The following is a 57,166-nucleotide window of genomic DNA, read 5'->3' as shown; positions in this document are numbered from 1 at the left end:
TAAGCCGCGTTTCCCCTGGCCGCCGCCTGTTTCCTATGAACACAATGAGCCGAAAACCATGGGGCTGCTGAGCAAAGACACGTGCCGAGGTTTATCGCGGGCTGCGGGGGGAAAAGCTTTGTGTGGGGAGAGGAAAGCCGAGAATTCGCCGCCCTCACCCCGACTGCGGCCACATTGTTCGAGCGAGTTATTTTGGGAGCCTTGTGTCGATGGGCGCGGGCACGCACAGGAAGGCCGGGTACTGCGCCGGCGCGGCGGCCTCTCCGGGCTTCCTCCGGCGCAGGCGGAGGGGGCGACGGCCACACACCTGAAACAAAAGCCTTTAGAGCATTTCATATTTTCCCCAGCACTGGTTTTGGGGACTATTTCTGCCTCTGACCTCACCGGCAGCCTTGGAGGCTGCTGTGGGAGGAGGGTTTTGCGGCAGGACAATAGACCCAGGAAATCCTGTATCCGCCCGAATCGGATGCGAGAGCTGGTGAGAAATCCCACGGGAGCTGCCTGCTTGTTCCATGCAAGCACTCAGGGTACGATCCGATCCGAGAGGCTGTCTCCAGCCTTAGCATCCCCCGGGCAGCCTTTCCTGGTGGGATGGGGGTACAGAGCAACCCCAGAAGAAGCCGGCTGGAGCCTGGAATTGGGATGCCCCGACGGCCACCCCCGGTTTCACCAGAGGTGGGATCCCAGGGATGGAGAGGTGCTGCCACACCAGGGCAACATCTTCCATCCTCCCGGTCAACGAGCCTGAGCCCTCTCCAGACATTTTTCTTATCTTGCATCTTATCTTGGGATCTGCCCTTTTCCTGGCGACATCCCAGTGGTGCGCTTGGAGCTGGAGCCGGTGGCACTCCCACCCGCCGTCAGCCCCGGGCCAACTCTCCCATAGGTGTCCTGCCCGTCCTGCCCATCCCGCCTGACCCAGCCGGTGTCACCGTCCACTTCCCTTGGGACAGGCTGGCAAAAGGGAGCCATAAACCGAGCTCACGTGTCTGGATCGGGTGCCCGAAACCGTGCCACCCACCCGTCCCGTTCCCGGCTGCCTTCACCCCTCGCTCCTCTTTGTCCGACCTGTTTTTCCCGTCCCTGATGTGGCAGCCCTGTTTGCAGGGGGTGTTGGCCGCCCTGCAGCTATTATTTCCCCCTTTTCCCCCGAGGATCTTGGGATTTAACCAGCCTCGGGCAGGTGTCTGTCTGTCCACGCGTGGCTCTGGGCTCCTTTTGCCCGTGGTCCATGCTGGAGGACTGGGGATGTGACGTGGGTGATGCTACGCCACCGAGGCGGATCGGGGCCGGCTGTGGCGAGCGATGCGAGTGGGAAATCCAGCCATTTACTAGAAATGAGATGACCCAAGAGATGCTGGAGGAAGTTAAACCTGGGACAAAGCAACGTGCCTTCCTCCCACGTGGCCACGCTCCTCCTCCCCGCAGCTACACACGCAAAAGCTTTTCCCCTCCAGCCATGAATTTCCACCCCGTGATCACCCCGAGGGGTGGTCGCGTCCTTTGGCCGCGTCCCATCAGGGTGAGGTACCCCACCCCAGCTCAATGGAGACCCCGAAAGCCAGGCATCAGCCTGGCAACTTCCCAACAGTCTGGGACCGCACACAATAAATTAGTGAGAGGAGATTCAGTTTAATGGAGCAGGACAATAAAACCAAGCTAGAATTGTCCCTGTGTCAGATTAAAGCTTGTCCTGGCGGGGTCCGTCCTCCCAATGAGATGCTCTGGGTGCCGCCGGCAGCTCCTCGAGCATCGCATGCTCAGCCCCGAGCGCCTCAGGGATGCTGCCCAACACGCGCCGGGTCGTCCCCGTCTCTCCGCTCCGGGAGGGAACCCTCCGGCAAGAACTGCTTAATCATGTCTATGGGCTGTTTGCAGCTGAAAATTTTCTCTTTTTCAACATAATACTATGAAAATGAGTTTTTCCCCTTCCCTTCCAGCCCAAAACTGAATCACAGGGGGTTTCTGGGCAGGAGTTTGACTATTGAAATTTTCCCAACCACCTGCTCGTGGGCAGGAGCTGAAAACTTGCAATGAATGGATTCGCTCATGCGGAGAGCGGGGAAGACCCCGGGATGAAAACACTGCAGAAAAGAGTTTGTTGGAAAATACATGAAAACCACCGTCCTTCCCAAGGGACGAGCGCGATCGGCGGGGAGCCGAGCAGCATCGCTCCGCGTATGGATGTGGGCTGTATTTTTAAGGTAAGAAAGCACTGCAGTCAGCTCCGTGCCCTTTTTCCAGCCACCGATTTCACGCTCTGCTCCGCTCTCCATCCCAGCGATGCGATGCAGTCTCTTTATTCTCACCCCCGCCCAAACTGGATCCGCTTCCAGCATCACCCTGGCTGAAGTCAGCCCCATCCCGGCTGGTTCCCATCGGCTCTGGGGGGTGGCAGAGATGTCTGCAGCGACGCAGAAAGGATGAGCTGCTCCCCCAAAACACCTTCCCTCTGCTAAATCACTGCAGTCTTGGCATTCCCGGCCCCAGGTGCCTGAGGGATACGGTGGAAGACGGGGATTTTCCAGGGAGGTTGGGGTTTCGCTGGGGTTGGGGCAGTGGCGCTGGCTCCGCGGGGTTTTCTGCCGCGGAGGAGAAAGGCGGAGGGTTTCTCAGCAGCCTCTCAAAGGTGTGATTTACCGGGGGGAAGGTGCAAAGGGGACGGGCGGTTAGTCACCCCGCTCGCTCGGGAGGCGATAGACGCCAGGAAAGCCCCGTGGATGGAAAGCGAGAGCGTGACACCCACGGATGTCACCTCACCCCGCCGGAGGGACTCTCCTTGTCCCCAGCGCGGGTGGCACGGGGAGAAGGCCACCGGGGAGGGGAGAGAATCTCTGTTTCGGCTCATCCAGAAATAGTAGGGGATCCACCCGAGTCACACGGGTTTCGTGGGCGAGCTGCTGCCTGCGGAGAGGGGTGAAACGCCTCCTCCCATCCACGTGCCGCCCGCTTCGCTCGTCACGGACGAGGCCGTCAGCGAAAGCGGTCAGAGCCCCGTTCCCCGCTGCGTTTCTGCTGGCTGGGGAAAGAGTGAGGCTGTGGGTTTCTGAGCACCTCCCCGCCGCGTTCCTTGCCCCGCTCCGCCCCGTTTCCATCAGAGACCCCCAACCGCGCGGGTTCTTGCGCCCACCGCAGCAGCCGGCAGTTTCCTCTGCGAGCGGTGTGCTCGGGGGGCTGTTGGGAGGGGGACAAACCCGTCGCGTTTCCTTCGTGCCTCCGGAAAATGTGGAGACCCCCCCGGGGTGGGAGGGAGGAGGGCAGGGCCCCCATGGAGGATGTGCGTGGGACCCCTTGGAGATGTGGGGGACGGGGTGATGGAGCCCATGAGCTGGCTCCCCCCTGCTTTGGGGAGATGGTGGAAAGAGGGGGTGCAGAGGTGACACTGAGTGTGACGGGTGGCTGTCCCCTCTCGGGGCTGGAAGCCGACAGGGCCACCCAGCCCTGCGGGAGGGCAGAGCTCAGCTGCGTGGCCGTCTGTCCCTCCGTGTCCCTTGGGCCCACGCCTGTGTTTTGACGAGCACCGAGGTGGCCAAAGTGCTCCGCACGGACCCCGTTCCCGCGGCCGGAGGGGAGGCAGCAGGTCCCACCCGGTACAGTGACAGTGCAGGGGTGAAGGACAGGGGGGTGGCACTGTGCCACCATGTCCCCGGGGTGTGGGGCTGCTCTGGGGTGCACACCGAGTTGGCGGGGGCTCACCCAGAGTGGGTGTCTTCATGCAGATGGTGACAGCTGGGACAAGCGATGGCTGGCTGGGACAGGAGGGGATGGGAGGGGACAGACCCCCTGCCCTGGGAGGGGACAGGGACTATGGGTCAGGAGGAGACAGAGCCCCTGCCCTGGGAGGGGGACAGACCCCCTGCCCTGGCAGGGGACAGGGACCATAGGGAAGAGGGGACAGACCCTCTGCCCTGGGAGGGGACAGGGACCATAGGGAAGAGGGGACAGACCCTCTGCCCTGGGAGGGGAAAGGGACCATAGGGAAGAGGGGACAGAGCCCTTGCCCTGGGAGGGGACAGGGACTGTAGGGAAGAGGGGACAGAGCCCTGCCCTGGGAGAGGACAGGGACCATAGGGAAGAGGGGACAGACCCTCTGCCCTGGGAGGGGACAGGGACCATAGGGAAGAGGGGACAGACCCTCTGCCCTGGGAGGGGACAGGGACCATAGGGAAGAGGGGACAGACCTTCTGCCCTGGGAGGCGACAGGGACCGTAGGGAAGAGGGGACAGACCTTCTGCCCTGGGAGGGGACAGGGACCATAGGGAAGAGGGGACAGAGCCCTTGCCCTGGGAGGCGACAGGGACCATAGGGAAGAGGGGACAGACCCTCTGCCCTGGGAGGGGACAGGGACCGTAGGGAAGAGGGGACAGACCCCCTGCCCTGGGAGGGGACAGGGACCATAGGGAAGAGGGGACAGACCCTCTGCCCTGGGAGGGGACAGGGACCATAGGGAAGAGGGGACAGACCTTCTGCCCTGGGAGGGGACAGGGACCATAGGGAAGAGGGGACAGACCCTCTTTCCTGGGAGGGGACAGGGACCGTAGGGAAGAGGGGACAGACCCTCTGCCCTGGGAGGCGACAGGGACCGTAGGGAAGAGGGGACAGACCCTCTGCCCTGGGAGGGGACAGGGACCATAGGGAAGAGGGGACAGACCCTCTGCCCTGGGAGGGGACAGGGACCGTAGGGAAGAGGGGACAGACCCCCTGCCCTGGGAGGGGACAGGGACCATAGGGAAGAGGGGACAGACCCTCTGCCCTGGGAGGGGACAGGGACCATAGGGAAGAGGGGACAGAGCCCTTGCCCTGGGAGGCGACAGGGACCATAGGGAAGAGGGGACAGACCTTCTGCCCTGGGAGGGGACAGGGACCGTAGGGAAGAGGGGACAGACCCTCTGCCCTGGGAGGGGACAGGGACCGTAGGGAAGAGGGGACAGACCCTCTGCCCTGGGAGGCGACAGGGACCGTAGGGAAGAGGGGACAGACCCCCTGCCCTGGGAGGGGACAGGGACCATAGGGAAGAGGGGACAGACCCTCTGCCCTGGGAGGGGACAGGGACCATAGGGAAGAGGGGACAGACCTTCTGCCCTGGGAGGGGACAGGGACCATAGGGAAGAGGGGACAGACCCTCTTTCCTGGGAGGGGACAGGGACCGTAGGGAAGAGGGGACAGACCCTCTGCCCTGGGAGGCGACAGGGACCGTAGGGAAGAGGGGACAGACCCTCTGCCCTGGGAGGGGACAGGGACCATAGGGAAGAGGGGACAGACCCTCTGCCCTGGGAGGGGACAGGGACCGTAGGGAAGAGGGGACAGACCCCCTGCCCTGGGAGGGGACAGGGACCATAGGGAAGAGGGGACAGACCCTCTGCCCTGGGAGGGGACAGGGACCATAGGGAAGAGGGGACAGAGCCCTTGCCCTGGGAGGCGACAGGGACCATAGGGAAGAGGGGACAGACCTTCTGCCCTGGGAGGGGACAGGGACCGTAGGGAAGAGGGGACAGACCCTCTGCCCTGGGAGGGGACAGGGACCGTAGGGAAGAGGGGACAGACCCTCTGCCCTGGGAGGCGACAGGGACCGTAGGGAAGAGGGGACAGACCTTCTGCCCTGGGAGGGGACAGGGACCGTAGGGAAGAGGGGACAGACCTTCTGCCCTGGGAGGGGACAGGGACCGTAGGGAAGAGGGGACAGACCCTCTGCCCTGGGAGGGGACAGGGACCGTAGGGAAGAGGGGACAGACCCTCTGCCCTGGGAGGCGACAGGGACCGTAGGGAAGAGGGGACAGACCTTCTGCCCTGGGAGGGGACAGGGACCGTAGGGAAGAGGGGACAGACCTTCTGCCCTGGGAGGGGACAGGGGCTATGGGTCAGGAGGGGACAGACCCTCTGCCCTGGGAGGGGACAGTGACCGCAGGGAAGAGGGGACCGCCCCGGCGGGGGGGTCCTGCCGGTGCTGTCCCCGGCGGCAGCAGACGGGCCCCGCGCGCCCCCCGGTGCCCACCGCCGTTCTCGCAGCCGCCGCGCAGCCCGACTCGGTACCCTCGGCCTGACCCCCCCCCGCCTCCTTCCTCCTCCCAGTTCCCGGGGACAATGCAAACCCAAGAGAGGCTTAAAACCAGGATTAGCCCAGCAGAGCCCTCCAGAGCTCCTCCCCCAGGTCCCCCCCGCGTCCCCCCACGGAAAGTCCAGGGACCCCCAGGGACATGCCCGGAATCCCCCCCCCCCCCCCTTCCAGGACCACCCCAGAGACCCCAGGGACACCCCAGAGACCCCAGGGCCACCCCAGAGATCCTCAAGGCCAACCCCAGGGCCACCCCAAAGGGATGCTCCAGAAAGTCCTAGGGACCCCCCCAGTGACCCCCCCCTCCCCATTAACTCTCCCACACCCCCTCGATAACTGGTCACGAGTGGGTGTTACTGGGCCTGGGGACGAGGGAGGGTGTCTGCCACCACACTCGGGGGTGGGTGCCTTTGTCCCCAGCCCCGTGGAGGACATGACACCCCAAAAAGCCTCTCTCCCCTGGCGGGGGGGGGGGGGTTGGGGTTCCTGCGGTAGATGACAGCGATGCTCTGGGGCAGGAGAGCCGGGAAGGGGGGACCTGTGACCCCCAGCACCCTCTGCCCTGGGGAGGGCAGAGGGGAGACACCCCCAGCGATGCCCGGGCAGTCCCCAAGCCTGTCCCCTCCCGCGGTGACCCATCAGGCCTGAGCTTTATTAAGTCTATTTTGTCCCCTAGAACATTTTTATCATTATTTTTTATCATATTTTATCATATTATTTTTTGCAGACAAAACATTTCCCCCCCTCAGCAGCCAGGTTTTCATTTTCGGCGCTTGCAACAGCACCTGCTTTTATCGGGGTGGCACGGGCCACCCGCCAGCGTCACCCCTCGTCACCCCACGCCGCTCAAGATCTGCGCGTCGCCCGGCAAGCCCCGCGACGGCAAGGCTGGGAGGGGACGATGCTCTGCAAACCTTTCCGTTCGCCTGCCCCATGCCCCAATGGCCACCTTCTCGCTGGGGCGAAGCGCCCTGCGCCCCGTCCCTGTCCCCGTCCCTGGGGCGGCCGTGACTCATCGGGAGGCGGGCGAGAGCATCTCGCCTTGAGCGAGGCCGGCCGGTGGGGGATAAGAGCGAGGCCACCCTCGCCTCCCTCTCCCGTCGCCCGCTCCCATGCTCGCCCGGGCTGCGCCCAAGCCAGGCGCCTGGTGGGGATGGTCCCCTGCCCGAGCCGGGGGATGCCGCTGGGCTGGGGGGGCTGTCACCCCCATCCCATCGACTCCTCGACCCTTCAACCAGCTGCCTGGTGACTGGCGAGCCGGCTGGCTCAACCTCTACCGCTTCTGGCAGGAGGGCGGCTTGCACAACGTCCATCACATCATGGCTCGCAAGTTCCAGCAGTTCGGGCCCATTTACAGGTGAGGTACCGGCATCCCATCCCCTGCTCCCCGGCTCCGGCTGCCTTTCCAGTCCGGGCTGCTGCTGCTATTCCCAGCCCTGCTCCGGGTGAGAAGAGGGGGAAATAGGTGGCCGTGCGCCAGCCAGGCTCGATGCCACGGTGAGGGGCGAGAGGGGAGACCCGCTCGTACCTTGTGGGTGTGGGGTGTCGGGAGGAGGGGGCGGTGGGGCTGGAGAGGGGCTCTGCCCCCCCCGCCCCGATCTCCGAAGGTCCAGAGCTGATATCCCCAGGCAGAAGTGGATGGGGATCCAGCACCCCTGCTCTGTGCCTGCCTGAGCCCTGGGGGCCTGATCCTGGTGCTGAGCTGCTGCATCCCGTGGGATGGGACCTGCAGGCAGGATTTTGGCGGGTGCAAGGGGGAGGGTGGTTGATTTGAGGGTGCTGGGGGAAGGTGCTTGATCTGGGGAGATGTGGGGCTGTGGGGGGGGGATGTGGGTGAGGGCCGGGGTGCGGGACTGACCCCCCCTCCGTGCCCTGGCAGGGAGAAGCTGGGTGTCTATGAGACCGTCAACATCATCAGCCCCCGGGATGCCGCCACCCTCTTCCAGGCGGAGGGGACGCTGCCGGAGCGCTTCAGCGTGCCCCCCTGGGTGGCTTACCGCGACTACCGCAGCAAGCCCTACGGCGTGCTCCTCAAGTGAGTCGAGGGGCTGGGGAGGGGGTGTCCCCTAAAAATGGGGCTCCCAGGTCCTGTCGCAATAGCCCCGGCACACGGGGAGGTGGGAAGCTGGAGCACCAGGAGGGTGATGGGGACCTGTGCTTTGGGGGGGGTGGCATCCTCTGGGAGGGTGGATGTGGGGGGGGGACACGCCTCTGATCCCCCCACTTCGGTGTCCCGCAGGACGGGGGAAGCCTGGCGCTCGGACCGCCTGATGCTGAACAAGGAGGTGCTGTCGCCGCAGGTGGTGGAGGGTTTCGTGCCCCTGCTGAGTGAGGTGGGCGAGGACTTCATCCGGCGGGCACGAGCCCAGGTGGGGAAGAGCGGCCGGGAGTGCTGGACGGCCGACTTCACCCACGAGCTCTTCCGCTTCGCCCTGGAGTGTGAGTGTCAGGGGCTGGTCAGCCGACCCCAAACCTGGGCTGAGTCTCCGTGAGACATGTCCCTCCCCAAAACACCCCTTTGCAGGGTGCTTGACATGGGCAACAGGCTGTGTTTCCCGCAGCTCCATCCTCAGAGATGGCAAACGAGCTTCTCCTCCAAAGCTGTAGGGTCTAGAGGGATGTCCTCTCACCGGGCAAGTAGAGAACAACTCAACACTGTTGATAAAACAGTGTTTTACCATCTGCTGGTCATCAGCTGGTAGACAACTCTACCCAACAAGGGAACCCTCTGTGGTGCCGTGATGCTCGGAGCGAGCAGGAGGCCAAGCTGGATCCCCATAGCCATGGAAAGGCTGGATTTGGCCATGGGAGGGTGGAGGAGATGGGGACAGGGTCCCCTAAGGGGTGCTGTGCTTGCAGCCGTGTGCCATGTGCTGTACGGGGAGCGGCTGGGGCTGCTGCAGGACTTCGTGGACCCCGAGGCGCAACGCTTCATCGACGCCGTGACCCTGATGTTCCACACCACCTCGCCCATGCTCTACCTGCCACCCGCCCTCCTCCGCCACCTCAACGCCAAGACGTGGCGGGACCACGTCTGGGCCTGGGATGCCATCTTCACCCAGGGTGAGCGTTCCTCCTGTCCGCACCTCCCTGTGTCGCCCAAGACCCCTTTGAGGACTTGGCTTCATAGCGCAGCCTCATCTCACCAGCGTGGAGACCTTCTCCTGGGTCCGATCACCCAGCACAGGGCCACCAAGGCCAGGAAGGCTTTCCACATTTGGAGCTTGTGGGATGGAGCAATGGGGAACCCAGCCAGGAGCGATGAAGGGCAGATGATGGGCATCACGTTGAGGGCAGCTGCCCTCCCAGAGGGGCTTGCGGGCTCAGAGAGCTTTTGGCACCGGGGACAACCCTCCTGCATGATGTCCCCCCCTGGGGCACCCTCACCCCCCCACCCTCCGTGCCCACCCAGCCTCTGGTTGGTCCCGCAGCAGGGACCGCAGTCCCAAGCTGCTGCAGGGGCGAGTCCCACGGAAAAGCCACTGGCATGGGGAGGCGATGTCCTAAGGTGCCACATCTGGTGCCTTCCTCCTCCACCGTGGCCCTGGGGGAGGAAGGCCACCCCATGTCTCCGCATCTCCTCAGCGGACAAATGCATACAAAACGTTTACCGGGACCTGCGGCTGCAACGGAAGAGCACCAGGGAGTACATGGGCATCCTCTGCAGCCTCATCATGCAGGACAAGCTGCCCTTGGATGACATCAAGGCCAGCGTCACCGAGATGATGGCGGGTGGCGTGGACACGGTGAGGAGCGGGTGGGGTTGTTGGGCAGGGAGAAGGTCCTGGTGGGTGTTGAGCCTTGCTCCCCTGCCCCGCTCCAGACCTCCATGACGCTGCAGTGGGCCATGTTCGAGCTGGCACGGTCCCCGGGGGTCCAGGAGCAGCTACGGGCCGAGGTCCTGGCCGCCAAGCGAGAGGCAGCGGGGGACAGGGTGAAGATGCTGAAAACCATCCGGTTGCTCAAAGCTGCCATCAAGGAGACGCTCAGGTGAGGAGGAGCCCCCGCCGAAAAACACCCCCCAGCCCCTTCCCTCCCCAAATCGCTGGTGCTGCTGGGGTGTCGCGCATCGAGGCGGGACCTGGGCGGGCCAGGCTGTCCCTGAAATCAGGTGTGTGGGACCTGTCCCCCCCAGGCTGCACCCTGTGGCGGTGACCCTGCAGAGGTACACCACGCAAGAGGTGATCCTCCAGGACTACCGCATCCCCCCCAAGGTGAGCACAGCCACCGGGTCCCTCCTCACCCCCACCCGCTTCACACGGGGCTCTGGGTGGAGGCAGAACCCGGAGACGGGTGGGTGACATGGGGGAGCAGCCGTGGGGCTCATCCGGGGCTGGATCCCAGCCGTGCACCCCCTTCCTGCACCCTGAGCACCGGCGAAGCCCCACGGGGAGCCCAGACCCATGGGGCTGATCCTTCCCCGCAGACGCTGGTGCAGGTGGGTCTCTACGCCATGGGGCGGGATGCGGAGGTCTTCCCCAAGCCGGAGCAGTTCAGCCCCCAGCGCTGGCTGGCAGCCGGCCCCAAGCACTTCAAGGGGCTGAGTTTCGGTTTCGGACCCCGCCAGTGCCTGGGGCGCCGGATCGCCGAGCTGGAGATGCAGCTCTTCCTCATGCACGTGAGCATCCCGCTGCTGGGGACACCGGGGACTTGGTGCTGGAAGGGACCGGGGAGGTGGCACGCGGGTGTCGGTACCTCCGGCATTTCCCACCCGTTCTTTTCTCCTCCATCCCAGATCCTGGAGAACTTCAAGATCGAAACCATGAGAGCGGTGGAAGTGGGGACCAAGTTCGATCTCATCCTGATCCCGGACAAACCCATCTACCTGACCTTACGGCCGCTTGAGTCCCGAGCGTGAGGAGCTCGATCCTGGGGTGACACCCAGCCGGTCCCAGTTTGGGGGACAACCCCAAAAGCCCGGCAGGCGCTTTCGGCTCCTTACAGCCAGATTCCGGCCCCGGGGTCTGTCATTTGGGGGACGCCTGGGACGCTTTCATGGCCACAGCCTTGCCTTGGCGCATCCCTGCCTTCGCTCCAGCCCGCTCAAGGCTGCGCTTACGCCACGGGGGAGATAAACCGGAGCAACCCCGGCCCCGCTGCCGCCCCTGTAACCCCCACGGGAGCGTGGGGTGGGTGGGTGCTCCCGCACCCCTCCGGCTGCTCGGGGGATCCCCAGGGGCCACGCTGGGGACCGTGGCCACGCTCCCCCAACACCGTCTAACGTTTTGCTTCGCCTTGAATTTGCTTTGTAATTTCATCACGCAAAAAAAAAAGCACCAGCTCCTTTCGCCAGCGTTAGGTCGCTCCGTCTCTCTCTCTCTCCAGGCTAGGGCAGGGGGGCCAGGGTCTGGGGTCTTCTCAGGGGGGCCGTGGGGGTCGCAGATGGGTTCTGGTGGGAAATGGGAAAAGGTCTCGGGGAGCTGTAAATCCATTCCCCCTCCCAGCTCCCCTGGGGGGCATCGGTTGTGGCTGCGATAAGGGGGTCTGGGGTTGTTGGGGGGGGTTTCTCCTGGGATGCTGGGGGGGGTCCTGCAACCCTAGGGACCACCCTCCCACCTTGCTCAGGGACCTGCAGGGAAACTGAGGCAAATCCCCCCCTGAAGTGGGGGTGGACATGGAGACCCCCCCCACTATCACCCCACTCCAGCTGCCTGGGTGCAGAGGGGCAGCTCTGACCCCCCCGTCCTTCCCCCTGGCAGCAAACCCCGGTTGCCAGCACCCATGTGGGGTGGCCCTGGTGTCCCCCCCAACCCCGGGTGCTCACCGAGGCGGGGGCATGGGGGAAGCCGTGCTCCCGCTCCAGCAGACGAGTGCCGAGCTCCTGCTTCTCCCGTCCCCACCTCCTCGCCGCCTCCTCCAGCTGGGACAGACCCAAAGCAGGCTGGCTCTCTCCAAGTTGTGGGGGCCAGAGGTGCCCCCCCCCACCCCAAGCCATCAAGTGGGGTGCGGGAGGGCGATGCCCACCTGCCTCTCCAGCACCCGCCCGCGGGCTTGGGCTTCCTCCAGCCTGGCCAGCAGAGTCAGCTTCTCCGTGCCCCCAAAAACACCCTGCGGGCCACGAGATGAGCAGGAGCGGGGAAAGGCAATGCCAGATTACCCCGCTTCCCGTCCCCGCTCATGGGGGGTGGCTATCGTCCCACCGCGCGAGATGCCACCTGGGTGGTGCCCCCAGCGTGCCTCGGTCACCTTCCCCGGTGTTGCTTTCTGGGGGTGGCACGGCTCTGCCCCCCATCCCAGCCCTGTGCCCCCCTCCCCAGTCTCACCGGCAAGGCTGGGGGCCGCGGGGCGATGGGGGGCGAGGGGTGGGGGGGTCTCGCCAGCTCCTCCCGCAGCCTGTGGTTCTCGGCCAGCAGTGCGGCGTACGCCTCCCCGGAGAGGGCTTCGCCTGTGGGATGGGATGGGGGGGCCACGGGGATGTGTCCTCCATGCTCCCCCCGTGGAGAGATGGGTGCTAGGAGCAAGCCCTCGCCTCCCCCACGCCCAGGGACGGGTGCTGGAGGGCTCAGGACCAACTCTGATGCCCCACCGCAGACCATCCCACGGTGCAAACCATCAGAAGGAGATGGCCACCAGTGGAGCTTGGCAGCTATATATGGGTGCCCCCCCCAGGGTCCCCGTCCCCACTTGCACCCACCCGCTGGCTTCTCAGCGCTCCTGCCCACCCCGGCGAGCTTCTTCTGCAGCATCCGCTCCATCGCCTCGATCACCTGCGGGAGAGCAGAGCTGTCCCCACGTCACCAGCTCAGTGATGACCATCACATCTCCCCAGCCACTGTGGTCCTGGCACTGGGTAGCACTCATGGATGGGTGGAACAGGCCACAGGGTCCCGTCTTCTCCAAAGAGCCTCGTGCCCCCCAACCTGCCCTTCTCACCCCAACCTTGTGCCCCCCAACTCACCTTCTCCTGTTGCCGCACCGTCTCCTCCAAGCCCTTTGTCTTGGCCACCTTCTCCTGGCACCTCCTCAGCGTGGTTTGTTGCTGCTGGTGGGCTTGCTGGAGCAACACCAGGTCCTTCTCCCGATCGTTTTTCTGGTGGGAAGGAAGGGAAAAAACCCCCAGGGACCTCCGCGCTGAGCCTCAAGCCTTGGGGCATCGCTTGTAGGGCTGGGAGAGCCTCATGGTGGGGGTCCTGGGGTTCTCAGGTGCTTGCTTGGCAACAGGGGTGTCGGGATGTTCTCCCTGCTGCCCCCCTGCTTCTCCACTCCCACCCCATCCCTCGGGCAGCCCCTGCCCACTCCTGCCGGTGTCCGTACCCGGATCAGCTCATTCTGCAGCCGTTGGACACGGTCCTTCAGCCTCTTCATCTCCGCCGTGCGGGCCACCAGCTTGCGCTTCAGGGTGGCTGCAACAGCCCGTGCCACATCCTCATCACCCAGCCGGGGGGTGGCGCGGTCCCCTCCGCTGCGCCAGGGAGAGGAGGGGTCCCCCAGTTTCCACCTCCCCCTTCCCCATCACGCACTGAGCCTGTCCAGCAGCTCCTCCCGGGTCATGACATCCAGGTCCGTGTCGGCGAGCAGAGCATGGCCCAGCTCCTCCTGCGAGGCCAGGCTGCGACGCAGGTGCCCGTTCTCCACCTCTAGGCTGGTGACGTGCTGGCGCAGGGACAGGAGGTCCCCAGCCATCCGCTTCAGTGCCAGGCGGTAGCTGCTCACCTCCTGCCAGCCCAGAGCAGAGCTGCTGGCACCCCGCTGCCAGCCAGGGCTTTCCCCGGCACCAAGAGCTCAGCTGAGGGTATTTGTCTTGAGGGTCAGACCCATCATGGAGGAGCTAAGAAACATCCAGTTTTTCCCCTCCTCTTGCAACCATGCATCCTTCTCCTCCCCATCCGTCCATGCAGCCATGTAGCCATCCTTATCTTCTCCATCCATCCATCCATCCACCCATCTTTCTCTTCTCCATCCATCCTTCTCCAACCACGCATCCTTCTCTAGCCATCCATCCTTCTATTCTCCATCCATCCATCCATCCATCCATCCATCCTTCTCTTCTCCATCCATCCTTCTCCAACCACGCATCCTTCTCTAGCCATCCATCCTTCTATTCTCCATCCATCCATCCATCCATCCATCCTTCTCTTCTCCATCCATCCTTCTCCAACCACGCATCCTTCTCTAGCCATCCATCCTTCTATTCTCCATCCATCCATCCATCCATCCATCCTTCTCTTCTCCATCCATCCTTCTCCAACCACGCATCCTTCTCTAGCCATCCATCCTTCTATTCTCCATCCATCCACCCATCCATCCATCCATCCTTCTCTTCTCCATCCATCCTTCTCCAACCACGCATCCTTCTCTAGCCATCCATCCTTCTATTCTCCACCCATCCGTCCTCCTCTCCCGTCCCTCCAAACCTCCTCCTCCCCACCCACCCACCTCTCCCTCCACCCAACAGAACCCCCCCCCATTTCCCCATCTCTTCCTACCACCCCCCTGGGGGAAAAACATCTCTCCCAAGGATGTGGGGCAGAGTAGCGTTGAAGCTGGGGGTCAGCCTCAAGCTTTGAGCCTTACGGGGCTTTGCAGGTCTTTAAAAGAAGGGAGGTGGTGAAGAATAACGCAAGGATGAATGTTTTATACGGAGGAGGGTTTTTTAGTACCCGTGTGGCTGGGGAACGTCTTGCCAGGTGATGTTGGGGGGAAACAATTCCCCAAGGGTTTGCATCTTCTCAGACTGACTCTCCTGAATCCCTCCCTGCCACGCTGGGCTGCGGAGAGGATCCCGGCAGCGGGGACCTTGGCCGGAGGGAGCCGCGTGCTTCCAGCTCCCCTGGCCTCCCGCTCCCAGCCTTGGGGATGGCCTTGGCCAGCGGCCCGTGGGGGGGACTGCGGTGTGGGGAGGGGGTGCAGCAGCATCGCGCAGCCTTGGGGAAGGGGGGAAGGGGGGGGCAGGTGCAGCGAGAGCCTTGGCTCCTTCCCCCCCATCTGCCCGAGAGCTGTTTCATATGGGACTCGGTTCATGCCCAAGATAAAGGCAAGGGCTGCCCCCCCGCCCCAGACCTTCCCTCACCGGCAGCGTAGAGCCGCCAGCAGCCTGGCTTCGGTCCCCACGGGAGCCAGGACCCACCTCGGGGACACTACTGTCCCCTCCGGTGCCCCCACTGCCCCCCGCTCCTCCCGTCTCCCCGGCACTCACCGGCTCCTGGTGGTCCCCGACGATGTCCTGGGACCTGCGGAGCAGGGAGCGGGGGGACACCCTTGGCCAGCTGCTCCCACCGGAGTGAAACACCGGCAAAGCCTTGGCCGGGGAACCCTCCGTAGGAGAGAGGAGCCTGTCTGGGGTGCCGGGGGGGCAAGGCACGTGCTGGTGGGGTGCAGGAAGGGTGGGAGGCTGGAGAGGATGAGGAGGAAGATGGGCAGTGATGGGGCAGGAGGAGAAGCTGCTGGGAAAGACATGGGGAGAACGGAGGGAGGAGGAAACCGCCCCAAGGAGGATGAGAAGAAGGAGCCAAGAGGGGGTTGCAAAACCAGTGGGGCCCCCATACCTCTGCTCCTCTGACAGTGCTCCTGTCCCACACAGGAACGGCTGCTTTCCGGGCAGGATGCTGGCCACGGCGTCAGCCGCCGGGAGGGATGCATCGTCTCGGTGGAGCTGGCAGGAGACATCGGAGTGGAGGATGAGGAACAAGCTGGGGAAAGCCCTCCGAGAGGAGCAGCAAGCTCCATCAGCCCCTTCCCCACAGCTAGGAGCAGCTCTCCCGGCTTTCACCTGGAGCAAAACACCTTTGCCGTCGTTGCTTTGGGACCAGGATCCAGCCCTGCCCCAAAAACCTCTGGCATCTCTGGCTGAGATGCTTCCAGCATCTCCCTTTGGGGCTTGGATGCAATGTGGTGTGGCCACGGGGCTGGAAGACCTTCTCCTGAGGATGGGGACGCTTAGAAACGCCTGGCTTTGGGCATCACCTCATGGCTGGACTGTTGAGCCATGTGCCCTTGGGAGGAAATTTGGCTACCACCGAAAGCAAACCCAGCCGGGTGCTGCCCCTGTAACAGGGACCTCTGGGTCCTCGGCCGCCGTTGGTGACACCAGCAACAGAGTGACGTCCCCGTCCCCACCCACCGCCCCCCGGCACTCACAGTGGAGGAGAAGGGTCTGTAGTACAGCATCACCCCCGCGCCCGGGGTGCCCCGGTCCCCCCGGCACCCCGTTCCCGGCAGCCAGCCCTGCCCGCCGGCGGGTTGCCAGGCTCTGCCTGCCCCAAACAAACTCCCCGCAGCTCGGCCAACATCCCGTCCCCTCGCCGCCACCCCAGCTGCCGGCCGGTGGACTCACGGTGATGCCGGGGGGTTGAAGCATGAGGAAAAGCTGATTTTCCCCGGCCCTTTCTGCTGGCAAAGGGAATTAGCTTGGCACGGTCGTTGCTACAACACAACCCTCCTCTTAGCAACCCCTCCTGCAGCAGCTCAGCACCTAAAATCACCCAGCTGCACCCGGATGGGTGCATTCCAGGCGCAGGCAGGTGCAGGCAGCTGGTTCTGCTGCTCCCCGCATCTCTTCCCCTTGAGCATCCCTCCAACCGTCGCAACTCCCGTTGTTGCCACTCCCAAAGCCGCGGGGGCCAGCGAGCAATTCTCTTGGAGACACCAGCCCCTCGCTGCCCCCAGCCCTCCCTCCCCAGCCCCAGCCCGGATTCGGCCGCCGTTGCCTTATCTCCCGCTCCCAGCAGCGCAGACCCAAGGAGGTGACTCGGTGGCGGCCACCGCCGGGTCCCAGCGGGGCCGGGTGGCTCCGGCGGTGATGGCACCTCATTTCCATGCCTTGGATGAGGGCACGGAAACGCTCTCCCCTCGCAGCATGCTCCTCTGATGTTTCAAACGCTCAATTAACTTCTGAGGACCCACGTCTTGGAGACGCTGGGTGGCATCGGGCTTCAGCTCTGCTTTGGGGTTTGGCCTGATCCCAAGCAGAGAATAACTCGCTGCTCGACCCCTGCTTTCATCCTGAGATTGAATTTATAGTTTTAAGGCGTGGGATACTCTGCTCCAACCGTCCCATCCCCCTTTTGGGATACCCACACCCCTATCCCCGGCTGCGGGGACGACCCGAGAGACCCAAGAAGCTCTTGTGCCTCCCACCCGCTGCGGCATCCCGCATCCCCCTCTCCTTCGACGTGTGTTAAGAAACAAAGGGGCCTGTGTCGGTCGATGGAGCCCCTCCATTCCTCGTCCCACGCCATCAATTTTTCATCAAAGAACCGGTGGGAAGCGCGCAATTATCTGCTCCATCAATAATGCACGGGGCTGCGCTTGCCTTGCCCGGGCCGGGCAGCTGCTTTCCCTGTCTGCGCTGGAAGCTGTTGGCTTGAACCACGGCTTTTCTAGGCTCAGACAGCTTTTAATCCCAACCTAACGCTGCTCAGACACCCACCAGCCCGTATTTCTGCCTGCGCTCCCGCTCCCGGCAGGCAGCATCGCCCCGGCGCTGCCTCTGGGGACGGGGGCAGAGTTAAGGGTATTTGGACACATTTTCCCCCACACCTCCTATCTCAAATCCACCCGGAGATAGCTGCATCTCGCCTTCCCGCAGGGGTCCGGGATGAAAGGCTGGGAATCCATGTCTGAAACGATGGCAGCTTTGAAACTCCTGGCACTCGCTATTTATTTTTTAATTATTTTTTCTTTTTTTTTCCCCATCAATTCCAAGCCTCTGAAGCTTCCCCTGCCTTTGGAGCCTTTCATCCGCCCCGACAAGCCGCCCCCCTCCTTCCCCTATTTGCTTAACCCAAGTTGGGGTTTTTTTTAAATTTATTTACTTAACAAATTGCTACGAGACGCTTTGATGTATCTGATTCACTCGTATCGATTCATCTCCAGACGGGCGAAGGAGCAGCACGGAGCAAAGCGAGGAGGGGGAGCTGGCAATAAACCTCTGCGGGAGGCAGGTGGGGAGCCCACGGGTCCGAAAACGGCCAAAAATAAGGTGTGCCAGAGGATGCTGCAGCCACGTGGCATGGCCTGACCCCGGCCCCGGCCAGGGAGGGGACAGCAATGTTCCCTGGAGAGAGGCTGAGGATGGGCCAACTCGTTTCACTTGTGAGCACGGAAGCATACGAGCCCCTGGCAGTGCACCAGCATCTTCCGCAACACGGTCTCCCTCCAGCCCAACAAATAACGCGTCCCTGGATGAGTATTGAGCCCAATTCCTTAATTGTTAGGAAGATGGGATAAGCTCGGATTTACATATTTGAGGAAAAAAAATTGCTGCAGCAGCTTAGGAAGATCAGAGGGGAAAAAAAAAAATCCCATTTTCCCCTCTTTTCTGTAAAAAAAAGCTCCCGAAACCATCAGGAGATGCTTTGCCCGATGCCCCCATCAACCTTACCCATCCCTTTGGGATGCGGGTAGCGGATGGGGCTGGGGGGGGATGTCCCCGCTGCCCCCAGCCCCTCCCTGGGGACCCACCGCTACCCAAACCCAGCGTCCGGACGCCCTGGGGGGCGGCTCAGTGGGGCAACTGGGTTGTTCGTTTCCCCCCCCCCCTTCCAAAATCCAAGTATTTCCCCAGGGAACCCCAACACCCCCCAGGGATTTGCAGGTCCCCCGGGGGAAATCCGGTGATTTTGAGCCCGGCAGCTCCCCGCACACCTCAGTGGGATGCCCCAGCCGGCGAAAGGCAGCAAATAAGCGGGTTTTTATCTGATTAAACCAAAGCTGAACTCCCTTCCCGCGCATCGGGGCGAGGGGGGGAGCCGTTCCGGGGCGGCGTATATTACCCAAAGCATTACAATTCAATTTAAGAGTTAATTGGATTGCATTGAAAAGCGCTTAATCTGAGCCGAGTTCGATTTAATAGAGACACCACATCTCCCGCTCCCTTCCCAGCCAAGGACGATGATTTTAAGGCGGGTGATTACCATCGCTATCCGGCTACGGGCCCGGCTGCCGGCTGCTGATAATCGTGTCGTACAAGGAAATAAAAGCCTCTGGATTACACCGGGTAACTCGGGGAGGGAAGATGCTCGGTGTAGAGATGACTGCTCCTCGGGCTCCCGCCCGCCCGCCTGCTTCTTCAAGATAAGGCTCAAGAAAGCAGCTGTGCCACCGGCAGAGACTCTGATTCCTCTGCGAGTCGCTGCTGCTTTATTTTCCTCAAAGAAAAAGAAGAAAAAAAAAAAAAGAGAGAGAAAAAAGGCTGCTAGAAGAGGTGGGATGACTTGTGAGAGCAAACTCCGGCTGAGTCAGCTCCTGGCTCCTGAAAAAAAACCCATTTTTCCCCCCATCTGCTTTTGGGAGGGATGGGGACAGCCGGAGTGATGTCCCCAAGCGATGTCCGCGGTGACCAGGGGGAAAGGGAGGAAGGAGAGGTCAGCAGAGCCTCCCAGGATGGGTCTCTCCTCCCGGCGCGGGTCAGAGTATCCCCCAGCGCTGCTGCTCAGCCGGGACCACAAATTGGGGTCAGACCTGAAAAAGCCCACTCCTGAGATCAAAAAATAAGGGAAACGGGTTACGACCATTACCCCGGCTTCCCGCTGGGTATTTGTGGGTCTTTTTTTCCTCCTAGGAAAACATCCTCATCTGTGTTTTAAGATAAACACCTTTCCAGCAGTTGGGGATGTGAAGAAGTGGAGAAATATCACCAAAAAACCCCAATAGCGGCAGGAAGCTCGGCAGCTCCCCGAAAGCCCCCATTTCCAAATCTACCCCCCCCAACCCCTTTTAAAACCTGTGCGTGGGACCCGAGTTAAATACCTTCCCCTAACCCCGCACTTTTTAACCGCCCTCGAAGCCCACTGCGCCAAGAGCACCCAACACCCTGCAGCACCCGCCGGACCGAGCACCCGCCGCACCGAGCACCCACCACCCCGAGCACCCACCACCCCGAGCACCTCGTCTCCGGCCATCGGGCCCCATCCTTCGTTAATTAGCCCCGGGAAAGGCTGAGAAGTCACTAAACGAGAATGGATGAGCCCTTTTGGGCAATGTTAACCGAGGGTTTAGTCGCACCGCTGGGGCTGGGCTGGAGCAGGACACACAACGGCGTGCACATGCCGACGCACAGACCCAAAACACATTAAAAAATGGTATTTTGGAGGCAGTTTTCTCTTTTTCCCCTGATCTGGCTCACTGCTGGGGTCCCCGCTCCGTCCCCCCCAAAAGCCACCCCCGTGGCCACCCAGACCCAAGCAGGAGAAGCACGTGCAAAACCCACGAAGCCCAACCTCTTTCCCACCCCTTCCCAAAGTCTGGATCCCCAAAACCCCTCCTCGTGCAACGTACCTGCGGCACTCAGACCTTTTGCAACCCCCCCGACCCACTCCCGGGCTCCCCCACCCCTCTGCCCTTGGGTCCCTGCCCCTCCAGCACCCACCGCTGCCCTGCGAAAGCCACGTCCCTCTGTCCCCCTCCTTGCCATCCCACCTCGCCCCACCTTGCCCCCCAAAAATCAGCATTTCCAGCCCAGCCGGGCTGGAAGAAGGGACCAGGGATATCGCAGCCGGGTTTGGGGTGGCTGGCAGGCATCTGCCATGCCCTAAATCCCATCAGGGGCCTCTCGCCGCTTTGCGACACGGTCACCCCATCCACGCCCCGGTGTCACATAGGGGGGACACCGGGGGACCCACCCCTCAGCACGGCACCTTCATCGTCAGCGGGGCGAAAAGCTGATGGAATAAAAGGGGAAGGAAAGTGCTGAATCCTTCAGCTCCCTGAGAAGACGGGTGTAAATATCACCTGGGGTCACGTTAGCGGATTTACGGGTCTCTCTTATTAATTGGCTTAATCCTGTGTAACGCAACCGCTGGGGACCCCCACCCTCACCCACCCAGCCCCACGCACCCTGGGCCCGCTGCCTGCGGGTGCTCGGGCACCCATGGGTGTCCAGCTCCCCGGTAAACCCAACCGAGCCTCACCGGGGGGGCCAGGGCACAGCGGAGCACCCCCATTCCCAGCTTGCAACCACTCCTGCTGGCATCCCGGGCTCTCCCAGCCCCGGGAAGAGGAGCAACCACCCCGGGGGGGCTCGGCAGAGGGGGGGGGGGGGCTGACACTAGGTGGGACTGCAGCCTCGCAGCACCGTCAGCCCCGCAGCACCCTGTCCCTTGCAGCACCTTCTCCCCCTGCAGCACCTTCACCCCTTGCAGCACCCTCTCCCCCTGCAGCACTCTCTCCCATTGCATCACCTTCACCCTTTGCAGCACCCTCTCCCTTTGTAGCACCCTTGTCCCTTGCAGCACCTTCACCCCTTGCAGCACTCTCGGTCCCTGCAGCACCCTCTCCCCTGGTAGCACCCTGTCCCTTGCAGCACCTTCACCCTTTGCAGCACCCTCTCCCCTTGCAGCACCCTCTCCCCTTGTAGCACCCTCGGTCCCTTGCAGCACCCTCTCCCCCTGCAGCACCCTCTCCCCTTGTAGCACCCTGTCCTTTGCAGCACCTTCACCCTTTGCAGCATCGTCTCCTCTTGCAGCACCCTCTCCCCCTGCAGCACCCTCTCCCCTTGCAGCACCTTCACCCTTTGCAGCACCCTCTCCCCTTGCAGCACCTTCACCCCCTGCAGCACCTTCACCCTTTGCAGCACCCTCTCCCCTTGTAGCACCCTGTCCCTTGCAGCACCTTCACCCCTTGCAGCATCGTCTCCTCTTGCAGCACCCTCTCCCCCTGCAGCATCCTTTTCCTCTGCAGCACCCTCATCCTTTGCATCCCCCTCTCCCCTCGCAGCACCCTCTCCCCTTGCAGCACCCTCATCCTTTCCATCCCCCTCTCCCTTTGCCAGCGGGTCACCTTTGCAGGCACCAGCCCCGAGGAGCTGCTGGGCTCAGCAGTGCCACACCGTCCTGGGGGTCCGCTCCCGGTCACCGAGGCCGAAGACCCCGCTCAGCGGGTGCGGGAGCCCCCGTCTTCCTCGGAGCTCACCCAGCAGCTGGAAATGGGTGCAGTAAAGGGGCCCCGATGCTGCTAGCAAGCAAGAAATCCTGCCCCCCAACCAACACCGCCTGGTTTACCACCCCACGCCGTGTTTTGGGGGGGGGACAAGCTGCACATCTGGTCTCTCATGGGATGGAGCTGACAGCACCCGTGCAGTGCTGGGAATAAAATGCCAGCAAGGGAAAAATAAAATGATGTTTACTTCTCCCAGCCCCACCAGAGGCCTTTTGGCATGTAAAAGCCCCGGCGTCCCCGGGTGAGGGAAATAGGGGTGATGCGAGTGGGGAAAGAAAGGCTTGAAGAAGAAGCAAATGTTTGAAGAGGTTGGCAAAAACGCCCCCCTAATCGTTAAGTGCCACTTGTAAATTATTCATCGACTGGCAAGAAAGGCGCAAATCTATTCAGCGAGAGGGCAGAAGGGTGGAAAAACACCGTGGGGCTGAGCCCAGCCTAAACCTCAGCCTAAGGTCAGAGAGCTCCGGACCTCGGTGAGCCCAAGGTGGGGTTTAACATCCCAGCACCAAACCTGCCCGGAGGCTTTTCCGCCTCCGCGGGACCAGGGCAGGGATGGCTTATCCCACCTCCAATAATATTCCTCATGGTTTTGTTTTCCTCGCCCCCCCCTTTGCTCTTTAATGAAGGCATTAATGAGCGGATCTGGAGCAGGACCTCGAAAGCCGCAGGGTAGGGATGGGGATCCGGGTTTGATCAGCCGGAGCGGAGTGGGAAGAAGTGACAGGGCTGTGATCAGCCGAGTGCTTCCCTCCCTCCAAACCCCCCCTGAGCCTGCTGCTGGGGCAGGGGGGGGCTGTCATGTCCTGCCTCCCTCCCTCCCGCACGCTCCATTAGTAGGGTGTCAGCCCTGATTCCCGGGGCTGTCAGAAAACGTGTTTTCCAGGGTTTTCCAAGCAAATCCCCCACGTTGCAACGCAAACGGAGTGAAAATAATTTGCGCTTTAGGGGGAAGAAAAAAGCGAAAGAAAGAAAACGGTTGTCAAAGGTTGGCGGGGGGGGGAATAATAATCCTACCAGCAATGCTTTTGAGCATTTTTAGCTCAAAAAAGACAGGGCAGGCTGTGCCCAGGGCTTGCACAAGCCCTTTCTGTCCTCCCCAGCTCCCGCTGTCCCGCTCGGGCTTTAAAATCAGATTGTGGAATCATCCCTGAAACCTCTTCCCGCCCTCCCTCGCCTTATGGATGCAGGGATGCTCTTGCGAGGATACTCGGAGCTGGATTTGAGGCTGCTCGGGGCATCGGCGCAAGCAAACGGCAAAGCCGGGGGTGAAAAGACATCGCACGGATCACGTAGCGATGCCGGGGGCCGGATCCTGTGCAGGTCTGAAGGGTGTTGGGGCTTCTCTGGAGCGCCGGGGTAATTCAGTCCATCAATTTTGGACCTCGCATCCTCCTCGCTTTTAAGCCGTGCTGTGGTACCCGCCTCCGCACGCCCCATTACAGGTTTCTATTAGGCTGGGTGTAAAGCAATAAAGCTCAGTGGATTGGAGGAATTAAAACAGCTGGAGGAAAAAAAAAAAATAGCTTTTCTGTATTTTTATGGGGGGATTTTATTGCTAATTTTCTTCCCGCTTTGCAACCTGAATCGCGGGGAGAGGGATGGGGTCGAGGGTGGGGTTTGGGCAGGCGCCGGTGGGGACAGAGCTGGGTGTTTGGGCAGCGCGAGGCCCCTCCACCTCCTCCCTCCCAGCTATTTAATAAGCAGAATTGAGGTTTAACGACCTGTTATTTTGAAAGCCAGATGGCTGAAAGTACAGGAAGATATTAGGACCGTGAGGGCTGGGTTTGAATTCATCCAAGGGCTCCATTTATCAATACAAAGGGCTGGAGGAGGAGAGCAGCTGCCTTCTTTTTTCTTTCCCCCGGAGCCGAAAGGTATGAGCTGGAGGTGCCTGAGGTCGCCAACATAATGTAACAGCAGAGAATTTCCTACGTGGATTTGGGATGGAGCAATCGGATCAAAGCCAGGCTGCTCCGGCGAGCGCTGCCCCCAGCGAGGTGATGGGATGCTGAGCCCGCTCCACCCCTGTGTCACCCCAAAAGAGCCGGGGACTGGGGATGCAGGGAAAGGCTCCTCCACAGCCACGACACAAGAAATTATTGGTACAACCAGGCTACGGATAAAGCCCACCGCTCCCAGCAATGCGCGCATTGGCAGAGAGATTAAAATTTGGGATTTATGCCGGTTTTTCACCGGGGCGAGGCGGGGTGCAGGCCTTGGCGGCGGCTGGCAGGGCGACGCAGCGGGCAGGGTGTTGGTGTGGCATCACCGGCTGCTCTCATGGGTCCTTACCTGGCAATAAAATGGGCGCACAGGGGCTGCCCGCAGCTCTTCGCCCCTCTCGAGCGTGCCGGTGACGGCGGGATCCAGGCTGGGGAGGGCGTCGCTGCCCGACGGGGTCAGGAATGCTGCCGGTCTCTGGGAAGGGAGAGGCAACGGTCTGTAGGATGGATGGATGCGGTGACAGGGGCAATGAGGGGGCACCCGGATTGAGCTGTCCCCGCTGCATGGCCCCTGTCCCGCCATCCACCTCCCCGATACGCCACCAGGACCGGCGTGATGGGAAAGAGCTGTGGCTCAGCCACGCTCCTCTCATCTTTGCGAGGTGCGAGGGGAGCTTTGGGCAGAGAGGGGTTCCCTGGGGAGCCAGCGCTGGACTGGCAAGGCGAGGAAGAAGAGGAGGAGGAGGAGGTGGCAGTCCTTCGCACTGAAGCTGGTGTTGGTGGAAATAGCAGGTCTGTGCCCAGCTCAGCCCATCTCTCCCCTTCCCCGGGCGGGTGGGAGGTGGGTACCCAGGTCCTGCGGGCGCAAAGAGATGCTAAAAGCCACTCTCCTGCCTGACGTTGCCCCCAGGTTTGGTCCCCGCCGGACAAGGCACTGCCGGCACACCGACAGCCCCCGCCAGATCCCCTGCCAGACGCTGCCGGCAGCCGTAATGTGATTTCCCTGCCCCTCATTTCCCGCGCCTGGCTCTGCGCTCCCCGCTCTCCCCCTGCCAGCCTGGCTTTTATAGACTCCCCTCTAATCCGGTTAGAGGGGGAAGTCGGATCTAATGGAATAAACGATGGAGTCGGCACGCTCCTCGCTGCCGCCTGCCATGGCAAGGTCACGGATGGGGACCCTCGCCCCGTCCTGGCCATCCCAGCTCCCGGTATCGGGGCAGGTTTGGGCGATGGGGACCTGCCTCGTCGCTGGGATCCCTGCGTCGAGGCACGGCACCCCGGCACCCACTTATTTCACCGCCCAAGAGCCGGCGAGCGTGACCCGGCAAATCCCCGGCTCCCCCCCGCCACCTCCCCACCTCGCAGATGCTCTCTTCGCTTCGCCGGCCGAGCAATCAGGCTGGGCGCCATCCCCAAATTGGCTGCCGGCATGGGCAGCGGCGAAATGGCCCTCGGTGAGTATTCCTCCGTGCCCGCGCCCGGCCTCGCTTCATTAGTGCGGCTAACGAGGGCAGCGAGCATCCCCCTTCCCTGCAGCAGGAGGGATGAGGACGTGTGTCCGGAGGCGTCCCCGTGCCCTTCCCCACCGCTGCCTCATTAACACCATCAGCATCATCGTCCCCCGCGCCGCCGCGTTTCACGCCGCCGCCGGCCCCGACCTCAACCGAGCTCCTCCAGCATCAAAGGCGGGGTGAAGATGTCCCCCCGCCCCGCCACTCTCCCCCTCCTCGGGGAACAGCATCATGCAAAATGCAACAGTTTAGGCTCTGCCTGCAATTACCGAGGCCGGCGTACAGCTGCTGCCCGCCGCGCCGGAGCGACGGCCAGCCCGGCCCCGCCACCGTTGCCCACCGGAGAGCTGCTCGCCGGAGCGCACGTGCTCTTAATTCAATTAGCGCTGCCCTGAACGCTCCCCCGGGACCGGCGAGTGAAAACCAACAAATTCTCCTTAACAAAGACATTCCCGGCTTTTTTTTTTGGTTTTTCGCTGGCTCGGCGCTCCCCGGCTAATGATGCTCCCCGGCCAGCAGCGAAGCCGTAAAGCCTCTTGTAATCCGCCATGTGATAAGGGGAATGGGCGATACGCTTGATGGACAGGTGTCAATCAAGAGCTGGCAAGCGGGAGCGCCGCTGCCAGCAGTTTGGCCGCGCCGAAAGCCCTCAGTCAGCTCACCAAGATCCTCGGCAGGGAAAGGCGACGCTGCCCCAAAACAAACCTTTCACCAGCTTCTGCCACCCCTGTAATGGGGTTTGGGGCTAAAAACCCAATTTCCGTGCTCGTGGGGGACAAATCCAGCCAGAAAAGCTGAAATAACGGGATACACATGGTGATTCCCCACTCCCTGCCCAACTATAAACCCATTTTTTTTGCCAGCCCAAAAGGGGTTTGATCGCCGGGCTGGCACGGTGACAATTTACACCCCGGCGCTGTGACAATTTACGCCAGGCGCCGATCTGCTTCTGGTTGTAAATGGCAGCAATTACATAAATTAAGGCTGTTTAAGCAATGATATAGCCAGCCTGTTGATTTTTTTTTTTTTTGCCTTGCCTGGAAAAAAACAGCACTAGCTTTTCCCTTTTTCTTCCAGAGGCTGTCATCACGTGCCGGCGCGTCCCCAGACCCCGTCTCGGGTGACATGACCAAGGGCGCTCAGCAAAGTGGGTGGCAGAGGCCAGGGGCTGTGACCCCAAAGGTCCCAAGCGCCGAGTTAATGCGCTGAGCAAGGCGGGGTCGTGCCAAAACGAAGCGTAAAACAGGGCTGGTTAATAAACAGGGGCGATGAATAAATCCCTTAGGAATAAAGATGCCTCCGGTGTGTATTTTCCAGCCCTGGGATGGGGCTCAGCATCCCCAGGGGAACATGGGGAGCTGCATCCTGCTGACCCTGCATATGGATTTGCCACTGGATGGTGCATGGTCAAACTCATCTTTCCTGGGCGAGACACTAAATTTGGGGTGGAAAAAGAAGAACGAAGGGAAAACAGGAGACCGGCCTTGAGCCACAAGCCAGTACAGAGATGGATGAAGTCGGCTGCAGGTTTTTTCCCCCCCGCAAGAGTTTTTTCAGCCACAGCTGTTAATTTGCTAAAACGCCAGCGTTTTGCTGAAGTCTTTGATTTCTTTGTCTCCCTGAGATGATCAAAGTCTTTTGTTCTCGTTTGGGCTCCGAAGAGAGAGCGTGGGGGGGATGAAGGCAGGAGGGAAACGGGCTGGATGGGGGCAAAGTTGGGGGTCTCGGTGCCTTGACCTGGGGAGGGCGGGGGGGGCTGCAACCCCACGCTGCCCTTTCCCTGGGATAACACGACTCCTGTTTGCTCATCCCTGGTGTCGGGGCTCTTGGCTTTTAATAAAGCAGCTGCTCCAAACCCTTTCCCTGCGGCTATTACAAATGTAGCGGGCTTTTGAGACCCTGCAGAAATACTGGGGGATGACTCCTATTTATGGGGAGCCCCTTATCCCTAGAAAACCCTGGTGCTGAGGATATTTTCCCAGCACGGAGGGTCGATGTGAGCATTCGAAGCCAAGCTCTGGAGCATCCAGACCTCTGGTAGGAGTCAGTGTAATCCCCGCAGAGGCCCCGGAACAGTCGGGATTTACTCCCGGCTCCGAGTGTGCCGGGGAGTACAGATGGCCCAGGGTTTATTTAGCTGCTGTTTGTTATAAAAAGCCCAACCAATCGAGGTTACGCATTTTCAGCTCTCGACATTAAAGTAAAATAAAATAAGAAACGAGACGCGCTCGGTGAGTCTGTTCTCCTTTGCCATCTGCCTGGGGAGAGCTGGGGGGGGAGAGAGCACAGGGCAGGACAGGCAGGGATGTTGGGGCTCCTCACACCCCAAGAACGGGCAGGGATGCTGGGGGTCCTCGCACCCCAGGAATGGGCAGCAATGCTGGGGCTCCTTGCACCCCAAGAACAGGTAGGGATGCTGGGGGTCCTTGCACTCCAGGAACAGGCAGGGATGCTGGGGCTCCTCACACCCCAAGAATGGACAGGAATGCTGGGGCTCCTCGCACCCCAAGAGCAGGCAGGGATGTTGGGGCTCCTCGCACCTCAAGAACAGGCAGGGATCCTGGGGCTCCTTGCACCCCAAGAACAGGCAGGGATGTTGGGGCTCCTCGCACCCCAAGAACAGGCAGGGATGCTGGCACTCCTCGCACCCCAAGAATGGGCAGGGTTGCTGGGGCTCCTCACACCCTGGGGATGCGTAGGGATGCTGGGGCTCCTGGCACCCCAAGAACAGGCAGGGATGCTGGGGGTCCTCACACCCCAGGGACGGGCAGGGATGCTGGGGCTCCTTGCACCCCAAGAACAGGCAGGGATACTGGGGTTCCTCACACCCTGAGGATGGGCAGGAATGCTGGGGCTCCTTGCACCCCAGGGACCGGCAGGAATGCTGGGGCTCCTCGCACCCCAAGAACAGGCAGGGAAGCTGGGACTCCTCGCACCCCAAGAACAACCCTGGTACGGTGGTTGCCCCGACACCTCGCCGGGTCAGAACGGGCCCTGACTCTCTTTCTTGGCCGTTCTTTGGCCACTTCTTGCTGTCTCAAAGCCGAGCTCAGGACTAAACCAGGAGCTGAGGACTTGGAAATTCACCCTTTAAGCCTCTCGTGAAGCCTGGGGCTGCCCGAAGAGGGAGAGGAGAGGCTCTGCCCCGCGCTGCAACAGCATCACCATCTCCCCTGCCTGCAGGGCTGCGGTTTCGGGGTGCTGGGGATCACAACCAGCCGGCTGGGGGGGTCTTCCTTGGAAAATCCCAACCTCCAGGCAAGAAACAAGGGCCTCGGCAAAGCCGGGAGCTGCCGAACCTGCTCTCACCCTGCTCATTGATTTGCCTCGCTCTGGGTGCGTCTGCCGGGGCCGCCGCCGGATGAATTAACCAGATGCGGAGCCCAAGGCGGGCTCCGGCTCTCCTGCTTTTTGTTTCCATTCCCAGCTTTCACATATATTAAGGAAGGCAGGGCTGGAACGGGGAAAGGGAGAGGTTGGGGAAGAGGAGGGAAAAAAAAAATTACAGCTCCCGGATCAAAACAATAATCAGCTAAATGAATTCCGCAGCATTTTCCTGCATGACTGCGAGTGATAATTTAGTGCAGCAGCCAGCTGGAAGCAAAAGGATTAATTCTGCACTTAGTGACACCCATGTGAATAATTCATCACACGCAGACCCCTTTTCGCTGACCCCCCTGGGCAATCACTCCAAAGACCCCCACCAGCCGGCCCCGGCCCGCCGCGGCTCCCCTGGGGATGAGGGGGGGATGCAGTCGCCAGCGCAGCATCCAGACCCATCCCAAAATCACTTTACCGATAGGATTTTTCAGTTTGCAGGTGGGAGCAGAGGCTGGCGGCTGCAGGAATGAGAACGATCGGGCTCCCGGCCGCATCCTAACCTGCCCAAGGGCCGGTCCTGGAGCCAAGGGCAAGCGGGGTTCCCTCCTCCCCGGGAAAAGCAGCCAAATTCCCTCCCTGCTGGCACATCCCTGGGGACCACAAATGCTGAAGGATGAAGACGGCTGGACATTTGTCACCGTGGTTAACCAGCCTGGCCCTTCTCCGCACGGAGACGGTGAACAGCCTCTCCCAAATACCCTGCCTGTGCCCTGCCTGGCCCCCGCCTCCGGCTGGACTTCCCGGGAATACGAACACATGCCAAAAGCCCTGGGAAAGCGATGGATGCGCGAGGGCAAGAACGATGCTGCTTTTCCCAGCTGCTCGGCGGCACGACCCAGAGCCCTGAGACAACAGGCACAAGGGATAAAACCCGGGATCCAGCCTGGCTGATCCCCGCCCAAGAGGTTTGGAGAGGGGGTGGCAGCTCTAAAGAGCCATCTCCTGCCCTGTCCCTGTCCCTGTCCCTGTCCCCATCCCTCCTTGCCTCTGGGTTCGCCATCCCCAGCATCTCACCTCGGATCGAAGGAGCTGCAGGCAGAGCCCCACGGTCGGGATGGCCCCAGACGTGGTTTTGAGGTCCGTGCCCTGGGGAGGCAGAGGAAGGGTCACATCCCGCACTGGCCTCCGGGTTTCTGCCAGGGCTTTGGTGGCTTTGGCATCACCCAGATGCCATCCAGGGACCCAGGGCCGCGATTTGGAGCAGGGAGCCCAACTTCCAGCGGGATGCTGGGGAGATCTGCGCCAGGCTGCCCACCCAGACGCAGAGGTGGGATCTCCATCCCACCATCCCAGCAGCTATAGGTACCATCACCTATAGGTACCATCACCGTGCCACCCTGCCCAGCGTCACCCCGCCAGCCCCCGGCTCACCTGCATGGCGAGGCCATCCACGCGCATCCCGCCGCTCCGTGCCGCCAGCTCCCGGAAAACACGGCTGGTGAGGGGCAGAACCGAGTATCCCACGGGAACGAGGGTGCCTGGAGCATGCCATACTGGGGAAGGGGTGGAGAGCAGCTGGTTGGGGGCACGGCAGCCCAGGACCTGCCCCTGCCCAAACCCGGGGGGCGAGGGAGAGCGTCCTCGGTGGGGTCCCCAGACTCACTGGCTTGGTACGGATAATATTCGATTGCCAGGGCGGTGTCTTCGGAGAAGATGGTGGCCACGTCTCGGCCTTGGAAGAGGAAGGAGGTGTCCCAGGTCGGCTGCTCAGAGGGCCCGGCAGGTCGGGACATCTTAGGAGACAACAGGAAAATTATCCCTCAGATACCTTCTCTTTCTAGAGATAAAAAAGCAGATAGGAGGGAGAGGAGAGGTGGGGATAAAGAAAAGCACAACCTGTGCAGCCACATCCCATCCCTGGTCCAAAAGCAACCCTGAATCCCAGTTGCTTGAACTGGTTTTCACTGGGTCTTGGAGCTTGGCTGCTTCTCTCTGGCTAATCCCTGCCAGCGTCTTCCCCCTTTGCAGAGCCGGAGGGGGCAAACGGCCCATGGAACAACTGCCTCATGCTTAAAAACCCGATGGGAAGAGCTTGGAGGATGAGCTGCGCTGACTCCAAGGGTGAGCCTTTTGATATGTGTCGGGCAACCCGGCGCTCACGCTTGGGGAAGGGTTTCGCGACGATATACGGACCCCGAAAGCCTGCTTGCAGGCTTTCGGGGTCCGTATATCGTCGCGAAACCCTTCCCCAAGCGTGAGGTCGGAGTGACCCGATAGATATCGAACAGCGGCCAACATGTTTATCCCCAGAGCCGTGATCCGTCGTTGGAAATGGCACCAGTCCATCCCCGCCAGCAGCTGCTCCCCTTCGCCTTCGGAGAGCCCTGCCAGCTCTCCAAAGGTCAGCCCTAACACCGGCTGCCCAGCGCCAAGAAATTATTGACAGCGGCTCCTTTTTAATGCTGTTACTCCATCCCCTCGGTCAGCGTCGCCCAGCGGGGACGAGATGCCGATCGGCTTTTCTGCATCAGCACATTTCTGCTTCGTGGGGGAGGCAGGGGAGGAGGAGAAAAGGAGGGGGGGTCCTCCCTTTCCTCACGTTTGGGGATGCTAATGGGCATGACGCACCTCGGAGACCCGCAGCGGTGCATTACCCAGCCCTGGGGGCTGTTAGCAAGGGGAGAGCGGGGCTGGGATGCTTCAGAGCCCGAAAACACCTCCATGATGGGCTGCATCGGGCAGCGCTGTTAGTGCTGGCTCAGCACCGGGCTGGCTCTCTCAGCCAGGAATTTGTCAGGGGCGTCCCAGCATCAGCTGGGATTTTTAGCTGGGATGCAGCTTGCTTTGACTGCAGGGAGCCCAGACTTACTGCCTGGAAGTCCTTAGGGAAAACCCACACGGACTGGGGGAGCTCCCAGCAGCCGGATCCGGCTCAGCACCCTCCAGCTGCTCCCCTCCTTCCCCAGTCTGCATCCCAGCCCGTGGGGCTGTTTCATCAGCCTCAGAAAGCCCAATTTTGGGGGAAAATCTCCTAAAAACCAACCAAACACCACCTCCAGTTACTTTTCCTGGCACCGACCTGTACAAGGCGCTGCGAGATGGTGCCGTTTTAGACTCAGCAGGGAAGGGAAAAGTCAAATGTGGGAGCATATTGTTAATTTGACCCCAATTGTCGGAGGTCCTGAGCCCACATGGCTCCTCTCACCAGGACAGGGATGGGAGCCGACGTTCCTGAATTCCCCCCCCCTTGATTTTGGGGGCGGGGGGGCAGGCAGGAGCGCTGGCCAGAGCGGGACTGTCTCCCACCGGCTGGGCGGGACAGATGGATGCTCTGCGCCGGGGCGTCAGAGCCGATGCACTGATCTGGGCAGACGTCTTGGCACAACAACCGCCTCTGCCCAGAGCCACCTGGAGAAACACAACAAAGGCGATGGGGAGGAGGAGGAGGAAGGAGACGCCTTCCTCCTCCTCGGCTACCCCAGCTCATCTCCCGAAGGCCGGTTCAAAGGCAGCGTCCTTGGCACGAGCAGAGGTAGAGGTGGCCAAGCCCACAGCATCTCTCCTGCCTTCCCAAGGGATGGGGCCATCCCCTGGTCCTCACGGCTGCCTGCCTGGAGGGTGCAGACCCCAGAAGAGAGCGAGACGCTCCGGATAAGTGGGTTAAGCTGGAGGGTCCCCAAGGGAAAGAGCCCCAAAGGAGATTTATCTTAGAGGGGACCAACATCACGAAGGCTTGAGCTTGGTGTCGGGAGGGCGGACACGACTTGGCTTTCTGTAGGAGGCACAGCCCGGTGCCCATCCACCCCACGGGTTTGCCATTGCCACCAGCATGTCCAAACCCACCCCTTTTGGTGAGAAAGGGGCTGTTGGCCCAGCGAGAGCCCCCAAGGAGAGCCCCCAAGGAGAGCCCCCAAGGAGAGCCCCCAAGGAGAGCACCCAACGTTCTTGCAGGCGGCTCTGTGCAGATCTCGGCTAAATCCTGGCCAGGAAGACCAGGTCTCCAGGAGCCCCGGCCAGGCAGGGAAGGGTTAACCACCCGGCAACCCAAAAACCCCCTAAGTAAGAGGGGTGCCCTGCTGAAGGTCAACCTAAGCGCCGTTGTCTGCAGACGCTGATGGGAACCGACAGGCGAGAGGACACGCTGGGCCGGCAGAATTATCGAATCCGATTAGCCTGCCCAGGAGTTCGCTCGGGGAAAGCCATTAACCTCTGGAACCGGACTAGCAACGCTCCCTCCTCCTCCTCCTCCCAAGCCTTCCCCTGATCTTTCTTCCCAGGTGTTAGGAGTTCATCCTCTCCGGGAATGAACTGTGTCCTACAGGTGGGGAAACTGAGGCAGGAGACAGAGGGAAGAGAGCAGATGGGGGTTATGCAGCTCCCCAGGGCACCCTGTCCGTGCATCCCCAGGGAGAGCATCCTTGGCGATGTGCAAAGACAGGCAGAGCCGTGTGGGCGCGGAGAGGAGGAGGAGGAGGAGGAGGAGGCAGCAGCATGCACGCAGGCCAGATGGCCAGGTTTAATCACTCGTCCTCCTGCGTTGGGCTCCCACCGCTCCGTGCTGGCACGGCCGCCTGTGCCAGGGCTGCGGGGCTCAGCTTGGGCTCACCCCGCGCCCGGGTCCCACGAGTTCACAGGGGTTTGTGTGTGTGTTTATCCATATAAATCTGAAGGAAATGGATTTTGACTGCCTTTAGAGGAGAGAAATATCCCTGCTCTGGCTGAGAAACCACAGCCTCAGGGTGCTGCATCCCAGAGCAAAGAGATGGTGTTGGAGGGGGGTGGGAATAATGTGGGGGCAAACGTATGGGGATTTCTTTCCTAACATATCCTCTGGAGCCGGCGTGGGCAGCTTGTACCCCGAACCCCTTGCCATGGTGGGGCTGTGGGTGCCGGTGCCAGGGGGGCCCAAAACGGGTGCAGAGGGTCCCCGGCACTCCCCCCCACCTCTCACCTGCAAAGAGCAACCCATGGAGGCGGAGGTGGGGGGCAATAAAACAACAATTATTGTAATGAATGAAACGCGCTAGCGATTTTTATGATAATTCACCGCCTCGTGGGCGACTTGGCATTTGGCCGGCCTTCTCTAAGTAATATTTTATTTATGGGCTCCCCGAACGTGTTGATACAGGGCGTTTGGCTCCGAGACGATCAAAATTCAACGCACGGGGCGAGGCGGGGAGGGGAAGGATCGAGACGGAGAAACGTGTGCTCCGCCGGCGTTGGGGACCAGCTGGATCCATCTTTTCGGGGCGGCTGGACATCTGCCCTAGCCACGCTTTCGGCTGGCACTTTTCAGGGGTGAAGGGATGGAGCAGCCGTGGTTTTGAGGGGCGGCAGCTTCACGCCGGCTTCTGGCTGGGCAGCCCCATCCCCATCACACCTCCTCCCTGCCCCAGCAGCCCTCCGGTCCCCTGCCTTTCTCTCCCTGCCAATTTTTTGGCAGGGCTCGGGAACAAAAGCAGGGCTCTCCTGCTCGCCGATGATGATGATGCCGTGTGCCGAAAGCATATGTTTCCCTGGCAACAGCTATTTTGAAGATGTGCGTCGCTAGCTCTCCCGGCGGTACTTGAGCCCCGGGGAGGAGAAGGTCTCTGCCTTCGAGAGGTGACACTCGAGGCGGAGGCGTGAGCGGAGCAGGGGGAAAACCGAAGGACAAAGGCACAAACGAGGAGCTGCCTGTGGGTTTCTGCAGGCAGGGCGAGGCGGATGTGGGGACTGTGTCTTTGATGCTCAAAGCATCGCTTTGCTCCTAAAGCTTTTCCCTGCGTGGGGTGCTCAGCTCCCTGGCCGAAGGAGGGATGCTCAGCGGTACCCGAGCGGGATGGATGCTGCCGGAGCCGTTGCATCCCGGCGGATGCGCTCGGTCTCCTACCTGCGGGCAGCCGTGGTTGGCAGCTCGGGCGATGCTGAAGGCTGCTGCCGGAGGGTCTGGGAATGGGACGATGGTGGGGCTGATGCCGGGACAGGAGATGGGATGCTTCTCCATGCGGTGCCTGAGAAGTGATGGAAAGGGGGAGAGTCGGCACATGTGGGAGTCACATCCGCTCCCGGCAAGCCAAGCGCCGTGGGAGGGGGCGATGGCACCAGGGGTGCTCAGGTTGTCCCAAGCCCAGTGCCCCCCACCCGTGTCACCAGCAGCCCCCCGCGGCTGTCACTCACTTGTACTCCTGAACGTTGGTCACAACTCTGACCACGGCGACGAGGGCCCCGGGGGGGGTGGCCAGGGGGGCTGACAGCCCCCGCAGCAGTACCTGGGAGGTGGGGAGCCCATGGTGAGGGTCAGCAAATGGCAAGGGGGGGGGAAACAGCATCAACAGCCGCCGGAGCAGGAGGCAACGTGCAGCAGCACCCTCCCCGAATCGAGACGCTCTGGTCCATCCCGGACCCTCCAAACCCCTCCCTTGCCACCTCCTGTCCCCAGGGCCACCGCTCACCTCCAAGGCCACGTAGCTCAGTCCATCGCAGCGAGGGATGAAGCTCCCTTTGCGGATGACGGTGACGTGCAGGACGGTCCCCGCGGGGTCCCGCGGCCTCGGCTGTTTGCGGAGGAGAGCGAACCGTGGGAGGAGGAAGGGTCAAGGCCGCCAAACACCCATCGCTGACAATAAAGCACCAACTGATAATTAAAGCTCACTGTCCCCCGGAGCCTTCCCGGAACAGATCAATATAATAAATCCTTCTGCATTTAAATATTTAATTGCTCCCAATCTCTGTGCAGGGAAGAGGAAACTCATTTCTGCCAGCCAGAGCATAGGGGAGGTTGATCTGGGGGAAGTATTGAGTGAGTTTGCCAGGTCTCAGCTGTACAGGGAGCTATCAGCCAGGTCCCCGGGACTGTTAACGTGTTGGGATGGAGAAATCCCCACCGAGGGGCTTAGGAAGCGGCTTCTCTCTGGGGCTGGGTACCTGCCTGCAGTAATTCATGCACAGCGGCCCCTGTTTAACGAAGGCTCTGACGTATGGCCTGGCCTCGCATCGCCTTCCCCAGGATGCTGAGGGTGAAAGCGCTTCCCACCTTGCAATCCCATCGCTTTTCCTCCGCGTTTTCCCACCGGAGAGAGATGAAGAAAGCCCGGCACAACACCTGCTTTGTTCCCACCTCGTGGGAAGCTCACAAGCCTCTTTGAGCACCTTCCCCGACTTGCCAAATTTGGTTTTCCCACCGGGATTACGCCGTTACACAAGGCTCCCTTTGCCCACAACCCCCAGCTACGGGGTGAAAATCAAAGTTATAAGCAGGAATAAGCAGCGGGATGGAGGGGCGGGCGCCGTACCTACCAGCACCAGCTTGCAGTGGTGGGGCTGGAAGGGCTGGAGGTGCCGCACCAGCAGCTGGAAGGTCCCCAACGCCTCCTTGGTGGCTTTGTCTGCCACGGTGAGAGTCAGGGCTGGAAGGGAGAGGGTCGGCTGTCAGGATGAGCCGGGCTGGCCGTGGGGTTTGGGGAAGGGGAGAGCAGGCGAAGCGATGGGGGGAGGTTTGGGGGAAGGTCTGGGTGAAGGAGGGATGAAGGCGACGGGGGGTCGATTGATTTTCAGCAGCCCCTTCCCCTCGTGGGTCATGGTGGAGTGGAGAGGGGCAGGATTTAACCCGTCCTGGGTTCATATGCACACACACACACAGGCATCCCAAGGAGCCACCGAGAGCACGTCCCAGGTGTCCCCAAGAAAGCGAAGCCCGTGAGCAACCGGCACCAGTGCAGCTCAGATTCCCATTTAAGAAGCCGGGATTTCCCACTGATCCATCTAATCCGCCTCCCTCTCTCCAGCCCACCCGGCTCAGCTGCCGGGTGCCATCCTGCCCTAAGCCCTCCCGGTCCCGGGGTCAGCCCGCAGCCCATGGGTGGGTTTTGTAGACACTTGCCACCACGGCATCTGCCCTCTCGGGGGTGCCCGGTCCCCATCTGTCCCCCGGCACGGCAGCATCACCCCCACGGGTGCCGGCACCCCCCCAGCTCTTCCCTTAATTTAAAGCAAAGCTGCAATTTAGTTGACAAGCAGGAGCCAGGAGCATTTTATCAAAAAAAAAAGGAGCTGATGGAAGGAAAAACCGCCCTCTCTTTATGCTGCCATCAAGACTTGGGCTTCCCTTCCCCCAGCTTAATGACTGTGCCGAGGCACCCGCCTTAACTCCTGCTTGGCCAACCTGCCAATGCCACAGGTCGTGCATGTCCCCGAAGGGAAGGCGATGGACCAGGCAAGTCCACAGACCACGATTTCCCGAGCTTGTGCTTTTCATCAAGTGCTTGATTTATATGGAGATATTCTTTTTCTCCCGGTCCCTTGTTGAAAGAGCACCAGGGAAAACGTTCCGGGGTCGAGCGAGAGACAAGTGGCTTTTCTGCTAGTCGTCACCGATGATAGATGACGCTTGTCAGCCCCACCGATGGAAACTGTATTTCTGGGCAAGAAAAGGGTGGAAACGGTATTTCTGGGCAAGAAAAGGTGCGAGCTGCACCTTGAAATGACAGCTCTGGTCTGAACATCTGGGGGATGAACAGCTCCGAACATCTGGGGGATGCTGAGAGGCGGACAAGCGGGGCCGGAGGTCCCATCGGGTCTCCCCGCATCTCTCCCGGTACCGCACGGGACAGGTCCAAAGTACATCAAAAGCTCCTCGATTTCACTGAGGTCAGGGCCTAATGGGATTAGGCACGATGTGAAGATTGGCTCCCACAGTTTGCTTTGCAAGGGTCTGATTACAATCAAATCCCGGCCGCTAATGCCGTTGAGTTTTATCACATTTACAGACTTAGCAGCCCTGCTCGGGGAGTAACGGCATCATGACGTGGGTCCAACCGATACAAGGTGTCGGGGTCGGGATGGCGGCGGGGAAAGATTTGGGGTGCTCGCCCCCCAGTGCCGATTCCCGTGGGATGCTTTGGAGGATGCCCGGAGCTCGGCACCGTCTCTTGCCCCATCCTGCAGCACCGTATCTGGGGGTGTGTCCCTCCTGGTCCCACCCTGAAGCCACCACAGCCACGCAGGGCTCAGGGCATGGCTCGTCCCCATCGCGGCCACCCTCTGCCCGGGTGCTGCTTGACATCCTTTGGAGCACGGGCTCCCTAATATCCCAAAATTAACCCTTTGAGGAGATGAGTCCCATGTCCCGGTCCCCAGCATCCCTGTCCCCGTGGTCCTCCCATGCTCTCACCTGCCCAGTCCGCATCTTCAGCATCCATTTCCACCGTCACCTCCTCCTCCCAGGTGGGTGCATGGGTGGGCACCGAGGACGCACGGGTCGCCTCCGACTTCTGCTCATCCCCTCTGCTGGGCTTACTGGGAGGAAAAGGGAGGCAAAACAGGCCGGTTACTGGGTGAGGAAGGGGAATGTGTCCGCAAGGAGCTGAGCCTGGGAGAGGGATGAGCACTGTCCCCACTCGGTGCAGCTAACAGCAGCCAGCCCACCCTCCCACCACGCTCAGCAAAGCTCTGCCCCTGCGCCGGGGGGGGCTGTGCTGGGGGTCCAGGGCCGTTGCCAGATCCTGCCAAGCCCCCAGTAATGGGGTTTGCAGTCCCTTTTATCCGAAAGGCTATTTCAGACCCCGGAGGCTAATTATCCGGCTGTATTGATGAAGGGAGGAGGCTGCTGGGAAAGGAGAGAGAAGATTGAATGTTAACGACCGCCGGCATTAAACTTGGCACATAACGAGGCTGAGCAATAATTACGGCAGCGTTAGCGGCTATGGGCCCCGGCTAATTCTTCATCCGTGCTGGTGCAGGACCATCATGGTCAGAGCTGTTTTGGGGTTCTTGCTCCCACTTTTATCAATTGATCATCAATTACTCACGAGCTTGGCTAATGATAATAATGCCCCCCTCCCATTAGGGGGGCTGGCAGATCTTTTAGGGGGGTCTCTGCTGCCCAGCGAGACACTTGGTGTTATCCTGGGAGTCCCAAGACCGCGGCAGAGTCCCACCGCCTGCTGACGTGGTGACCTCAAGTCCTCTCCAGCCCCGACCGCGGGGTGAAAGGGGACGGTGACGTGGCGTCACGCCAACGTGGCACAGATGCCCCAACCCTGTCAACGGGTTGCTCTGGATATTAAGATGATAAAGTGTCCGGCGCTGGCTCCTCCAGGAAAGCTCTTGCTGGAGCAGAGCCAACACGGCTCTTAGGGAGAGGCTACCAGAGCACAGTGGTGACTGAGAGCGGATGGTGGCACTTTGCCATCCCCCGGGAGCTGGAGACCCCAGCTCTGGGGGAAAGGAGATGATAAAGGTCCTTCCAGCTGTAGGGTGAGCTCCAGGTAGTGGTGGGACCGAGCAGGCTCATCCCAACTGGATGGAAGGATGCTCTATGCTTGCAAGACCGCCAGCCCCTCTCGTTGCTGAAGAGATGGGTCTAACGGCCCCCCAGCCACGCCGCGTCCACGTCCTGTGCTCCTCTCCCGTCTCCCATGTGTCCCCTTCCCCACCAGAGAAGCCCGCCTGCATCCCGCAGGGATGGAGCTGAGCCGGCCAGCTCTGGCAGGTGGGAATTAGCATCGGGCCAGCACCGTTATGGAGGGGCTGGAAAAAAATAGGCTCGCCAGTAATGAGCTCTGTGGGGGATTGCTCCAGCAACGTGCTCGGAGTCCGAATGAAGCCAGACCTGGGCTGGGGGGGTGGGAGGAGGAGGAGGGTGAGAACCGGCTGCTCTGGGCCCCCTTCATTATAGACTTGCCTAAGGAGGAGAGAGCATTCAAAAAGAGCTGTGAAGTGGGGAGGGGGAATGGGAAAACAACCCACAACAGTACAACACATGGGGATGTGCTTCCAAATCAAATGAACAGGCCGAGGGCAATAGGAACGGCGGAGAGCGGAGGTGGTTTGATGTCTCTTCCCCACCCCAGCCAGCTCCAGACCCGCTGGTGGGGCAGGAGATGGGGTCCCCAGCGAGCAGGCGCTGCCTGCCCATGGGATCGCATGCCTTGGGGCAGGACATAGCTGGGACGGACCAAGAGATGCTCCTCTGATGCTCCGTGTCCCTCCCCGCCCGCTCCGGGGCAGGCGCTTGGCTCTGCCGTGCGGGGACGCACCAGCCACCCACCGCTGCGATAAAAGATAAAGATAAAAGATAAAGACGGCCGCCCCCGGGGAGTTATTATACATCAACGTCTCGCTACAGCTCTCGGGGACAGCATCACGCAGCGACCCCGCTGCGTGTGACACCCGGGTGCCCAGCAAAGGGCTTGGCAGGGCTGTGCCCAGCCCTCGTAAATATTTATTTATCCAGTGTTATAAGTTATTATCTCTCCAGGGTGCGTTATTTCTCGGGGCCGACATCCCTGCAGAAGCAAGGCGGTGGTGCAGGCGCGTCGTTCGCGGGGAAGAAAAATCCCGTGCAGCACGGCCATGGTTCGCAGGACCGACATCCAGGGTGTTACTTTATGTGGCGGCTGCAGGATCCGGCCCTGGGGAAGGCAACGCTGCCCCGCACCCTGCAGCCCCACCGTGCTCGGTGCTGAGCTTGGGGGGCTCAGGTGCAGATTGGGTAAATAAATACGGATAAATAAATCACAGAGGTGTGAGAGCAATTTCTGGAAAGATTCAGAATGAGAAAGGAAGAATTCTGATTTCCCCTCTCCTTTGAGAAACCCCATTTTTACATTGCTCCTGACCCTCTAACCCTGGGACGGTCCATCTTCATCCCACCATGACCTAAGCCGGGTGCTGGGGCGAGGAAGGGACCCCCAAAGACGCCGTTTGGTCCCCCATCCCTTTGCTCTGGGGTTATCAGCTGAGCCCCTGGTTTATTTTTGAGCCAAAAGGCTTTTCTTGCAGGAACACCCTAACCCCTTCCCAGGTGGAGCATCCCATCCGCACCACGACCAGGACCGCTGCCTGCGCCGGCAAACCCGCAGGTGGGGAAACATCGGACCCCCCATCCCCCAGGCTGGGAGCAGACAGTGCATTCAGCAGCGACCTTGAGATTCTTCTCTCCACGCTGAAAAGAGGAAAGGAAGAAGCGAGGAGGTACTTTCACTCGCCCGTGGTAGTCAATGGAGAGGAGAAGCCGGCCGGAGCCAGGCGCTTTGTGCCGTTAATTGCGAACACACCTGGCTCCGGCGCGCCAAGGTCATCCCTGCATCGCGCCGGTCCGGGAGCAGTTTATCTGTACGTGCCAGGGAGTGAAAGGAAGATGCAGAGCAAACCCACGGATGCCCCTGAAACCAGGGAGTGGGGATTTGCTCGGGATTCAGAGGATGAGGGGTAGAGCCAAGCTGCTGCCAGGTCCCCGGAGCATCCCCAGAGGACCCCCATCCTCTCCGGGGCAGGGATGAGCCCAAGCCCATCGGGATGCCTGTGCAGGATCTCCGGCTGCTTGAGGTCTTTCAGATTCACTCTACCAAGCTTTTCCCTCTCCGATCCTCTGTACCGAGAGCTGGAAGCGATACAGAAAACTATGGAGCGCTGTGGGATGTCGAGTCCGGGCACGAGCGACTGGGCACAGCCACAAAGGGCTGGTGCGAGTGGTATTGCCCCCCTCCTCCCACCCCACTCCTGATTTTGGGGAGTGATGCTCTGGGTGCCGACAGTTTGAGCTCGGGCTGGTTCTACTAGTGGTACCCAGCCACTTCGGGGGGGATCGGGTGCCACCAGGTCCCCCCCCGGCACATCCACCCACCGCTTCTGCTTCCCGTCCGTAAAAACCCACCTTTTAACTGCAACACGCTACTCTCCTTCAAAAGCAAGTGCCCTGAAAAACAATAACTGATTCCCTTCTGCCTTGGCTCCCTCACTATGGTTACTAAAAGGCCCCTCATGTGTCCTGCATCCCTAATACCACCCTCCCCTCCCCTCCATCACTCCCCCGTTACCATGGCAATGCAGTGATGGAGCGGCACCAGAATGTAAAGAGGAGATGCAACAATCACACGCCACCCTCGTGCTATCATTTAGGATATTGATGTTTAAATCTCCTGGGATTATCTGGGTATAATTGGTTTATGGAAATAGAGACAACTCCTGCGGTGGAGTTACTCAGGCTGTCGGGGCGGAGAGCGGGTCCTTGGCATGGGGGGGGTGGGAAAGAGGGGAAGGGGTGATGGAGGGGCGGCAGCGGGGGCTGCCAGCCCACGTGCCAGCCGGCTCTCACCGCGTTGCAGGGGCCAGCCAGCCCTGGCTGCCGAAAACCCGACGGTGGAGAGCCACATCCCTCCTGCCCGGGACCCTCCGGGCTGTCCGACATGGCTGGCACTGGGCACCGCGGAGAAAAGGCACGCTGCGCCATGCCGACAGACCTTGGGACCCCCTTGGCCACGGAGCTCAGGGATTCTACGTTGGAAAACGCCCAGCAAGCAACAGTTTGCTCTACACGCTTGCAGAGAAGATGTTTCCAGGCTTTCCCAGCCCCAGCTGCGGATTGTGCTCAGCGGACGAGTCCCAGCCCTGCTTCACTGTCCCCTGCCATTGATGCACCCACTTTGGGTACCAGCCTGCCCGGCACTGCCTTGGGGAGATGCCCCGGAGAAACCAAACTCTGCAGCCAGGCGATGCGCAGAAGCCACCGACAGCCGCTTTCTCCCCCCTTTTCCAGGGGGCCAAAGCCTCTCTTCCTCCTGGAAGGGCTCTTTGGGAGCGCAGGCTCACCCCGCAGCAGTGCCGAGCGGAGCAGCCTCCCTCTTAACACAGACCAAAGCATGACCGGCTAATTGAGTCCCCTGGCACATGCATAATGCACGAGGAGCCAAGTTCTCCTTACCCAAGCATCCTGTTTTATTTATTAAAACACTCTTTTATTTATTGTGATATCATCTCCAAACCCAGGTGGCATTGCCCTGTGGATTCTTTGACATCATTTTACACTTTCAATATTAGGAACGCTTTCTTCCTGACGTCCCGGCGAGCCAAAGCGCCTTCCCCCATCTCAGCGAGGAGTCCCGGCTCCTCTCCCCGTGCCGAGCATCCCACGGCGGTGACGCTTGTGCGTGTCACCACTAAAGAGGTTTCCCCCCTCCCTGGGATTTGCAAAGAGTTAATAACAGGGTGACAACTCCTAAACCCTTTCGCTGTGTCCCCACCATCTCCGTTGACCCCTTCGTGGATGCTGGGTACTCACACGACGACGTATGGCCACGGCACCCGGCCATCCCGCGTGGCCGGCAGGTTGCTGGCACTGTGGAGGGTGACGGCAATGGCTTCCTTCCCCATGCGGGCCACATGTCCCCCGCCAGCTGCCGGTGCATACCCGGGCTCCTCCGTCCCGGCGGGGGACTTGGATACCTGCCGGGAGCGAGCGGGAGAGACGTCAAGGTGGAGAGCGGCTGGCTGTTCCTGCAAAGCTGCAGGCACATCCCTGTCACCCAACCTCGTCCCCATGGCCCCAGCTCAATGCTGAAAGCACAGATGGGGGAGATGATGTCCCCAGCACATCCCCAGGACCCACACTTGACCCCACAACCCCTCTTTAATGCTGAAAGCCTGGATGGAGGAGAACAAGCTGGGGAGATGGTGTCCGCAGCACATCTCCGTCGCCCAAGCTGGTCCCCAGGACCTTTGCTCGATGCTGAGAGCCCAGATGAGGGAGAACAAGCTGGGGAGACGGTGTCCCCAGCACACCTCCGTCACCCAAGCCGGTCCCCAAGACCTTTGCTCGAGAGCCCGAATGGGGAGAACAAGCTGGGAAGATGATGTCCCTGGCACATCCCCATCACAGCTGCCTCTTCCCTGTCCCCAGCACCCAGCTGCGGCTCTGCACCACAGATGTCACCACGGCAGGGCTACAACGGGCGCCAGGCTTTCTGGGAGGACACCCAGCAGCATGAGGGCATCCTGCATGGGGTGAAACCAGCCCAGCATCCCCACTCAGCGTGGTCCCATGGGGGCTGGCTACATCATGGTCCAACCGAAGACCCCCAACCAGGTCACCGAAACAGGGATTAACCATTTAAAGCACCTCCATTTCCCCCATGGCCCTCTGACCTGCCAACAACTGCCCCTCCCCAGCCCCTGCCATCCCCCTGCTCCCCCTTCTCGCCAGCCCAGGCATCTCTGTAATTTATAGGGACCCCGCAGCAATTGGGATCTCAGCCCAATCCGGAGGGGGAGGAAAGGGGGCAGCTCCCCCCACCCCAGCTCATTAATTCCCACCAGCTGATGTGATAAGGAGCAGCAGAGCCGCAAGCTGCCGCTCCTCACTCGCGGGGGGACCGTCCCCGCACCCATCACACCCCCTCCAAGTGAGAGACGGCGTCTTCGCCGTGCCACCGTCTTGGGCAGCACGCAGCGTTAATGCATCTATTATTGCGTAGTACTGTGGCTACAAGGGGTTAAAACCCACCCTGAACCGCTTCAGACCCCGAAAAACAAACCCTTCATGCATCTTTCTGACCTCCTGGGGTTGAAGCGAGAGCTTCCAGCCCAGCAACCACCCCGCGGGCTTCTCAAAGCCGCTGCCTGCAAATCCCCTCTGACGCGTGGCTTTGCCTCCAAACTCCGTAATGAGGGGCTGGTTCATCCCAAGCCCTCTCCCTCGGCTCTCCCGAGGCCGCCCGGCTGCAGCGGTGATGGGCTTGGCAGCGGGGAGCTGACCTGCCACCTTGGGGGGTAACAACCCCAAACCTAAGGGTCGTTTGTGGGATGGAAACCTGGCAGCTCTAACCCACCAACTCCCCGGAAAAACATTTAAATCAGCTTTTTCCCTCCCCGCTTATTTTTTTTTTTTTTGCTGTCGGCTCAGAAGCCAGCTGGAGCTTGGGGTTGGGTGCTGGGGACAGGCTGGGCGTCCCTGCCAGCCAGAAAGCATCACCGAAGGAGCAGAAAGACAAAGTGGGGGACGATTCCCTGACCTGCGGAGCGGATGGAGTGGGATGGATCCCAATCCCACCCCGGCTTCAGCTCCCTGGCAGTCATCCCCCTGCCCAGCGACGTTGATGGAGAGGGGTAACGATGGGGTTTCTTGCTCTGATGTGAGATGATACCCATCAAGTCACCCCCCGCCACGGGCACGGGCTTTCCCCGTTAGCAGCCAGAGCTGCTCCGCACCCTGCCCAGCACCCTGCCTCTCCCTGCACCCCCAAAAGCACAGCACGGCAAGCCCTGACGCCTTCCCAAGGCTTTTCCAGACAGGAAGGGATGTGGAAAAGCATAAACGCTATCCTAAAAAACATATATATATATATATATATATCATGATTTTGCCCCATCCCAGCATCAGCAAAGAGGGCAAACTGCGGGATGGAGCTGGGGGAAGGAGGAGGAAAGCACAGACTCGGGTTTAAGACCCCTGGGCTGTATCAACACAAGGGAGGGTGGGGGGCTCCGAAGAGGCGGGGTGCCGGATTTGCCGGCAGGAAGCACGCACGGATGTGCAGGCAGGGATGCTCTCCCCACAGACCCCTCTCCCCTTTCAAGAAAGCATCCGTTCAGGCTCCGGCTCTGGAGTTTTAGTGAGTATTTGTGTTAAAAACCCAATCCAGAGGAATTCCAGCTGGCAGAGCCGGGAAACAACCTTGCTTTGAATTGCACAGACACCTCCGAGCTCGCTGATGGAGCCCTGCTCTGGGGGACCCCAGGACCTAAGCTGTGATGCTGGATGGGTGTCCCACACCACACCCTTATTTACAGCTCCAGATCACTATTTTGGGACATTTTCCTAGGTTTTCCCTATTTTCTTTCACATTCCAGATAACAGAAGCAGGTTTCTTAGCGCACATCTTCATACCCACCACTTATATTTACATCTCCCTAGAAAACCGAGCAGGTTTTACCTCTAGCAACAGTTACGGCACGATAATTAGCGAGGGGTTTTAATAGAAAATTCACGAGCGGTTAAGCTAAGTAAAACTCAGCAGGAGAACAAAACATTTTAAAAATAGCAGGCGTGAACAGTGCCAAGCTTTGCAGACAACCGGTACCCGAAACCTTCAGCAAGGCTGTGATTAACTGCCGAAAAAAAACCCCAGTCACTATTCAAAGCCAGGAGGAAATTCAGTATGTCTTCCAGAAAGGAGGGTGCCTGCGGTTCCAGGTAGAGCCCACGCTTGTTTTTCAGCTCTCTTCCTCAGCGGGAAGCAAAACTTCTCCATCCCTGCCAAGCCAAGAGCTCTCACCCAGGAATTTGCAACCTGTAGCTTGAGGAGAGGGAGAAAAAATAAAGTTCCCACGTCCCCAAGGGTCTCAGCTGGGGACACCATCCGTTTAAAACATTTTGAGGTCCCTTGGAGCATCACCGACTCCTGCAGAGCATCTCGAGCCTCTCACGCGATGCGCTGCCCTGATCCCACGCAGCACCTTAACCCCAAGCCACCCTTAAAGCATCCTTAACGACGGTTATTAATTATTCACACTGCAGTGTTGCGGGGAGGTTGATTAACGGTGCCTGAGCTGCCATCATCGTAATTTGTTTTTCTATCAACTCTTTATCATCTCGAAAGAAACATCGGGGCCCAGGCAGCTCCTCTACAGCAGCGCTCAGCCAAGATTAAATTGCTTCTGGCTGCGGGCTGACAAGACATAAATAGCCTCAAGAGCCCGGCGTTTAGTTCGGGGAGGACAGCCCGGGCTGGGAGCCAGCGGGGACCTCCAGGCATGGCACTGCAGCGGGGCAGGGGCTCCTCCATCCCTGCACGGCCCCTGCCCACGTCTGGGGGCTGGAGCTGCGTTTTTCCCCCTGCAGAAAGTCGGTGTTTGCAGGACGCTCCTTGAATTTTGATTTCTCCCGTGCATTGGACAGCGTAAGACCGGAGGTGAGCGCCTGGGGCTCTACACCTGCAGCGTTCGCCTCCTCAACCCCAAGCGCAGCCCCGTCAGTGCTCCCTGGGACGATGCACCGCTGCTCTGCAGGAGAAGACACCAGCCCCTGCCCTACCGTGGAAGGACTAGGACCCTCCCGGTCCTTCGTAGCGAGCCCCGCAAGCCCCCCAGCCCTGGTGAAAGCCAGGAGCGACGCTGCCACGGGAGCGGGGATCTGCTCCTCTACAGTGGGAGCGTGGATCCGCTCCTCTACGGTGGGAGCATGGATCCGCTCCTCTATGGTGGGAGCGTTCGCAGCCCCGAGCTCCTCCCTGCCCCTGACAATTTATGAGCGGCTGTTGGGAACGTGTCAGCTTTATCCTCCTCCTGAGACTTCATAAAATAATAGTAGGCTCCATGAGCGAAGATGGACTGAGGCTGGTGTGAGTTTTCCTATGTGATGTCTCCCCAGGCTCCTTTCAAGCCTCCTTACAGCAGCTAAACACCGGCAAGCCGTTTCCCCTCCCCTGGCAGCCGAGAGGGTGGGAAATAAAGTGCCACTTGGCTTTAAACAAGCAGCAGGATCAGGCCACAGGTTACACCTCCAGCGCTGTGCTCTGGTGGGTCTGAACACGAGGTAGGGCTGGAGCATGGCCAGGACATCCCGGAGCCAGCCCAGGACATCCCAGAGCCCGGCCAGCCTGAGGATGCTGGGTCCCCAGGTGTCCCTTGGGACACCCTAGCAGATCCAGCCACCTCTCAGGGCTGGACCTCAGGGCTCTGGGATGTAAGAACACACCGAGAGCCCCCCCTCCACCCCGGGACACCGCAGAGCATCTCCCGATAACTGGGGTGAGCATCCAGCTAACGGCCCATCAGCTCCATCACAGCAGCGAGCAGGCACACACCTCCAGGCACAGGGGGATCGAGATGGGGATTTTATACGTCATCAGGCAGCAAAACGGGGTGAAATATCGGCTTAGAGCAAGGACTTGGCGGCTGATGGGAGAGCGGATGCAGCTGCTTCGCCCAGACCAGCCTTCTCCCAACATAGGGCGCAAGGGACAATTTAGCATCCTGAATTCATGGTTTTCCAGGGGTGGGAGATGCATTGCATCCCGGCTGCCCCATGTCCTGCTGTCCCCATGTCCCCAGGCTCCGCCTCGGTCCCCGCAAGCCCAGGGTGTTAGGGTATAGCGTGACATCCCACATCCGCGGGGTTTTGCAACCCCCCTCCAACAAGCATCACGGCTCTTCGTCTGTCCGCCCCACTCTCCAAAGCAACCGGAGCCTCGGCGCTAATCAGATTTGAGGCTGTGAAATCTCATTTGAGGCTCTATTAATGCATAGCTGGCATGACACAGGCCCCGGCCTGTCTCCAACGAGCAAAACAAGGAAAGCAATCTAGCTAGGAAAAAAAAAAACTGCGTCTCCCGGAACAAGCTCGGGGGAGCCGGCCAAAAGCAATTAGAGTTAAAAGGAAGATTAAAACAGTATCAGCGTTCTTCTTCCTCCGACCCCTGCACTGGTGGGCATCCCCAGCCCCGTGGTCCTTCGAGGAGGGATGCAATTGCAGCGGGATGCCGCCCCTTCAAAGCAAAGGGCTTTTGCCCGACGCCACGATCTCCCTGCGTCGGCGGAAGGCAACGCGGGCTCGTCCACGGTTTGCTGACGTGGTGTTATCCTGCTGGATCCAGCCGCGGATGTGTTCTCTCTCTTTGCTCAGATACCTCTGAGGTTTTGCTCCCCGATGCCTCGGGGCTGCTTGGCGTGGGGTGGGAGGCGAACACAGCCCCCTTATAACGACACCTACAATTAACACCTGACGGAGAAGCCCTCACCCTTGGAAAATAACCTCTAGGATGACACCGAGTTGGGTGGGCAAGGAACAGCCCTCAGCCTCCCGGATGAAAGGAGCCGGCGGGCGCATGGTTTCCATTTCTAGGAGCTAGCAAGCGGATCCTCCCCCCTGCAAAGGCTCGAGACTCCGGCAAGCGCAGCTCAAAACACAGCCCTTAAGATAAACAGCCCTACGGTTGGAGAAGTTCAGCTCCACCAACGGCCTGAGCTGGGTTTTCGAAGCAAACCCACTTGTATTACAAGGGGTATTTCCCAACACCTTCACCCAGCAGGTTCGAACCACCCTCCGAGGAAAAAACACCCGAGCGGTTAAAGCCCTTTAGTAGATGCCCGGCGAAACAAAAGCCAGAGGAAGAAAAGCGAGGCAGGAAAGCAAACACTGTTTTATTCATCGTTTCATCCCACCAGCCCCAGCCCTCCCCACCGCTCCAGTAACCCCCATCGCTGCAGGCAGACACCGCTGCTCTGCTCCCATTTCCAACCCGCAGCAGGGATGGGGGGATTTTTTTTTCCTTGGATTCGGGCTGAGCTTGATATATTCTTCTTATTATTATTTTTAAGCAAGTTGTTTCCTCGAGGGGACCCTGCGGGAGCTCATTAGAGATCACAGGGCGGTTTCGGGGTGCCGGGAGGGATGATGCCCTCCCCCATCGGCACACCGACTCCGAGCCGATTTCCCTGGGGAGCCCCGTTGCCGCCGGCCAGGAATCCCTTTGGGCTAAAAATTGCCAAATTCATTTTCCTTCCATTTATGTAAAAAACTCCCAATTCACCTGTCAAATAATTAAATGGGCCGGCAGCCCAGCACCGCCTCGTCTGCTCCATTAGGAGAGTTTTACACTTTCTATATTTATCGGTGGCACCAGCGCAATTTTCTCCCCCCCACCTCTTAAAACAGAGCAATTTTCTCTTTTTAACCCCATTTGCTTTTCTTATCAAGGCAGTTATTTGACACTTAAAGGGACATGATGACTTAAATTGCAGGAATTAGAGCTAGCAGTCGCTCCTCCTGCCTGCGTTTCCTCCATGCATCCAAAGAGTTTGCGCTTTACAGACAAGCAAATGGAGAAGCAGCTTGGAAAAAACCTCTTGAGGATCTGTCTTCTCCATCCGAGAAGATTTGTCACCATTTTAGCTAAGAAAATGTGACTTGCCGCCCTGCACCGGCCCATTTCCACGTCAGATCGCCGCCCAGGCAGGGAGAACGGGACTTTTGGACCAAGCCGCGCATTTTCACACCCCCAAAAAAATCATCTTTCGGTAAATCAGAGCTATGCAAACAGCAGCCCAAGGCCATTTGCCTCAGGTCCCCTTTTGCTCCTGACTCCCTCCGGCATGGCGCGGGGATGATCAAGGGCTGCCGAGAGCCGGGGCGCTGCCGGCGGAAGGCAAAGTCTCCGATGAACCCGTCAAGGCGCGCTCTTCCCTGGGCTGACAGCTTTTCAAAGCCCTACAAATTGCTCGCCGGAGCAGCGTTATTCATCTCGCCCGCATCCCTGGGGCGAGCTCTGCCGGCAAAGTTTGTTTTTTCAGCCACATTGGGCTTTCAGTTGAGTTGAGGCAGCTCCAGCCCCTCACCCTGCCGTCAGGGCGGCAGGCTGGAGAGAAGGGCTGGACCCCCACCGCCCTCCCTGCGACGGCCGCCGTCATCGGGACGAGTGATGGATGAGCCGGCCGGGGGACAGACAGGAGACACACGCCATCCATCAGCCGCTAACAGAGACCTCTGCCCCAACCCTGCCGCTCCGGTGATGGGAAGACAGAAGCTTTTATCCGCCATCATCGCTCAGCGAGACGGGGCACATCATGAGGCCACCTGCAACCCGACCGCAAGCATCCTTGCCCTGCCCCGACCACTGCAGACGGACAGAAATACAACGTCTCAGCCCAAAACTATCCCCCCGCCAGCCCCTCGGCACAGCCAGATGGTCGAGCCAGGCTTGCAAGCGGGTCCGGGTTCAAGTTAAAGCGTTCAGGAGAAGCCAGGGCTGGGCTCTGCTCCCCATCAAATAGCAGCAGAGCTAGCAAGTTAATTCAGTTCACAACCTGCCATCCGCATCTGACCGGCGGGGAAGGGACCCCGAGATACCCCCTGCATGCATTAAGGAAGCCCCAGCCTGAACCACCCCCCCCAAAAAAGGGGCCAAAATTAGTCCAGCTGTGGCTCAGACCCCCCCAGGTCCCTGTGCCTGAAATACACTTGGTGTTCGCGGAGTCACTGCTTTGCTTTCTGTATCCTGCTTAAAAAAAAAAAATAAAGGTGATCTTTATTCCCGGGGAACTTCTTTTGCTTGTCCCGGTGATTTATGTTACGCCAAGTCACTTGGCGCACGCTTTGCTAGGGAAGCTCTTTAGCTCCATGGGGAATCCAAAGGGATAAAGCTCAGCGTAAGTGGAGCCAGGAGGGGGTTTGGTCCCATTTTTTCCAGATCTGTTGAAGCTCCACAAGTCAGAGCTGGCCTCGCACGGTGCGGATGGGGTGTGCTTACCATGGGAAGCACCCGCTGCGTCTCACCCAGCTGCCTGATATCCCTGCGCTCTTGCAGCCTGGTAAACAAGCGAGACCAAGCGGGAACACAAGCTGTGGGCAAACCCATTTGTTTTCCTGCAGAAAGGCTGCGATTCCTTGTACCCCGACAGCAACAGATTGCTGTTTTGGGATGGGCGCCTCGTTGCCAGCTGGTCCAGGGAGACTGGAAACAAACCATCTTCCGTGGGCTTGCAACCAAGTCCAACTGCCAAGGAGATCTCTAAAAGCTGGCTCCTTCCCCTCAACACCGCGTAGACCTGCCGGAAGGGAAAGGGGGATGGTTGCCCAAGGAAGGGACTGACTTCTGCTGCCCTCTGCTCTGCTGCAAAGTCCCCAAGGGTCCCGGTGAGCCCAGTCCCCTCTCCTCCATCCCTCCCCTGAGGGAGAAGGTATCCCTGGGGCTGACGGCTCCAAGGCGTAACCTCAGCCATCCCAGTGACCGAGAGATCATCCGCGGTACATTATCGACCCGCTCGGTGCCGTGCTCAGGTCCTGGGACAATTAGGGAGCCGTCTGGCTCGGCAGCACGCACGAGGCATTTGAAAAGCCAGCCGAGCCTCCCGCTTCGTGCCTAGGAATACGTTATCCGCAGGTTGCGGTGAGATGAGAAAAATCATTATCCCCGTGCCCCGGTGGAGCTCAGCACTCATCCGTCACCCCCCCCACCCCGCAGATGAGATGCTCGCCACGGAGGCAGCGTGGAGGAGCCGGATGCGCCTGCGTGTCTCTGCCATTTGGGAAAGCAAAACAGATAGATGCGATACCCTGGCATCCAGAATTCTCAGGACGCCGGTCCAAGCAGCAGCCCCGCGATGGGACCCCTCACCCCTCTGAAGTTGCCCTCTCTCCATGCCCCAGCATTACCAAGTCCCCAAATTATTGATCACCTGAGTCCTGCCTGAGTTTAGGAGGATATCTAGGCTCTCAAACTTGAGTTTAGGGTTCACCTTCCCCAGGCACCGCGGGATCAGCTTTGCAATGCTCAGGTTTGGACCACCGAGAGCCAAACCAACTCTGGACTGACAAGCAGCTCCCATAGCTTCAGCTTGCTCCGGGCTGCAGCATCCCAGGAGCGCTTTTGGAGATTAAAACTCCCTCCCAGCTCCACCTGGTCCATCCCCCTTCCCCGTAACCCAGCACAGCTCCGACCACCCTCCGACGCGTTTTCCATCACTCCAGCCCTCCCAGGAGGGTGGGGAGCCAACATCCCCCCGCCTCTCAGCTTTTAATTTTTAAATAAAAACCATCCTGGCAAATACTTGCCGGGTGACATCAGCAGCAGGTGATTTATTGCATTCCCTCCGGGGGCCCAGGAGCAAAATTGCATTTGCTAATGCCTCGCCTTACGCCCCTGGCCTGGCTCCGCAGCATCCCGCTCCGCATCCCAGCTGATTGCTATCGATTTCCGCAGCTCGAAAGAGTTTACGTCTAGACATTTGCTGAGCAAACTCAATCAGGCCTCGCTAATAAGCATTTCTGGCCAGTAAATTTTTCGGCTGATTGGGGTGGGGATAGCACATCCTCTTGGAAAAAAAAAAAAAATCAAGAGAGGCCAAGCGCTGCGAAGGGCGAGGAGTTGCTCCAGGGTCCTGAGGGTTTGCAATGCTCAGCATCCTGCCTGCAGCACGAGGAGCAGGCAGCCACCCCGGAGAGGGGCTGAGCAGCTCAGCAGGGCTCGAGCACCCCGTAACTCCCTTGAAATACAGGGATCAAGTGCTCCAGAGCCATCAGCGACACATTTATCCTGTACAAGGGAAAGAGCGGAGGCACGAAGGCATCCCGCAGCAGCAGGTAGCCCCCGTGCAGGGCACACCACAGGGGAGAGGGATGCCAACCCAATTTTTACCCTCCAGCCACACCAATGTAGTCACCAGGACCAAGAAGCACATGTTCAGCATTGAGGACATCCTTGTCACCGCACCCCAGACACAAGCCACCACCTATGGAGTCCCTTGTCACCTCTCCACCACCGAAGTCCTTAGCCGGGGGGGCCAAGTAAGGGCTGCCAGCCTCATCCCTGAGCCAGCAGCGTTTGCCGGTGGCCCAGAGGCTGCAGAAGACCTTGCCATCAAGGCCACCATGGCCAACTCTCCCACCAGCCCAGCTGGAGGACGCGGGGGACTCCCCGGAAGGAGAAGAGAGCCCAGAGGATGCCTGGGGAGGGTTCATGACATCAATCGCATCTCCGCTGCTGTTATCCGGCTTTCTCAAGCAAATGTTTTCACAGGTGTATGAGACACCTCCGCGAGCAGCATAGGCAACGTCTTCATCAACGGACGTGTTATTCTTACAGCGAGATGCAGGAAATGGAGCCCCTGGGGTAAGGGCTGTCTTTTTTTTCCCTTTATTTAGACAGCTTTTAACATAACTAAGGAAAGAGAAATGCAGCCTCGCGGACTGCATTAGCCCTGCCCTATGGTTTCTGCAGTTTTCAGAAGTCTAGATTTGAGCGGCGAGATGAAATATTTAAGACGCGTCAGCCCCAGATGCCTGCTGTCGGCATTTTAAGAGCTTCTAGGTGACACCATCCACTCCCTGGGGACGGCCAGCTTGTAGGGCTGCCTTTTGGTACTAGAAATGCAAAGTTTGATGTCTCATTCCCCCAACTCCATGACCAGGCTGAGAACGCGATGGCCTGGGAGCAGGAGCAGCACTGGTACCCAAGCCGAGCCAGGAATGGGATGGAGGCAGTCATGTCCCCTTGCACCCCTCCGTCTTCTCTCCAGCACGGCAAAGGTCTAACGGGAAGCGACTATGAATAATAGCATTTTGTTATTAATTTAGAATGGTGTCTTCTCCACCGGCTGCACTCACCTGCACCGGCGAGGGGGCCAGATCCGGGCTGCAGCCTGGTGAGGAGAGGTGGAAGCTCCCGCGGCTCAGCGCAGCAGGGGCAGGCACCGAGGAAGAGGAGGAGGAAGAAGGATGCTCATCTGCTGAGTCACCTGGGAGCTCCGGGGAGGAGCTGAGTGCAGGGTCAGCCTGCAGCTTCTGAGGGTAAGAGAAGGGGTTTGAAGACCCAGCTTTGGGCTCCAGCATCTCTTTCCCAGTCCCCCAAGTGTCCCCCATAACATGTCCCCCCGCATCCCAGGGAGGCCCTTCTGCATCCCAGCTCCATCCTCTAACACTTGGGCTCAGGACCTCGGCCTTCAAGGGCAGAATATTGCAAGAAATAATAAAAAAGACCAACTTAAACCAGCCATAACCACCCCAACATCATTTACTTTGGACTTAGACACCCCCCCCCACACACACATCCGTCAGGATTGCTCCTCCACTGCCCCAAGTGCCTTAAAGGAAAAAAAGAAAGGAACAAACCCATTCTGATTTAAAAAATTATCTTATTAATAAATTTTTTAGCAGCCCAACCCTCCCTCCATCCTTTATAGGGAGCACCTGCCCAGCTCCCAGCTGCCTCTCTGATGGGGACTGCCTGCTCCTAGCCCTTAAAAGAGTGAGGTAGAGGAGGGCAGGGTGATGTTGGGGAGCTTCACCCTCCCTGGCATGGGTGCACCAGTGGGAAGGGGATGTGGGTGGCTTAAGCTAGTGGGTGGGAGGTTCTGGTCCTGCTCTGGGTGAGGTGTGGGGCAAGCTGTAGGTCCTGTGCTTGGTAGGGGATGGTTAATGTTGTGTTGGTCTATACTGGGGTGGGCAGAGCCCGGTGAATACCCCATAAAGGGTCTTTTCCTACAGCTCTGAGCATGGTTTGACTGCAGAACTACGGGCTTTGCTTGGGTGGTTGCTGTCTTGCCAAGACCCTGCATCTTGAGCTTGTCCCAGCTTGCTCCTGTCCTGGACAAGGAGGGTCCCTAACTTTGGTGGCAGGTAGGGGACAGGCATGGAGTTTCTGCCTAGTGATGCTGGGGAATGAGGGAGGGGAAACTGAGGCAGGGCTCTCCCTTTTTGCTTGTACTCCAGCTGGTGCCTATGCGGGGCCAGCTAACTACCCTAGGGCCAAATCCTGTCCTAAAGCAGGCTAGTCTGTTCTTGTTTTACTGGAGTATAGGATCTCTGATCTGCAAATCTGGTCTCTCCTACCTTGGGGGAGCGAGCATGGCCCTCGGCAGGCAGCGAGTGGTAAGCAGACTCGGGTGTACGGAGCGAGCAGCTGGGGCCGGGGATGTCCAGGGTTGGGGATGCTGGGGCTGTGCCTGCTGCTTGCTGGTCCTCCTCCTGGGTGCTGGGGGTGAGCGATGGGGGTGAAGCCAGCATGGTGGGTGGCCGGTGCTCATGCAGGGATGTGGTGAAGGCCAACCGGCCACAGTGCATGGCCGGCTGCTCGCTGCCCACCCGCAGCAAAGCCATCACGGCGCTGTAGTGGTACCAGTCCTCGTCCCTCCCAGCAGAGAGCTTCATCCGGGGCTGGTTGGTGCGGGGATAGATGGCGAAGAAGGCTTCGCCCACCTGCCTGCTCATCCTCTCTGCCCTCCCGGGGAAGTGCAGGGCTTCGATGCGGAGCCGCACGTCGTGGTTCTTGTCGTTCTTGCAGAAACCTGCCAGGAGCGGCGGGGGGGGTGAAGCCTTTCTTAGGTGGGCTGGTGGTCCCAGGAGCATCTTCCTGGGCTCATCCATCAGCAGCCCTGGTTAGCTCTGCTCTGTGAACACTAGCAAATGGGTTATCCAGCCTGGATACGGCTAGATCTCGGGTGAGGGTGTTTACGTCATCAGTGGTGTTGGTCCTGCTCTCCAAGCTGGCCCTGCCCCATCCACCCCACTAAGCTTAGACAGCTTTGACTTCAGCTTAGGGTTTTGCTTCAGGGGTGAAGGTGTGAGCATGGTACAGGGGTTTGCAAGCCTGAGATAAGCTGCGCTTGCTGCAGAGCCATGTTCCTGGGTCACCTCCCCTGTCAGCCCATCTCCGTGGCATCCAGCCTCTTACCTCTGGGCAGGGTAAAGGTGAATTTCCTCCTCTGGAAGGAGTAGATCTGGTTGAGGGAGCTCTGCTCGATGGTGTCAGTGGTGCCAGTGCTGCTCTGGATGACCTCCCCGCTGTTAACGCGGAGCTGGACGCCGGCGCTGGAGCCCTGCAGCAGCAGGTTCTCCACGGTGAGCCGCAGGGCGTAGCGGCCCCGCCGGTTAAACTGGGCGCTGAGCACCTCAAACTCAAAATCCAGGGTTTTCTCCTCAGCCTTCAGCCGGGAGTGCTGCAGGGCCGGGGGGATGCGAGGCTCCCCTGCCTTGCCCGCCATGGGGACGAAGATGGGATCTGGAGATGAAGCCTTCTTGATGGCAGGAGCCTTGTGGATCTCTGCCCCGGAGCAAGCTCTCCTGGCAGCCTGGGGCAGGTTTCTGAGCCGAGACAGCTCGGCTGCTGCTCTCCCCTTCTCCTCTCCAGCCAGGAAAGTGCCTGGGGGTGCCCCCGGGGTACCTGTCAGCTTCACAGCTCCCCAGGCAGCTTTCAAAGGTGGTAAAAAAGGAAAAGAAATCCCCCGTCCCTGAAAAGGCATCCGTCAGCGCCGCAGGGAGATGCTGAGAGCTTTCCTGTCCCTGCGCGACGGCGGGGATAGGGGCTTTGAACACCAGTTTGTTTGCTGGGAAACCAGGTAACTAGATGTGAAACGGTGGCTGCCTTCCAGCAAACAGCCCGGGATATCCAGGGAGATGCCGAGCGACACAACGCAGACGCATACGGGGCGTGCTGGGGCGTGTGTGCATCCCTGCGCCGGGGAGCGGATGGCTCCTCCAGCCTTTTGCTTTGGGAGATTCACCACGAAGGGGTCTGCGGGACGGTGCGGAGCCTCCAGGAGATGCTGGTGTTGAGGACGGTGCAAACCACACCAGTTGCTCTCATGTGTTGCTGGGACGATCCTGCACCCGTGGGCTATTTGCCGGATCTGCTGCTGATGGGAGCGGGGCAGCCAAGCCTGCAGCTGCTTTTTGGGTTGTCTCTAAGGCAAGTTTTTAGCTGGATTTGCTTGGGGATGTGGGGTTAGGCAGGGGAGGGGAACAGGCTGAGCCTGGGGAGCGGGGCTTGGCTGTTAGATTGCCTCCTGAAAGGAATAGGAGGCATTCCCCACCTATTCCTAATGCCTGGTAACTTTGCAGGCAAACCCAAGGCAGAAACCGCCCCATGACTTGAAGCGTCTCTACAAAAGAAGTGGTTGAAAGGGCTCTTCATCCGCACCGCTCGGAGATGTTTAGTGCCTGGGGAAGCTTGTCGGGCTTTGGGGATCGAGGGATTGACCCAGAGCTGGGATCTCACTTGCTGCAGCGAGGGCTGGGGATGCCCCGAGAGTCACGACCAGGCTGCGGAAGGGCAACTTGGGCAAGTGGGGTGCCTGCGTGTGGGTCGGAAGCCTTTCGGGAGTGACATCCCGAGTCAAAGCTTGGCTGCGAAGGGGTTTTAGTCCAGGTCTGCTCTCCTCCAGCTCAGTGTTACGTGGGCTGCTCTTTCCCGCACAGGAGCGTGTGTTTCTGG

General features: G+C 60.1%; 2 protein-coding genes across 2 annotated transcripts; one reads left to right on the top strand and one right to left on the bottom strand.

Moving 5' to 3' along the window:
• The first annotated feature begins 7,164 nt into the window (after window positions 1–7,164).
• Window positions 7,165–10,910, top strand: LOC132318018 (cholesterol side-chain cleavage enzyme, mitochondrial). Its single transcript, XM_059824082.1, has 9 exons — window positions 7,165–7,409; window positions 7,932–8,087; window positions 8,292–8,491; window positions 8,912–9,115; window positions 9,638–9,798; window positions 9,876–10,042; window positions 10,188–10,266; window positions 10,479–10,670; window positions 10,788–10,910. The coding sequence occupies exons 1-9, from the start codon at window positions 7,165–7,167 to the stop codon at window positions 10,908–10,910; spliced, it is 1,527 nt and encodes a 508-aa protein (XP_059680065.1).
• A 468-nt stretch (window positions 10,911–11,378) lies between these two features.
• Window positions 11,379–55,937, bottom strand: CCDC33 (coiled-coil domain containing 33). Its single transcript, XM_059824107.1, has 23 exons — window positions 55,628–55,937; window positions 54,787–55,241; window positions 53,563–53,739; window positions 42,745–42,908; window positions 37,855–37,979; window positions 35,982–36,091; window positions 35,138–35,239; window positions 34,863–34,954; window positions 34,576–34,696; window positions 30,367–30,496; window positions 30,135–30,256; window positions 29,778–29,849; window positions 24,221–24,346; window positions 15,538–15,644; window positions 15,063–15,222; window positions 13,513–13,708; window positions 13,307–13,395; window positions 12,951–13,082; window positions 12,687–12,759; window positions 12,316–12,437; window positions 12,017–12,100; window positions 11,817–11,912; window positions 11,379–11,441 (listed from the first exon to the last, which is right to left on the bottom strand). Exons 1-23 carry the CDS (start codon window positions 55,935–55,937, stop codon window positions 11,379–11,381), a joined length of 3,228 nt encoding a protein of 1,075 aa, XP_059680090.1.
• Window positions 55,938–57,166: the final 1,229 nt, after the last annotated feature.

This window comes from Gavia stellata, chromosome 13 (genome assembly GCF_030936135.1).
Source record: "Gavia stellata isolate bGavSte3 chromosome 13, bGavSte3.hap2, whole genome shotgun sequence".
Classification (NCBI taxonomy): domain Eukaryota; kingdom Metazoa; phylum Chordata; class Aves; order Gaviiformes; family Gaviidae; genus Gavia; species Gavia stellata.
Note: the sequence above shows the minus strand (reverse complement) of the source record. Positions and strands in the feature narration are given on the sequence as shown.

Excerpts from the sequence above, each read along its gene's own strand:
- LOC132318018 (XM_059824082.1), top strand. The coding sequence starts at position 7,165 with ATGCTCGCCCGGGCTGCGCCCAAGCCAGGCGCCTGGTGGGGATGGTCC. Across the intron at positions 8,088-8,291 it reads CCCTACGGCGTGCTCCTCAA|GACGGGGGAAGCCTGGCGCT; the intron begins GTGAGTCGAGGG and ends GGTGTCCCGCAG. Across the intron at positions 9,799-9,875 it reads TGGCGGGTGGCGTGGACACG|ACCTCCATGACGCTGCAGTG; the intron begins GTGAGGAGCGGG and ends GCCCCGCTCCAG.
- CCDC33 (XM_059824107.1), bottom strand. The coding sequence starts at position 55,937 with ATGGCGGGCAAGGCAGGGGAGCCTCGCATCCCCCCGGCCCTGCAGCAC. Across the intron at positions 13,396-13,512 it reads GGAGCTGCTGGACAGGCTCA|CCACCCTGAAGCGCAAGCTG; the intron begins GTGCGTGATGGG and ends GGGCTGTTGCAG. Across the intron at positions 11,913-12,016 it reads GGCGGGTGCTGGAGAGGCAG|CTGGAGGAGGCGGCGAGGAG; the intron begins GTGGGCATCGCC and ends GGTCTGTCCCAG.